Here is a 72089-nt window from a genome sequence, read left to right as displayed (position 1 = left end):
GGAAGAAGCATAAATCATCACGTTCAGAAATCCGAGAAAAAACCGAAGCGTAAGCAAATCGTGCTTCAAACGAGGAGAAGACATCAGCCAACATTGTAATCCTGGAAATTAGAGAACCACTACGAAAAAAAGAGTAGACAAAAAAATTAGAAGATGCATTGCCTGTGTGCTAAAGAGGGTCAACTTTGCTGTGCAAAAATTAGGTGAATTCTGAATGATTCTGTTCGTTCCTTTTTCCGTATTATGACACCTGGGACTTTTCGAGCAAATAAATAAATAAGTTTGGAAAATCGTTCATATAGGTGGTAGAAATGAGAAGTCTAGAAATTAGTTTAAGAAACGGGTAACATTCTGATAAGTAACGATTGCACACTTCTCGTTTGGGTCGAACGATAGGAAGAAGCCTTGGGAGAGCAAGAGTTTGTTGCTGCAGTTGACGAGAACCTGTGCTTGCCCAATTTTCTAGCCTGATGCAGAATGTTGCAAATCAACACGCCGAAATCGGTGGACTTCTGCCGCCGCATTGCGTAGCGTTGGATGGAAAACTGCTTCGCTACGTGCGCTTACAGCACAGAGAGGCTTCGGTAAGAAGAACGGTGTATATGTTGGCATGTGCTTCAAAAACTCCTCTTTCACATCTGCTGTGGATCACGGTAGGCTGACTACCGTATCGCAACATAGAGCTGGAATCAAGGAAATGGATTAGCTCTGATTCGCTGCGACAAGGATGAAGCTGGGTCACGGAACCAAAGGCGCTAAATATTGGAACAAGAACATTTGGCTCACCTTTCTTTAAAGACGTTTGTTCGGTATCGCCGCGAGAACATATGGTCAAGCGTTTCTAAACATGAATTCTGCATAACGGGAATGAAATCCTTCGTCGTATTTACTTGCTCCGAGATAGGAACGTCATACTGTATCCCTTAAACATTCTTTCCCTTCCTCTCATCCCAATATGTTTCGAAAAAGGTTACGTATTTACTACTTTCTTGACCTATGTCAATTACCCTTATCAGTATGCGACATCAGTCAAGTGTAGATCAGGAGGAATAAAAGAAGAACCTTCATCCATTTCATTCATTTTGAAAGCATTATTTTAAGAGTACTGTAGACAGAAAAGGGTGCCGCTTCGAATTCTGTTACCCGAAACTGCAGTGGAAACCTGTGATGATAATCTAATTCTATCACCCGTCACACTTAATAACAGTACGAACAAGGTAGGAGGTATTTAATTAATTCAATCAGTCTTCTTGAGGATATAGTCGATCAAATGGACTGGAGCTCGCTGTAGCTGCGCAAGCGGCGCGGTTAAGCTGGCTGTTAGCTGTTCGTACTGCAATGATAACTGGAGCTAAGGAACTCTATGCGCCACTCCGAGCGCAGCCGCTTAGGCAGTTGCGACGAACTTCACGTCGTTTTGACTTCAGTGCAGCTTCAGGGACTTGGAAACTGTAATTGTAGGCGTCACGCGTCCTCCTTACTCCTAGAGTTCCATTAGTTTAGTTTTGCTTCTCAGCCCCAGCACTTCGTTCATTTTGAATTCACATTTCTATGAGATTGAAGTCATGAAGTGGTTTCAACAACACCAAAAGAGAAATGGTACAGTATCTCCGCAGAAAACTCTAATTTTGTTAGAAGTAAGCTATGGGTGCTGGTGTTGAGTTCCTGCTCCAATTCGAACCCGCCCCACTTAGTATGCACTCCGTTACATGCACTTTGTTTTTTTTTCGGACTTGTTGGATTAAATTGCTTATTTTATTGGTCCCATTATGCAAACACTGGTACATTTCCTTTTTGATTTGGTCTAAGTGTGTTTTTAAGAATCGCGAGCGATGGTGCTTGTTTTTTGGTTCCTTTATTTTAAGGCGGGAAGCCAGGGAATGTAGAAAACCAACATGAGCTCGTTACTTTCGGCTGGATTTAATTCCTTAAGAACATTCGCCGGTTAACTGATTACTACTTCACTGTTTTCTTGACATTATTACTCCTTATTGGAAAATATTTCATCCTGAATATCTATACCATACTTGTGAGAATATATATTGTAACTCTTTGTTCTTTATTTTTTGTTTCCTCTTCCTATCTTTATTTTTTCACCTTTTCTTTCTCTCCCCACTTGGGTTGGCTATGATTTTCTTGTTCTTTTTGTTATTTTTTTTAGAAAGATACTGAAAGTGAAAATGAAGTAAAACTGGACGCAAAAAATAGTAAAAGATGTAGTTAACGTTTTGTTTTTCTTGAATAATGCGGTACTAGGACTTTTAGTTCTTCCTGAGATCGGTTCAAATCGAAAATCTAGGGAAGTTCTGTTGTTGTAATCTGTGTAATGTTATCAATTGTGATTTGCTCCTCTTTTGCACACAAAGAAAAAATCTTTACTCTATTTTACTTTTATAAATACATATTCATGAAGTTCAAATGTTACTCCAGTCGAATTTCCAAGGTATCCAAAGCTATGGATGTATAGCTGTGAGAAATACCAAATTGTTCGCAATAGTTGGCACGTTACGGACACGTGACCATCATTTTACTTTCCGAACAGTATATTAACGCCAGAAATCATATTGGGACTCAGCATGTGAGAGTCACCCTCTTTGAAGTGTGGCCCTGTTAATTTTTCCAAAAAGAGTCTTATTGGTAGGTTTTCAGAGTTCTAATCACACCTAATCTTTAGAGCTCGCGCTCACGAACTCTACATCAATGGAGTCGGTGAGCTCGGGATCCCGATTTCATAACAGACCAAAGAGAGATCGAAATGAGGCGAGTTATGAAAAAGGCTACGATATTTAGCTATTTTACTGTACGTATGGTACACATGTGAACAGTGAAATGGCTAATTTTTCTGTCGAAGAATTAGCCATGTACTGTAGAAATGTGCTTACATTTTTAGACCTCTACTTCAAAAACTCGGTATAAGTATACGGACACAGAGTGGAGAAACAAAGAGTAGAGTATTTGCTGTAATATATTCATATTTGATAAGAATAAACTGCTTCTCTAGCGATTCGCTCACGCGTGCATTCAAATGATCGCTTCAAATGAGGTTTATGATTGTGAACGCTAAGGCGAGGGTATGTATGAGAATAACTCGGTCGTTGTGATACGTTGAGTCAGTGCCTTGCCGTAGGACTTGAATTTGGCATCTACTTATGATTCTGGAAGGAGAAAAACGTTTGACTGGCACAGGTCGGTTCCGAACCATCAATCATCGACAGTCACGTCCGAGCCTCTTAGCACTGCCATCTCATAAAAGAGAAAAAAATTATGCACTTTTCTGCAGGTCCATCTATTCTCACTAGCGACAACTCATTTACTTTTTGGAGGTCACTCGAGCATTCTTTGCAGTTTCCATTACAAAGTATGGATGTTTTCTCTGCATCGACGATGTGCCTGAATTCAATCAACCTCCTGCAAGGTACATAGCTTGGGCCGGTGACTCATATGCAGCAGAGAATAACAATAAGACAACTAATATGTATTTTTTTTTGTATTTTCGAACACGCATGTTTCCCTTGACTAATTTTCCTTTATATAATTACGAAACCACCTATTATGTTATTATTGGAACGCGGTGCTTTTCAGAGCAGCGCAAGCAAACATTCACGGCCCGACTTCCTCTGCGCTCTATTATATTCTTTGTTAGTGGCTGTTAATGGGAACAATGTAGTCTCGGTTCAATCGGTGTGCTTCGAAAGAAAGATTTTTCCGTCGTGAATTTAAATTTAAATTCTCAACCGTGCTCTCAGAATAAAAGAAAGATGCTAATGAGATTTCTTGCACTCCACTTTTTCGAACGAGAGGAAGTGGATATCTGTTAGCGTATCCTCGAAGAGTGCTAAAAAGCCTTGCCCTTGCAGAATCTGCATGCTTCTTTTACTGCAGAACATCTCTTTTTTTCCTTCGTTCCCGTCATCACCCATGACCTTTGCGTTGTCGAGATGACGCTCTTTTCTCCTCCGACTTGACCTCACCTAACTCTTCACTAGTTCAGGCAATGGATCTACAGGATTTTGTTCTCTTTCAAAGTTAAAATCTAATTATATTCTTTGGAATTCCCCTCGTGAGCTGACGATATCTGCAAGATAAGATTACGCAAATATCCATGTGTAAAATTAGATCCCGTTCCGCCCTTTTCATGTGCAACGTCCCATTGCGCAGCTGCCACGTCTCTGATTTAATATACGTGATTGATTATTATTCTTTTCTTCTAGTTCTTAATCGTCGTATTTTCTAATTCTAGAAGGAATAAACGTACGTTCAGTCTTCCTCTTTTTACTTGACCCATAAGTTAGTTATTTGCGCAAACATTTCCTCTGTCATACGCTGTAAGTATAGGAGCGAACCACTTACTTCCGCAAATGTTTTGGGATTTCTCAGAAACGTTCTCAGCTTTTCTCGGGAAAATTTTTTCGGATCTGGGGGGATCAAACCACTGCAAGTGTTTCTCGAATGCTTAGCTATGGTCATTCTTTAATTTAATCACTGACGAATGAGCCATAATAGGAGTGATTTCATACAGGCGCACTAATTCACAATAAAGAGTGTAGTTGCTCTGAAAATTGTTCCACATTAAAAACTAAGCCGAACATTTTTCGGGTACATATTGAAGTTCCAAAGCAAAAAAAAAACCATAAACGTTGCGGAATTGATTGGCCAATTTCAACTATGCACCAAAACTGCAAAAATTCTACGTAAAATGTGGATACCGCACGTTAGAAGAGGGCTGGAAAAGTCTGTGGCTCATGCTCGGTCAGTATTCCACTCAGGTAGCTGGTTCCTCTACGGGACTCTGTCTCTCTTGACAAGTCAACTCCTTTTAAAATGGTTCATCAAGCTACCTCTTACACAATTTCCACATATCCAGGCTACAGATTAATTCCTGAAAAATAATTCCACAGAAATCTCTCCATTCGTTACAATTCAATGTCCTCTTCGAGTTTAAAGGCATCACCCCACGAATCTGGGGTGGTGCGGGTTTCAAGTGGGTTATGCCTATACGGAGTCGTAGATTATGGAGAGAAGGGAGTTTCCGTCCTTTTCTTCCTAATTACCGCAAAAAACGGCTAGGAAGATACGAGTGTTGCTGCGCGCTATTTTCTACAATGAGTTCGACTGGAGCGCGCCAGCCTTGTGCATGCGCCGCATCTTCCAGGCCGTTTTCTACGGCAATTAGGAAGAAATGGACAAAATCACCCTCCTTTCCACAATCTACGACCCCGTATAGGAGCCGTCCACCTGAAATCCGCAGCACCCGAGATTTGTGGGGTGATGCCTTCAAATGACTTTTTCTCTTGTGATGTTACCTGCTGAGCGCTTTCTTCTAAAACCTCTTAAAAGTTGCTTTCTGTCTTTTCTCTAGAAATCATTAATTGTCCCCAGAAAGCCTGATGCTTTTTTCCACATTCATCAAGAGTACTCTCCTAAAAATGCAAGAATTCATGGATTTTTCACACGTTCTTCTATTGGCATCGAGTTCAGATTTTCTTGATGCGGTGATTAGCTCCAATAAAAATGAAGTATTAGTTTCATGCTTGCTGCTGTAACATGACTGCGTAGCGAATACCGCTGGTTATCTACGGCAGCCGAATTTTGTGCGGAGAAATTGGCTCGTGTCTCCGTTACCTAATTTAGTGCGCTCCAATCTGATTAGGTCGAAATTACTGTTTCCTTCTAGGCCAACATTCGTAGGACAAAATTTGGGCTTGTGATGTTAGTTCTTCTTTTTCTGTCATAAAAAAAAGCATAGCACTTGTGAGTAACGGCTATATAGTACCATTTTTCTGTTTAGTTTCCAAACAAAATTGTGATAGTTTAGGCGTTTTGAGATATTCATTACTTGTAAGTTGCTAAAATCAAAAAATGGTTGCAACGTCAAGCTTTCAATGAATCTCTTCCTGGTTGATTCCTACCTTTTTTGTGCACATCCAAAGACAGAGGTCAATCCAGCCTCTCTTCGGTAGACGTTTTAACCAGAATTGGAACGGTTCAAATGAACTGGATATTGTCCCGTCTTACCCTTACTTTAGTCTGGTGTTCAATAAAATCTGAAAGAGCACCTTAAGGTGAAGTGGCATTACCCTTTCAAAGCTCAAGGCTTCGCAACACTCTTCTTACCTTCAGTTCATCTTTTGATTCTGGAAAAACACGGGCGATTCTTCTAATGTCTTAAGAGCGGCTTTTCTGGAGCTCTTCCGCAAAAGCTGTTAATTATTGCAACAAAATCTGCTCCGCGATGGTCTTGCAAGCGGTTATTATTTAGCGGTTTGTAATCTGTGGTGTGTATGATTTGTTTTCATCATCTCAGAGCCCATGCACATGTGGGGTCTCCACTTTCATTTACGTACCCATCGCCGCACACCTTGCGCGATAACGGCTGTATTATTCCGGGTTTAATGCAGGTTCCTGCGTTTTTTCTCGGGCAACTTTGCTAATTAGGGGTTGTGCATGCATGCTCGTTCTCTTCTCTTCTTCTCTTCTCTTCTCGGTGATTTGAGCTTGCCTAGTGGAACTTTTCGTTTTTCTTTTTCACCAGTTTTCTTACTCTGCTTTCCTCATGTAGTGCCGTAAAGGAGTATGGAGTGCTTTCGAACCGAAAGGAATGAAGAATGTAGTTTTTTTTTTTCAAAGAAAAACTGGACTCTGTTTAGAATTCGCACGTTTCTTAGTACTGCGAAGAAATCCTCAGTTTGTTCTTTTCTGGAAAAGTCATTTCAACTGAAACGAAATAGGGAAGTCATTAGAAGACAGTGGACACGAAAATAGTGTTTTATTTCCCTTGATAATAAACCATAAAGTTTCCATGTGGCATGGAATCGGTTTTTTCGACTGAGACACTTTTCTATAGTGAATTGTTTCTCTTTGTAAAACATGAGTAAGAATAACTCATTCAACAAAAAAGTAAAAAAAATGTAGACGACGACAACAAAGACTTGTACGAGTTTAACTGCTTCGTACCACATAAGAAAGCATTGAATTTTCCTCTACGAAATTTTTAATGGAAGTTTTTTAAGTGAGAGCTGCTGCTATTTGTCTATACGTTGGATATGACTTTTACTCCAAAAAGAATTGAAACCGTTCTACGCAGTGATTTTGTCAAAATAACTTCCGTATTCTCGCTTCTGAAGGTGCCTTTTATCGTCCGAAGGCTATAAATCCCATTGATCCTTTTATACTGAACTAACCAAATTAAACCTATCGGTGAGGAAATCTGAATAAATTAAATTGATTGAGATTTCACCATGAATTCTTCTCCACGAACCGAAAGAATTGAGACGAAGTGAGTTGAGTAATCAATCCGCCCTCCCTCTGCGAAATGGACCAACGTTTATGAACGTCTTCTCTCCAATCACATCCATGTATATTTCCGTCCTGTTATTTTATTTGTTCATTTTTGTGTCATTATTTTTGTGGTGAAATTTCCAAAAATTCATCAGATTCGTTCTTAGTTTTCAATTTTAATTTCTTTTTTTTTCAAACGGAGCAATGCGTTCAAATCATCCGACCGTATTTTCCAGAATCTTTTAAGCAACACATGTTTATCTGCAAATCGTTTCATGTGACCAACAGCAAATTCCGAGCCATCTTGTTCTTGCGGACTCAGTTTTGAACTTGCGAAGGCGTTGAGTTCGGCTTCAGTTGTCAACAGGAATTTTTTGATGAGGTTATGCAAATTCTCTCGATTATTTTTGAGGGATTCTCGGCCAGACTTATTTGGCGCGTATGTGGCGTCAGACCATTTTTTTAAGATGAATTAAAGATATTTTTCCACACGCTGTCAATACTTTAGCATTCCTCTTAATCAGCATGTCCGTTAATGACTTGGCTTCTCAAATTATCTTTTTTAAATTTCTTTTTAAAATTTATCATTGTGCTTTCTAAAATGGTTCTCAGAGGAGGAAACCAATGGTATCAGCATTTAAATGAGTGGGAGCTCCTTCGCGGTTCTCCGGAAGAATCTGTTGTACGGGAGTTATTTGAGCTAAGAATAGACATACGATTATCCGGCGTTGACTCGCGTTACGTCATCCATAGTGTTGACACTCTACGAATCCTTTTTTGTTGCCTCATGTTGGTGAATTGAATTTTGGAGACCAGTGCTCGGTCCGTTCGCTTCATTGAAGCCGCTTGGCTTTAGCTCTCCGCCGTCTCGACCACCCACGTGGAATTTATCATCTCCGCTGTGAACCGCTGTTTTCGTTTGCAGTTACGGCTATTCCCATTTTTGAATTAAACTTCCCGAGTCGGTTTTTTGAGCGGCAATATTTCCTTCAAATGTTTGTTTTGTTAAAAAAAGAGATATTCTCAGGCCAATGTGACTCTCGGTGCCCTTGATTTTTGCATAAATGTCCGAAGTCATTGACAAGGCACTGAAGGCATTGTCTGGAGGTAATCCCCGTAATCCTTGTATTGGTGTTTCTCACCAACACCTCTTCGAAAATGTGGCATGCAAAAGATGTTCTCATTTTACATTTCAATTTTACTTTAGAGAGGTAACACAATCACATAGGTTATTTCCTTCAAAAGTTGTTAGTATTGAGATGAGAAATTTGTATCTGTTTTCTCAAATTTAGAAATGCACATGGAAATGAATGGTATCAGTGAAAATACTATATATCACGTTATAGAGAATTTCCTCCCCTACACAACCTTAATGTTCGTATATTTTTAGTTTATTTGATTCTCCTTTTTTTGGATTACTAAGGAGTGCTGTTAAGCGGAAGAAACAAAACATTTCCAAAGCCTCCTGCTTTTTCCATTTATTCACCATGTTGAAACCACCAAAAGCTGCTCGTGAGAATTATACTGTATGAACGGCATCGAATGTGCTATGAAAATCAGTAAAAGAACAAAAAAAAACAACAAGAAAAATGAAAATCAATATAAAACTTATTGAAAGAGGGAGAAAATGTTGAGAACAACAACGGAAAAAATGCTTTTAACGGCATTACGTTTTTAGTTTCAAAATTAAAGTGAAGAACAATTAATTTCTCCTTTACCCATTTCAACTGGACAATCAATGACATGCTTTGTTTTTGTGGTCAGAATTCCCAGCTTTGAAGCCGTGGACAAACGATAGGCGATATTTTCCAGCTTTACTTTTTCAGCGGTTTTCTCGTCTCATTAAGTTCAGAGAACATTTTTTGTCCAAAATCCTCCTTTATAATCCCTTTGGAGCTGCATTTTAATGCTCTTTGAAAACAGGAGATAGTAGCATTGAAAGACCACAACACAGTCATATTGTTGAGCGAGAGAAATCCTTCTTCAAATAACAGACAAAGCAAATGTTTTGACAAAAATATTTTGTCAATGGTTTCCTTCTATTTGCATTTTTAGCCTTGGAAATGGTTTTTACGAATTATTCCTTGACCGAAAACTCCCTGTTTTCTCTTCTTCTATGGATTAATATACTAGCTGGAAAAAACCTCCAAAGATTCCTAAAAACGATAAAGTTCAAGGCTTTGCCCTTTGCATTTCAAAAATAGTGCATTTTGTTAATTTTTGGCTCTGAATACGAGTATTCTTATAAGAAAAGGTTAAAAAGTCGTCATTTACTCATAAACGATTAAAAGTACATAATGTGAGTATGGATATGAAAACATGAATATGAATAATATGAATAATTAAAAATTTAATCGAGAGGAAATCGTACGCGTCTGTGAGCATTTGTAATTGTAAACATATTAATTAAAATGTGACGTCAAGAAAAATTCCCTCCTTTCTCTCATTTTATGAATGAAATGCACGAGTAGTCGTGATGCTCTAGTTCTCTCTTCTATCGAACACAACTTCTGTTCGTATTCAAGGATTTTTTAAACCACGCCCCGGATGGAAATATTGAGATCATTTTCCGCAAAGTCGCGACGGCAAAACTTCGCGTGCCTCTATCCATTGCTCTAAAACGCTAGAACCGCATCTTTTAAAGCATGAATGGAAAATGTACTAAAAAGGAAGGGATTCATTACCAGTCTTTGGAAGAGAATGGATTTTTTGGTATCCTTTTAAAGATATTGATAAATAGATAGATATTTCATAGATATTCATATATATCTAGTGTTAAAAATATCTCTGAACATTTTCGCAAGAATCAACATGTAGTTCTAACATTTCTAAAACCCCATCCACTCTGGAAACGGGCTCATATTACGAGACTCCCAATAAAATTGTTTGCTCTCTTTTATCCCCGTACCAGTTCCGATAGCATGTAGCCGATTTGGCCCGACATAGCTGTTTTCTTTCGGCTGTTCAAATCTTTAATATATTTTGGGCGCAAAGATGATTGCTTTCTTTCGCTGACTTTCCTTAAGCACTGTGCTTTCCTCGGTCTCTCTACTATCAGTTTGTGCGTGATTGCGGTACTGTTCCTTCTGCTGGAATTCATTCAAAGATCGTTCCATGTTTCAAATTTCTTAGTAAATAAAGTGAAGTACTAAGTAATGTTCAAAATAATCACGTCGAATGAGGCATGAAACCGTCTTCTAAAAAAACACTTAGACGAACTGCTCTTTCTAAACAATTTGATTCTTCTCCTCTCCTAAGGACACTTCTTAAGTAGGTGAATTATGGTATCGCTATAGTAGGAGGTGTCAAACACCATCTACAGAAAAAGTTAAGCACTGCAATTTAACGCCAAGTGCCTGTCATTGGATAGCAGTATAGTTATGAACTTCAGTAAAGGGTTTTCGATTTGAACTACATATAATTCCACTTCGGAATTTATCTAAAAGGATTTCCTCAAAAGACTTCGAAATATATAAGGATCATGAAATTTTCAAAAATTTTTTGAATATTTTTACAACTAAGCAATCAGTCCCTTTATTAGTTAAAAATACGAGAGCAAACGCGACTCTTGAGTTATTTTTGACCGTGCTGATGTTAAAAAAAATAACTTGCTCTGTGGAATAAGAAATAGTTGTTCCTTTGTTTTCACACGTTGAGAATTTTTGAAATGGGATTTTTTCACATAGCTGGTAGAAACGCAATGGAAAAAGTCATTAGTAAGTGACAAGGTCGACGCTATGAAACCCTCGTCCACCAAACCCTATCATCCATCTGGGTTCTATAAATTGGCGCCCATGTCAAGATATGTCGACACTGAATAAGTACATTGGGTCTGGTCGCAATTCTTTGCGTGGGCCACATACGCGTTCATCTATGCATCCTGAATTCATGAGTAACGCGCTTCTAATTCATAAACGCTTTTTCCTCCGTTTTTAAGTGATTGTGATTTTAAGTGAATTTTAAATGATTTTTTCATGATTTATTTGCTAATCGTGGCGAAGATGAGCTAATCGTCGACACATCAGAAAGAAGAAGCGATGGATTTCCCGCGCTTGTTTTTGGAATTCGTTCAACTGGAGTTCGGAGCTCTGAGAAAGAGCACTTTCCGCAAGAGCTCTTAGCAACCTTGCAACACATATACAAAAAAATAACTCAGGATTTTCTCGGCTCACAAACTTCATTGCCCTAATATAAAGCTTTCCCGCCTATTAGTGTTCTTGACATGAGCAAATGTATTAGTATAGAGGTCAATCCTTCAATAGCATGTCTATGTTTCTTTTTTACGTTTAGATCCTTCCAACCTAATACTAGTATTTTTGATTTAACGGTAATTCGGCCCTACTTGATGTGAATTTTTCAGGATGAATGTGTACCCTACCCTTCAAACACATATGCGGTAATGTAAAAAAAATTCTGGATTCTGCTCGGCCAAGGTTTACATTGTCGGCGCACTCCTGCTCGTTCATTAATAGGCTTCAAAAACCCACAAAATTTGCGAAACCCATTTATGGCCTCTTTTCTTCAACGTGGGTGACTAAGCACCTTGAAGAAGAGAGGACAAAGATTGAACACGTGTAGTTGAAAATACTTGATTACTCCTTCCGATGTTTCTGGATCTTCATGAGATAAATGAAATAAAATTTATTTTGTTTTATTAAGTAAGTATTTTTAAATAAATCAGGGTAATAAGAAATACTTAAGGGACTGAGAGTTAATTGTCACAACTATCAACTGTCCGTAATCATAAGTCAAAGATCAGTTTATTACTTTAAAACTTTAAGATGAAAGTTTTAATTTTTCACTTTGGATTTCTTTCGTCTCGTTTAATTTTTATTTCTGTTTTATTTTATTTCTGCTAATTTTTTTGTGCAAACTCCTTCTTGTTGAACTGTTTTTCCGTGTTTGACATGAACATTAGCGAATGTGTGTAGTTTTCGAATTTTTGAGGCGTATTTCGATGCGATGTTTGAAACTACATTCGTCCCACCGACAGAAATTTTTCCAGACGTTGTTTGTGGTTGTAAAAGATGCCATAATTTCCACTCTTATTAGCTAAGAAACGAGTTTGAGGAAAGAAAAGACATATTTTTTGAACTCTTTTCTCAAGCAATAGTATGATTTTAGACTAAATTCCAGAAATTTTACTTCCTAATAATAGAAATTCAGAAAAGAGATGCAAACAGCAACAACAAAATTGTTGAGGTTTTTCCAGCAGCGATTTTACTAGGTTCTGTTTCGATAAGTAGATATATGGCTAGCAATTATTTTTCATTCTAGTTCCTTTAAATTGTAACTAGCATGAAAATTAAACTAACAACATGTAATCAATTAATCGGCTAATTGCTGTTTATCCTGATGAATGCTTCCCACACTTCACTTCCTCCTGGTTCAACAAGGAAAACACAGAAGCAACAAAGTCGTTTTGATGTGATGCATACGTGGGCTGTAGAACATAGCAACTTACCGCTACCATAGTGTTTCCTATTTCTTGAACGAAAGTTTGAATGATTGTCTCTAGAAAATTCCATGTGGATGGTTGGATGCTTTAAAGGATATTTTCATTGCAAGGCGTGGGAACTTCGTCAGGCAACTCCTCTGACTTCTGTTTGCTCTCTGATCCCCAGATTTTGTTCTTTTCCACCGTACTCTCTGCTTGGAAGACGTCATTATGCTGCTTGCCAATCGGGAAAACTCAGCACTGGAAATTTTTCCGAAGATCGCAAGATTTTTCTACATGAATAAAGGCATCACATTTCGACGTTTCACGCTTCAGTGCACACGAGTAGATCAAACATGCCACCAACATGGCTGGCGATTAAGTGCCCAGATCAGGTTTCGTGTGAGCCAGTAATCTTTCGTGATGCGACTTCCAAGACAGCTCTGACAACAGGAGAAGTACTTTTGGGAGCAAAATTACGATTTAGATCAATTTGAGGATGCAATTTTTCAAAGGAAATCTTCATCGGGCTTCACTTTAGTGTTGGCAGTGTTGCTCTGTAAATTTGTTTTGAGAGCTTTGACTCCTGAGGAATATCGCAAAAAATGTAATAGATGAAGCAAAATGCAGTTATCCTAATCTTCGTAATGTTCTTTGAAGTCAGGTCAGATAAACAGAAATTAGTTGATGGGAATCTACTGGACTCCTTTATTCGGAATACTTAAATCCTCAACTCGTCGATTCGTTTTTCTGAGGTTAAATATTTTAATTTTGAAAAATAGAAAAAAGTTGGACAATTATTCTTCTTAAAGGAAAGGAGAAAGGAAAAAATAAGGTTAGTTTAATGGTTTATGTTACATACGAAGAAATTTTGACCCAGTACATAGTCCTTTGCTGGACTGGACTTTCTTGCCAGATGTTCTTCTTAACACCAGTGTTACTGTAGTTCCTTATTTTCATCAATCATAGGCACTACAAAAAAAGCATTACAAAAATGCATTAAAGACCAACAAGAGCAATAAATTGTAGCGATAATATGTCCACGACTTCTTGTTAGTTTCCAAGGTAAAGTGCAACGCTTTTCTTTGAGAATTTCTGTCACGATGAGAGTGGCTTCGTTATATAAATGGAAATAAGCTTTGACGAATTTGGAAATCAGGTCCTCTTCCCCTTTTACTTTTTATCCGAGTAACCAAATGGACCAAGTACAGAGTTTACTACGATAAACCTGAAGTATAGTTTCGATAAACTGGAAAACACGAAACCTTCGCATTTCTTCTCTAATTAATTTTTTTTCAAAGAAATAACTGGAACAATAATATAAATGATTTATTTATTAGCGCACATTAAATGTTATATAAATAATTAGAAAAAAGGAGATTTCTAAAGTTATTTCTTTCGTCTGATTCATGGAACAAACGAACATCATAAAGGCTGAGAACATTTTGCGAAATTGCAGCAAATTGTTGAATGTTATCTTCCCACTGTTATGTAAGCAATTAAACGAACTGATAGAATCGCAACGGTTCAAAATCACCTTTAAATTATTGCCATCTACCTGTCTCTTGTGAAGAAAAACTCTGTGAATTAAGGACAACTAGTGTCTGGAATATCAATATCTTCTCTCTTTAAAAGTAAACGCATTTTCTTTCATCGACAAGTACTGAATCAGGCGTATGTAGCGGAAGCACATATTATGTACAGATACTGTGGTCGAAAAAATAACAAAAAGGTTTACTTTGATTGTGTACTACTTTTTAAGCAGAACCAAGATTGTTATTGATCTTTATTCTGGCTAACGTTTCGGCGTCGTTAGAAGTTAGAAAGTTGCTAGAGGCCTTAAGAGAAAATTTTAGGAAATTTCTGTTCCTGTGTTCTAGAATGTTCCGCAAAGACACCCAAACGGTTACACACCCTGATGTTCTTTTCACAATCGCCGATCATCGTCAGCGAAAAGAAAAACGTTCATCGTTCATCTGGCACATTCTCTGTTCCTTATCGTCTTCACACGATTACTTATGCTAACGCATTTGAGATGCGCGCGTCAGCTACAACATTCACTACGACACAAGATGTAATGTGGCTGAGGCTGGACTCTGAAAGTCCTCTTTACACTACTCCTTGTTGAAATGTTTTTGTTTTTGTTTACCGTATCAAAATCATACTCAATTTCCAATAAAACACAAGAAAACTGATCTGCTTTGAGTTGGCTTAGTAGTTTCGTTTTGATAGTGGATAAAGTTTGAAAAATTTCATTATGTCACCGTTACCTGTGGTTTTTTTTTCTCAAAATATAGCATTTGAATGTGGAGAAGACCAATACTTTGGCTTCCGGCGACATCTTTAACATTGGCTTATAAACAGTACTGCTAAGGGTCTTTTTCGTTTGATGTTATTGCGATTCAGCGCGATCTCCACTGATCATGTCTACACATCTCATTATTTACTCTAGAATATCAAAACACTTGAAAGAAATTTATAATCGTGCTTAATTTAAGATAGTCTCTAGGAGGATTTTGTTTTCAAATTAAATGTAAAATCCTGTACGTGACCAAGAGTTCTGTTTACATTGAGATCGCATGTCACCACAGCTCACGGTTTTCATTCCTGAAAAATGGTCAAACTCTTGGACTGTTTTGTAGTTTTTTAAAACATACTTTCAGATTTCTTCTTCATTTTATCTATCCTCACTCGTTTCTTTAATTTTTTTTATTGTTTGTGGATGCTTAAATTAAACAAAATATTTGTTCACATATTCATGTATATAATATGTCATATATATAATATATTTGGCGCCTAAAGACTTTTACGAGCCTTAACAAAGAAATAATAACAAATAATAGTCGGCCCAAAAAACACAAGAAAAGCTTTAAAAAACAGGAAGTCGTGAAAAATTACCATTGAAAAGTATTCAGTACTCCGATGAGCCGCGCTGCCGTTAAAGGATTAAGTTGAATAAATTCCTCTTTATATTCTTTTTTTTTCTCTCCTTTGAATTCTTTTCTGATCACAAAAGAAATTTAAGCTATTCGTGTTGTATAGTTGCTTCAATGATGTAAATAAATACTCGTTGTTTGAGATATTGCACGGTTTGGGAAAATAAACCTTCCCCGTCATTTCTCACGCAGCTAACAATTGGCTGGTTAATTGAAAGCAGGCATTACAATAAAACAAACATAAAATTCCCATATGCCTTTTTTGCTTACGTCCGAATCAGAATAAGAGCAAGTCGAGTTCATGCAGCAATGACTTACGGCACTTTTTGGCTCAGCTGCTTGGAAACAGCGATTTCGTTAAGAATTGCTCCGCGGTAACTAATTAAGTCTACTTGTACAAGCGCTATTTTTCTGTACAAGTGATTTGTAGTTCTTCTACATGTTGTTTTTGCAAACATTTATAAAAGTTATAAATATGTTAGACTCATTTGTTAAACTACACGTGGATGGAAGATTAGGATTTCTATTTTACAATAAAAGTAGAGTAGAGATAAATGTGCTTTAAAATCAGCATACCACGAGGTGTTGAGGTTATTATGGAGAAAAGGGTGACTGCGTACATTTCTTCCTAATTGCCGTGAAAAACGGCCCGGAGGATGCAGCGCGTGCAGAACGCTTGCGCGCTCCAGTCGAACTCGTTGAAGAAAGCAGCGCGCCGGAACGCTCGAGGCCGTGTCTTCCGGGTCGTTTTTTTGCGGCAATTAGGGAGAAATGGACGAAACCACCCCGGTTTCCATGATCCACTACCCCGTATACGGATACTCCTCCTGAAATCCGTACCGCCCCAAATTCGTGGTATGCTGCCTCTAAGTCGTATGTACTACGGAAATAACTTAACTCCCCTTATCGAGATCAGTGTTTTTTATGCGTGGATGCGGTATCGGATTTTTTTGGCTAGTAACCTCTGCAGGTGTGTTGAAACGTTATGGTGAAGCAGCGAACCATAACTTATTGAGAAATGTATTTGCGAGACAACCACACAAAATTTACAGTGCTAAAAAAACGTTTTAGATCTAAGTGGAGTTTTAAATACACAATAATTACAGCAATCAATTATAGTAATGTTTCTATGGCACCAATTTCTCCCACATAATCAACTGTGTACTTGAAGCTCTGCAGCCTTGCTTAATTCATCATCGGGCAGTTGTGACAGTATCACTTGTAACATTCCAGGAAAGGAGAACGCCATGAAACTCCAAATATTTGTGCGCTCCTGGATAGGAATTTTACAAGAAAACCGGTGATTCTTCCTCTCCCTCACCTCGAATTTTTCCTATACCACAAAACAATTTCTGTTAATAACTTTAAGTAGAACATAATATGAAGTTTAGTCCATTTTTGATTTTATTGCTGCGCTCAAAATCATCAGAAGATTTCTCGATTTTTTAACAAGCAAGTGTGCCCGAAGTATACATGATTTTGTAAACGCAGTTCCAGAGCTAATTCTTTTCCCTTTTTATTTCTATTCGGAAGCACAAACTTTACCATCCATTCACTTGAGCTTACATTTTCTACGGAAACAATAATTAGTTTTCGGGTGACATTTTTAAACAGTTCTGAACGACTATGATCAAATTTTTTTGGTAACTCACTTAACATGTAGCATTATTTAGTTGTTTACCTCCGTCCTCAATCTATTTATGTCCTCAGAAATCCAGTCAAACATTGTTGAATAAACACGTTCGTTTTTTTCTCATTCACTTTCATTTCCTCCTCTCTTTTTGTTCATTCTGAGTGTCTTTCAATAATGATTCATCCTACGATACATTGACAGCAGTTTTCTTTTCTGAAGAGTTCTATTTAGTCGAGTTTCTCAGTGCTGGACTGTAATGCCACGATGAACGGCAGCAGAGAAGTGGACTCGGCAGAGGACCTATGCACTTACAGCGAGCCGCACTATCTCTACGAGAGGTACCAGTTAAACTTGTTCCGAAAGATTATTTGTAAAGTTATTGCTGCAGTGCCCTCTCCTCTAACTGCCTAGGTGGTTACGCCTCAGTTTGTGGTTACTGCACGCAAAATCAGCTCACAATAACTACAATTGTTATTGTGAGCTGATAATCCAACGTACTAGTAGCTTTTGCACCCAAAATGTGCTCCGTGCACCTCTTTTTAGGGGAGAAACTACATTTCAGATAAAGACTTAGGTATTTCGCATTCACCTGAAAAGTTTACCCGTTTCTCACCCGTTTTTACGGGGTAACGGGCAGGCAGGGGAGAACAGAGGAAGAGAGGACTGATGTTCCTGCTTAGTTCTAATCTCTGAAGCATGTTTTCTAATCTCTTTTTTCCTCCTCCTTCTCGCCTTTTTCCAACTGTAAACTTAATTGTTATTCTAAATCTCTATTCGAGACGGATTCATCATGGAATGGTGAATTTCCATTTTCTAGCACGACAACTGTAGAATTTTATCTTTGTTAGCTTACGGAATACGACATATGCTGCAGACATCGACTGCGTTCAACCGGGCGACCGCCGCACATCTGCCGCAAATATTCTGCTTGTCACATACACATTCTCCATCGTCATTCTCTAATTTTTTGGTTTCTAATTCATCTTTGCTTCTAATTCACCCTCTTCTTCCTTTGTTTCCTTTTCTTATTTTTATGTGATGCATGCTATGTTATGTTTCTTATTTATAATATGAATATTCCTTGAAACAATTCTTCTGGTCCTTCTCAAATCACTCTCCACTCTCATAGCAATTTTTGTGGAATGTACAAAGCAACACATTACGCAAAGTAGAGTAGAACTTACGTAAACAGGATAAGTAAAACTGAAAGTTCTAATAATCTTGTTTATCGGATTTATGTCCATAAATTTGAAAAACTGAGAAAATTGCTAGCATACCAAGAGGATGGTGACACCATCGTTCTTGTTTGCACTCTTTGACTTTTTCTCTTTCTTTTATCTCAACAATACTTGCAAGACATATCCTCTACTGAAGTTTGATTTCTAAAAAGGTCAAGAATGTTCTTTTAGGTTCATTCTTGTGGCAATCGTAGGCACAACTTTGGCATTGGTCAACATCATAGAAAATATGTTCCTCTGTGTCATTCTCTTTGGCAGGTAAGATATCTCGACTTTTTCCCCTCTTCCTTAGCAATCCTTGCTCCTAGTCACATTTGTCTGAGTGCTAAGAAACTCGAAAGTGCAGACTGAGAAAGGGTTTTTATTTTTCAGAGCCTATTTCCGGGTTGGCGTCAATTTCTATGGTAGAGAGAGAGAGACAAGTTCTTGTAAATGTCCCAAAACCGAGAAACATTCTTTCACTTAGTTAGGAATTGGGGTCCTCTGCAGCGCAATATTCTGAATGAGAAAAAGTGCGGGAGTAATCGTAGAGCTACTGCGTAATACAGTCTCCGTAATTCATTACCCTACCTAACCTAAAGAAGAAAATTCAGGGCTGAACACCATTGAGAGAAACTGCTCCTCAGTAAACATGCAATTTCTAGACGATTTATCCAAGATTTGTTTTATCCATCACGTGTGTTGTTGGAATTGTGGATTAATTCTGCCTTCCCTCGCCCACACATGCGAGCAAAGCATGACGAGTGTTCTCAGATTAGCGGCGCAACTAAGTCGGACTTACGAATCTTCGTTTATTTTGAAAACAGCCGTAGGATTTAATGTAGTTTAACGTAGTCTGAGGAAACCACCATGAAGAAGATTCTCGATTTATTTTATTAATATAAGAGACATACCACGACTTTGACGTGATGAGGAAATCCCACGGTAAAAACTAGAGGCTGTAGACTGTGCTGACTGAGGGGTGTAGATTGCGGATCCGGGTTCAGATTGGCTCAAGACTCAAATCTTCCTGATCGCTGTAGAAAAACGCGGTGGATGATGTCGCTTTTTACGACGATTTATGTTGCGGCGCGCCACTCTCGTGCACGCGCCGCATCCACGTGCGAGCAGTCCAGGACTGATGAGGTCCTCTCTATTCGAGAAAACCAACAAATATTCTACTAAGGGGGCCAGAACATGTACATAGAGAGGCGTTCTCACGTACTTCGTAAGAACTATACTGCCTTTCACGCCTTTTTGAAAGATGATCAGGGACAGGAGAGCGGAAAAACCCTTGATTTTGCAGCCTACAACCCCTCTCTAACTTTCCTTTCCTCTATGTCAGATTTAATAAAAGAAATAGTTTCATAAACAATATTCTTTATGGTTGCTTTCCTTTGTTTACGGTTCACATACCTCACACTTTTTGTTGCTTCTTTAAGTCAAACATCGCTCATGGATGAATTTTCGCCGGGCCGAAAATTGGAGCAAGATATCTGGCTTCTATATAAGCTACATAATCGTCCTCTAACAGTTCAGTTTTGGAACAACCAATTTAAAAAAAAAAACCTTGGCGAAATGTTTAGGTTTTCGATTCCCTAACCAGCGGCGAAAATCAAATGATGTCGCAGAAAGCGCAATTTATGCTAAGAAAAACACTACACGTCAAATCAACTCGATATGCAGTACTGAACTTGGTTCTAAGGAAAATGAAGAAATTCTCTGAGATGCGGTCCGAGGCAACGAAGCAAAATAATGGAAAAAGTTTGCCGAAAAAATAGATGTTTTCGAGCAGGATTTGACTCTTGAAGGGTTTTCACTGCAAAATGCAACAAGTGTAGGTTTCGCAGAGGGTTCTTCTGTGGACTTGGAACAAATGTGCGAACGACAAAAAGTTTATCTTCCTTTTTGAAAAGAAAACGATATTATCTTTTGGTGTTTCCGATGCATTAGATTGAAACTACGAAAAACGAGCTTATTTGATCTTAATCGGCTGCACACAGCACCACTCAAACACAAATTGACACTTTTGCCCCGGTTATAACTACATGTAAGCCACCTAAAATCCATGAATAGCTAGACAGATTTTCTCGACTTCGAATATTCGAAGCTCGAGAAAATCTGCGTATTCGTGGAAACAGATATTGAAAGATAATTAGTCGAACAACCAATTTTGTGAAATTTTTTGAGAATTTGAATGCCCGAAATCATCCAGTTCTTATCCGAGTGCTGAAGTTTCAAATACTAGAATAATATTACTATTACTTCTTCTTATAGGTCAAAGAACACGATAAAAAGGAAATCATGTCTGTAAAAAAAACTACAAGAATAGAAACACGAATAAAGTAAGAAAGTCTGTCGTACTATCATCAGTCCTTTCAAAAATAGAAATGTTAGAAAACAATGAAAGAGGGATTAATAGCCGATCACTCAGGAAATCCTATCGCTCTTCACACTGTCTCTACCTGGCGCTGCTTGCCTTCTTTGACATCTTCATTGCTGGTGCCTATATTCCTCTGATGAGCCTCAATATGCTTGTTGATTATTGGAAATCAGTTGTACTTTTACGAGCATGGTAAGTGCTTTTCCTCTCTTTTTCACTGTGCTTTAAATATTTTCGTAGATAGTAGCTGTTAAAGTATTATTATTCCTCAACCGAATAGACCGAATCTGGTATTCGGTTGAGGAATAATACTTTAAACGGTTTTAATTTATAAATGCACCTCGATATAAAAAAAGCTCCAATATTTCACTCAATTTGAATAACATATTCCACAAAATAGTTTGTTTTGATTCCCTAAATTCATTGATTTTACCACTTTTTGAATTTTCGTTTTGTAAAATAATTTTCAATTTTTTCCAAAAAAACAAATGTGGAAAAAGTGTTCTTGAGAGTATTCGCTGGTCGTTTTTAAATTAGAAGAGTAGAGAACCGAAAATGCATGTGAGATTGCGCTGCGCATGAAAACCATCGGAAGAGACATGAAAACTGTTCCAGAAACAAAAGAAAACTTGAGAAAAACTACACTAGGCAAAACTCAAATCGATGAACTTTTTGAACATTGGGAGAAGGCCATGAGCACCAATATAAAGTGAATAACTGGCTGATTTCTTGTAGTCTTTTGTTGTTCGAAATAATTCTTTTTAAAAAGCTTAAAGAACAGCTCCTTAATCCAGTACATAATTTCCAGGTTTGCCTACATGATACCAATGATCACCGTTTCTCATATTGCAATGACTGCTTCCTCTTTCCTTATGGTCGCTGCCAGTTTTGAACGATACTGTGTGACAGTTCGTCCGCACTGCACGAAGTTTCTCAATCGAAACAGGTAACAGCAGCAACCTTCATTCTTCCAGGATTTTAATGGTGCTTTTTCGCGTAGACTTTCATAAGTGTTTTCTCAATTTTTCAACATCGTTCTTTTCTGATCACTAAAAGTAAGTGGGAATTAGCAAAACTTGTGGTCAGATTGTCTGAGAAACAGCGCAGCGCAGAACTAACCGCTGCGGATCTTTCTGCTCCTTCCTTACTGTTAGTAGTAAATTAATCCCCTACAATTTTTCATTTTGATTTTCCAAAGTCACAGGCCAAGGTTATGATGTTGTTGCGTAGGCGATTGGGCCTGTGGTGGGACCCTCAAAAGACGAGTCGTTTTGACCCGACTGTATTGTATGTTTATTTTCTGCAACGTGTATCAATGTCACTATTTAGCACAACATTCTCCGAGGATTCATCCAGAAAATTATCGGAACTTGAGTGCAAGCCGAAAGGGGACAAAACTAAGAGGCGGCATGGTCTTTCAAATAAAAGGCGGCGTCTCACAAAATTGACGTGGATCGGAGGCCTCAAGGAGAACGTAGAGTTTGTCTTGTACAAGAGATTGCGAATATGAGTGTATGGCTGCTCTATTCCTCCTAATGGTCCTGAAAAAATGGCGTGAGGACCGTTTTAGAGCCGAAGAGTTACGTTAGAACGCACACTCTTGTACACGCTCCGGTCTTATCAGCAGCTTATTCATTGCTTTTACTTGAGTATGGTGGTAAGGAGGCATTCTTGATCTTTAACAGCTCTCTCGCGGATGCGGAGCGTGTGCAAGGCGCGTTGCAAATGATTTCGTAGGAAAGAACGACACCTTCCACGCGGTTTTTGGTGGGGAAATGATTGATGGTTGGGGAAAAGCGCTGGTCGTGACCACGCTTGTTCCCATGATCTGCAGCCCAAACTCGGTACGGTTTCCCTGAGGTTTCCGTACTACGTCAATCCCGTGGTACGCTGCCTTTAAGTTGCAATCAATCGAAATAAGAAAACAGAGCAAACTCCTCAAGTATTTATTTAAAAAAAGGTTTTGAAGTCAGTGTGAGAATTCATCTTGTTAGAACATTAAAGACTGATCTTTAAAAAACGCACTGTTTATGTTATGCTTGATATTGATGACTTTAATTGTGACTTTAATCTCTTAACATTCGTATCGAACTGCAAGTTCTTTTACCATCCGCAAAAAGTTTCTCAGTAATAAAACTTTGTTTGTGGAACGTTATATACTGATCTTAGGAAAAAAAGACGTTTGGTTCCCCATAATTTCTCTTCATTTCGAGGATCGAATCTTTGAAAACCGATTTTTCTGAGCTATTCCTCACTGTTTTTCTTCTGTTTCAGGAACCGTATCGCGGCAGCAGCTGTATTTCTGGGTATTGCTACCAAATGCACTCATCCATTTGAGTTTGAGGTGGGTGTCCATGGCTGCACTGCCTTGTCCATCAGCGATCCCATGTAATCGGCAGCGAATTCAATTTCTACCGCCGCCTTTTCTTAAATGAGAAAGGCAAACAAGTTTAAGAGAACGACTGCTGGAGGGGTTGAGGGTTACTGAGTGGGTGAGTACATCTAAAAGATTACAGATCACATACGTACCCGAATGTCTTGGCACAATGAATGAATATAACCTTGGACTGTCCCCTCTTGCTATGGATGAGGTTTATAACGCATACTGGCGAATATGGTAAGCACATTCACGTCCGACGGTGATACCTTTCAACCCATCTTGTTGTTTATAGGTTCCGCTCGGTCTTTACCATTTTGTTACCATTTTTCTTACTCGCCTTCATGAACATTCGCATAGTTCTCGTTATTCAGAGGACTGAATTCCAGTTTCTTAGTGCTCAAAAGCTCAGTGACGCTAAAAGAAAGGTAATAATTAGAAGAAATCAAGTATACAATCTCTAAGGTCGAATGTGATGAATTTTCAAATTGAATTCAAGATTTATTCAAATCAAATTGATCAAATTTGTGTGTGTGCGTGTCTTTTTCTGCTACAGCTTACCTCAATTGCCTACATTTCGAAAAGAAAGGAAATATTTGGAATCGATATCTCACATTCTGCCCAGTGTAAATTTAGAGTGAATTGGTTTCCAGGAATAAAATCCCAAAATTTTTTCAAACTCGCTTACTTTTGAAGGCCTTACTGGCCTTACTTTGGCCTAAAGCCTGTTGGGAACTTATTCTAACTTAATTGCAGTCACGTGTACGAGCTGCAACGCGGACGCTTGTCTTCGTCGTCGCCACCTATTTGCTTTCAAATATCCTTAACGTAATCATTACGATTTGGGAATATATCGATTATGAATCGATCACTGTCACCTTCAACACTTTCTACTTGTTTGCTGTGGATGTGGTAAGAATTATTTATAGGATATTTATAGAATATTTATATTTATAGAATTATTTATAATTAGGTTTCAAGGAAGAAATATTGAGGTTCCTCCTCCTGATTCCTTCCCAATCTACTCCTATTTCATTCTAGTTTATCAACTATCAATCACCCGAAAATTACAGCCTCGGCAGTTGACCATGAAACTAGTTTTTTGGTGTATCACTGATTCCGATGGCATCCTGCACTTCAGGTTTCTCTTCTGACGATATTCGCAGGCGCTCTACGACTTCCTATTTATGTATGCTGTCAATCGGAGCTGAGGAAAGAGTTTGGAGCAAAACTAAAGAGGATTTGCTACAGAAGCTCCTACAAGGTATTCAAGTTATAATATCCTCCACTTTCTTCACTAACATAATCTTCCAAAATAAAGATTATTTCCGATAAAATCATACGATCACTTACTGCGGTCCTGGAAAAAAAGACTTCTTCTCTTTTATATGGTTACCAGCATGTTGGAAACATCTTCGTTACTTTTCTAAGACCATAAATTAGTTCATCACCAAATGAAGTTTTTCTTGAAATCTGCTAAAGAATGCATACAACTAAAAACTAACGTTTTGAGTTCCATAATGAACACTCCTGACATGTCTTACTATTATGTGTGTCATAGAAGACAAATTTTAATGAACCTGAGTTTATTATGTAGTTTAAATGCTTGCATTGTAAATCAACTCATAAATTAGCTTGGCCACACAACTACGCATCTCAAGATCCCATTTCTCAAGCTGGTTAGCATCTATACTTTTGGTTATTACTAAAAGAGAAGCATGTAAACAACGCAAATCATTGTTCTGGATCAACTACACTCGCTGATCCACAAATCAGCCAAAACAGTTTGAAAAAAGAGAAAATCAAATATATTCCAAGTTGTGCCGCATGAAGTTACAAAGAAAAGGGGAGAAAATCAGATGTGCTAGGTCTTTTCTAGCCTAACAGTTTTACAGTAGGCCAAAACGACCTGATGTTCGGTGCAGTTGCGCACAAAATGGCGCAGTGGAGTTGGCGGATGTGATCGAGATGGGAACTTCGCTTACTCCACGCGTTATTTCACTTACTTAGTAAAATCCCACCTCCAACACAACCAGTTACGCACCTGCTTCGACCTTAGGTACAGTTGGGTCAAAACGACATGTAGCTTGGCGCATTTGCGTAAGCACCAGCGCTCAAAGCGATGGAGTCAGTGGCTACGATCGAGCCGAGCCTCGCGCAAGCTCCACTCATCTCATCAGTCGGAGCGATTGTTTTAGCTCGAGTTCTGAGTTATGAGCACTTATGGGCAGCGGTTGTTGATGGGTAGTGTGAATTGTTCATCAAATGCCTGCTCCCACGCTAACGGCCATGCGTTCCGAGCAAAATTTGATATCTCAGATTCATCGCTCTTTATTGTTCCATTCTGCTTCCGAATGATTTACAGCATTTCACTGCGTACGGTTGACTAGAAATCGTTGAATAAGTGGCCGCATACGTACATAGTTTGCACCGGAATGGAAGTGTTTTAGTGCACTGTGCAACCAAGTAAAAACGAAGTGACTTCTAATGCAATTACGGTGTGATATAGGACGGTGGAGCTGAGCCCCACAGCCTGACTTAGGCTAATGAGGATCTCACCCCCAGTGCAACTGCATATACAACTGCACGACAAGTCAGGCCAACAGTGCTTTTGATGATACGCCTTCCTTACTCCCTTAACTTTTAATTCAATGAATATGTAATGAGCCCACACTTCAGGGATACAACCAGACCGTCATGACACCCATTGGAACGTTGGACGACGCACAACGGGAAGAATGTGAACTTCAAGATAGTCATGCCGAGGACCAGGAGGATGGATCAACCCCACCAGCTTATCCAAATTTTTTCTTCAGATTTGGCACTGGTCTCCTAGCAGATCATTCCGATAACGATTCCAATTGTAATGTAATCAAGAATGACATGTGTATATAAGAAACGATATTAATTCGTGCTTTTTGTTTTACTGCAGCAATTCTTCTATCTCCTAATTTTTTTTCCAACATCAAAAATTACAATAACTATCATTCACAAAACACGGGTTCAAACGCAGTCACCTGATCACTCACTAATAAGTCAAACATTGGTTACGTGAAAGATTACTCCTAATTTTTATCGTTCAATTGTATCGATTGGCATTAGTGTTTCGCGTGTTTTTTTGAGTTCGATCTTCCAGAAATCTTCGGGTATGCATTATGTGTTTAGTCAATGTGTCCTGTTTTTTTTTCTTCCTCTCAACTTCAATCAAAAATACATGTACTGTACATTTTGGTATTCTGATAATTTTTTATAAACCTCATGTGGTGAAAATATCATCTATAACTTAGTGAATTCGTTTTATGAAGGCTTCTTTGCTCGTGAGAACTTGGTTACAGGACTTCGGGTGCTTTCTTCAAAATGTTTACGAGTGCAGACCAACATTTCAGGAGCAGAGAACTAATGCTTAAGAAATAAATAAAGCTATTAGTTATCCATAACTATCTGAACTAAACTAAACTAACATAACTTTAACTATCCGTACAACTTCCTCATGAGAAACGCCCATAGGATATGAGAGAGGTTGCAAATAAAATATGCTTTTATCGTTTTCAAATGGAATTCTGAGCCCAGCTCACCCAGCAGTATTCCATCCCCGGTTGTAGAGTTAGTTGTTAAGATCTGGGCCTTATGATGACTTCGTGCTTCAAATCGCAACATTGCGAGGTTCATGTCTATACTGTTGCGTTTTATGTTGCGAGCTAAGGATCAAACTCTCGTCAATGTGCAAAACAAATTCAGAACTAGCTCTCAAATTTGAACATCTATACAACTTCCATCGTGCATGAATACGCAATAGAAATTCAATCCCCACAATAAAAACAAACGATAAAACCAATGAAAATCATCCTGCTGAGATTACATGATCCTCATCATCCAGAAGCTCGGAAAAAGAACTACTAAACAGAAAAAAGAAGCTTGTAAAACTTATCGGCAAGATTGTCAGTAGTGCGAACTAGGCCTCGATAGAAGACGTAACCTGTCCCGCCGAACACAATACCCTCGAACTCCACCGCGCAGTCGCTTAGGAGGAGAGCACTACATGGCACACTACCACCCCTCCACAGAGCAGGACAGACATCGCGGAACTTTTCATCCTGTTTTCCATACTTATCTCTTCAAACAGTCATAAGTAGGATTACTTGACCATAGCAAAGTACTCCTCCATTAGCTTTATCGCTGTTTTTTACGCAAGGCACAGTAACAAAAAAAAGTCTCCTGACTCCAACGGAAATCGTGGTACGTAGCTCAGGGAAGGACGTGGTTGCAGGTATCGTCTAGACTACTGAAACGGGAAAGGACAGGGACGACGATCTGTACATAAAGCGCGCGTACACTTGCACCGCAGGCGGTCATTAGAGATCTGATGATGCAAGCCAAAAAGATTACATACGACGCCATCCCAGTTACCGAGACGACTCACGCCCCGCGGTGGAATGAGCAGAGAGAGGCTTTGTGAGCTTATCTGACGACATAGGCCATTCATGAGAACTATTCCAGAAGTCCTTTCTATGCTGGACCTAGGAGTCACCCAGTGGAGGGTACCGGGATTAAAATTGACCATATCATCTTCATTAAAAGGTTTTGTTTGATGGATGTCGCTGTTGTACCAAAGTTCTATTGGTCTCCTCTGAAGATTTTTTTCGTACCGGAAGGAGAAAAGTTCGCAAAGTTAACAGCTAAGCTAGCTTGGAGCTGTAGAAGCCGCGGGCAACCAGAAACTCACGTCCTAGCTCGCAGGGCTCTGCGGAGATGCGATAAAAGAAGATCTTAAGAAAGGGCTGCTTTCTACTCTTTTGACACCCACTGCTTTCACCTGCTTCCTCACTATCTGAAAGGAGATGAGGTTTCATTCCAGAGGTTCTCCCGTCCAAAGTAAGGCATGTTATCATGTCGGTAAATCGTACGGTAGCCTGCTCCGACAGCATAAGACCCGAACATCTGAAGAATCTTCCGCTAGTTCTAATCAACATTCCGGCGAGGCTCTTTACATGTTTTCGGAATGCAGGGTTCCTAAACAATGGAAGACTTGCAAGACCTTCATAATAAAGATCCTTAACAGGACTGAGAAAGTATTAGAGAAAGGGCAGCCACCCGGGGCAACTGGGATTTCAAAAAGGATTCAGCATCACAGTCACACTGTTCGAGATTCATCGAGATATCATGAGAGTACACGGTATCACCGCTCTGTCTCACCTTCATTGACTTAAAGGCATCACCCCGCGAATCTGAGGTGGTACGGATTTCAGGTGGAGTATTCGTATACGAGATAGTAGATTATGGAGAGGGGTGTGATTCCGTCCACTTCTTCCTAATTGCCGTGAAAAAAGGCCAACAAAATGCAGCGCGTGCGCAAGGCTGGCGCGCTCCACTCGAACTCCTCGTAGAAAATAGTGCGCCGGACGCTCGAAGCCGTATCTTCCGGACCGTTTTTTACAGCAATTAGGAAGAAATGAACGGAATCACCCTTCTCTCAATAATCTACTAATACTCCACCAGAAATCCCTACCACCTCAGAATCGTGGGGTGATGCCTTTAAAGAAAGCCTTCGAGTCAGTTGAGAAGGAAGCGGTCGTAGAGACCTTGGTTGTCCAAAGTCATATGTAATCAGTAGGGCGACACAATTTCACCTGGGAAAGTATTCACGGCAACTCTCGAGAACGCAATGCGAAAGCTGGTATAGGACGACATGGAAATGAAGGTTGATGGTCGGCATCTGGGCTTTACTGATGACATCGTTCTGATGAAATCCAGATAGCCGAATCGAAATCCCCTCTACCCAAATTCGACGGAGCATATGGGAGCATCGGTCTTTAGGTGAATCAATAAACGGCGATGTTCATGAAAAACCGATGGCTCTCGGATGCCCATTTATGCTCAACGAAGAGAACATCCGAATCGGATATCCGAGTGCACTATTTATGTTTGTCTGGATCAAAAACTAGCATGAAGATCGGTGATCGAAGAGCTCGATAGGAGGAAACGAGCGGCTAGGGCATTGAGGAGAGCATTGGGAATATTGTAAAGGAGACTAGGAACACCCGGCTCCGTGCTCACCTCTTCACACCACCGCACTTCATGCTTTGACCTATGCTTCAGAAACCTGAGAGAGCGTCAAAATTCAGCGTCGATTGAGCGTCCTTGCTTCACACAAGTGAGGAACTGGACTCGAAGTTCTGTCCTATCTGAAGTTTGGAGACGCCACCGGATTTCCCAAGGAACGCAAAGGTGGCCAGACGCGCGATGTGTTTCAATAAAAACGGTTTGGTTCCACGACATTAAACGCACTACAGGAAGACCGCTGATTCGATGGTCAAAGTTCTTTACAAAGTCCTTCAAAGAAGAATTTTGATGCTCTGTGTGTCCATCGCGAAAGGAGAAACCACTACGAAACTCTTGCACGCGATCAGGACTAAGGGAGGAATCACTGGCGCCCATTCGATCAATTCGAAAAACAACGGGATTAATCAGATTAATCAAGGTGACCGAGGCACATGATTATTGTTTTTGTAATCGTATGCGTAGAGAAATCCCGAAATCTGTCCCAGAAGAACACTGTATGAAATCTCGCTCTCCGAGTGGGAGATAACGATGATCTTCGTCCAGTACCGACGGATCAACAAAAGGACACCTCGTTCCGTCGAAAAATCTCGTTGGTGCGGGTTATGTACAGTTACACGAAAAATGGGGCAGAAATTTACCTCCTACAAAATGAAATAATCGAGCAGATGTTCTGGCATCGGAAAAACTATAAAATCAGCGAAGAAAAAAAAACGATTTTCTTCGAAATACGCTTGTGAAGGACTCTAATGGTGTTAAAACACAGGAAATAGAACTGAAATCAAATCCTTACAAAATAAGATCTTAGAAGCGCCCTACGATCAGAACAAACGGTAAAACTACTGAAAAGTGGTCTTGCTAAGACTACCTAGTACAATTCCCAAACTATTGCATGAAAAAGAAAGAAAGGCCATGAAAAACAAGAAAGAGGGATTTCGAGGAGCTTGTCACACTCTGTCACACTCGAAGGAGGGAAGAAAGAGCGCGCCTCACCAAAGTCTCGATACATCACTCATGTACAACACGTTTTACGTCGCCTGTACATGAACCACACAGCCATCCCGAACTTTCGAAGTTTGTGCATCGATGAGAACATGAGCGAAGATTTTGTTGGGCTGTCGAACGATCTAGAAACCCTCCCTCTTGAAACTATTGCGACCTGCGTTTTCAACTTCGACTACCTCATCTTTATAAAAAGTCAGTCTCGCCGATTAGTGAGGATGGTGAAGTACCGCGTTCTTAAAGATTCTCACCCAATACAAATTTTGTTGAGCTTCAGAGCACCTGAGGCGCATGTCAGTCTAAAAAAGAGTGTATTGAACCTTCCCACATTTTTTGCGGAAGGTTCGATACCAGACGGCTACTCTTTAGTTAATACGTAGCCCTTGTAGAGATCATACTAGTTGGAACGATGCAAAGCAAAGGTACATGTCTTCGTTTTGTGAGATCGCGACGCCATTTTGTACGACGTATCTTCGCAGGTGTATTGCAGGCGTCCAGCGATCCTGATATCTCAGATTCACGTGGGAGTTGCACATCTTCCATAACTATGAGTAAATAAATAGAGCGGTAATCGCTTTGTTTCTCAACAATAATCTCCATCGTTCACATTGGCAAACATCAGCAAATTGGGAAAATAAGGCGCAAAAGTTGCGGTGAGTTGGGTACAGGGGCACCTAACACTGCTCTAATCGAACTGTACTCGAAGAGCGCAAAAAAGCCTTCCTAGTGGATAGAAATCGTTCTTAAAGACAGCATACCACGAATTCTACATGGTGAGAGAATTCGGGGGAAATGCAAGAGAGGGGGTTGTAGATTGAGGGATACGGCGTAGTTCCACTCATCTCTCCCTAATCGTCGTGAAAAACGACGTGGAAACAGCTTTAGTTCCTACAAAGTACGTTAGAACGTGCATCCTAGAAGTGGAAGTGAGTCAGCCGGGGACCTAAAGCCTAAAGATTAGTCTTCTACTTTCTTCTAACGCTACTGAAAGAAAAAGAAAGATAGTGGCGAAACTACTAATGTCTTACTGCTAACTTTGTCTAACTTTGCCAAACTCGGATAAAATGTAGTTGGAGGGGACTCACTGCTTAACAGAAGAAAGAACGAGAGATCACATCAACCTGAAACAAGGTGCTCTCCAAAATTAGAGAAAAAACAATTAAAAACGCACCAAAGAAGTAAAGACCTAGATAGTAGCTTGGAATGAATGTGAATGAATTGCAAATTTTTGAGATGTTAAACTTCTCTAGTCTTTCAAAGAACTGTTGGATGCGAATGGAACAAATTAAATTAACTCATGTTTACGGTGCAAAGATCTTATGGAGCCCTTGGAATAGACGTAATGCCGCTGAATAATTGCGACTGAGCAGCTTTGTAAAATAAAAAGAAACTAGCCAGATGCATGGCTCTTTTCCTAGACATTTTCTGATTTGTATGACGTATTTACAGTATCATGTGTAGCAAACCACCACAAGATATGCAACCGACCACCTAACATTTCCAACGAAGACGATGCGAAGATGGCCTGAGAGATGGGCCCGTGCAGTCCGCATTTGACACTTCCTTGTCCCTTGGGAACTAACTTTTACGCTCTGAGGGCAGTTCAAGTTCAGCGTCCCTTCCTCCCGAGCTACCCACCCACCGAATATAATCCCGAAGCAAGCGTGAACTTTAATGCAGCAAGAGCTTAACAGTCATTCAATACGACCGATCTCTCGCCATTCTTCTATGACGTTAGATATATTGTGGTGTGTGTGACTGCAACAGAAAGCGATATATCTATACGTCCGTTGTAGTACCACAATAATTAAATGAAAAAGCGAAATTTACTTAGTTTCTTATGATTGCTAGCGTGCTCTCAAGGTCTTTACCTTCTGAATTTTTCAGAAATCACATGTGTGTTCCAAGAGCTTTTTTAATATGGAAGTTGCGGACTCTTTAAATGTTACTTCCCAAGTTATTAATGAAGGTTCGAAAGAAGTGATCTATGACTCTATCGATTGGATCTCGCGCGCTGTGAGTGGCTTTTTTTTGGCACTGTTCGATTCCTTGTTAAATCTTCTCCTTCGTATACTTAGTTGTATGACACGCCACATTTCGTGGAATAATCATGGGCATGTGTGAACTTGTGTACATGAACCATGCATACGAACCCTTCTCTGCTAACTTATGAATCTTAGTCAGATACCACATTTGGAACACCATATTTCACTTCCAGATTCCAGAAACTTTCGATTTGGGAACGATAGCTGTGGAACTGACTTGCGTGGCTTCGTCGTTTAATTTTGTGGTTTTTGGGACAGGATGTGGAACTTTGTTTGTATACAACAAAAAACTTGGCAGACTTGCTCGACCGTATGTTTTTATATCGATTTCTCCAGCAAAGCATCATTACATGGATTTGAATTGAACTTTTGAAATGGAATAGTTTTGTCACGAAAGATATATCAACGTTCTTTTACTTTTTTCTTTGTGGGCATCGATTAAGGACAATTTTCTTTCTCTCGAAAAAGTCGTTGTAAGGCAACCTCTATTCAAACACTGCGAAGGTTGCTGCATTTATAGTCACATCAAGACGACACGGATCACGAGTGTTGTTGCGGTCCATTTGCGTACGCGCTCGAAACGGCGCGGTGGAGGAAGCGGTTGGAACCGAGTCGGGGCCGTCGCAAACTGCTGCGATGGGTGGTGCCAGCAAGGATTTCACCACGCTCCTAGCCGCTACGCTCCACCGAAGCACCTCGGCGTACGCAATTGAATCAAAACGACAAGAAGCGGCGTACGCAATTGCGCACGTGCTTCATGTCGTTTTGACCCTGCCATATTTATCGTTAACGGGTCCAACATGTTTTCCAGAACATGAGAAATTGAGTGATCTTCCATATTTTATGCGGTAGTTTTTCCATAGAACCACAGATTGATATTAAAGAAGTTACTTTAACAAGTACAAGTGGTGCTGTAGTGGTTAGTCTGTGGGCATTCTGCTCGTGCCAAGGCGAGGAAAGATGTCTGATCCAGACTCATATCATTTCGAGGTATTTTAGACTCTGTTTCTAGAGAATGGTGTGTGCATTTGTTTGTGAAGCATCATGTCGCATTTCATCGACCCATAATATGTAATTGTGAGCAGTGCCAGCACACCGTAACTTTGATATCTTACATCTGCTGTTGTAGTCAAATACCCTCACAGCTAAAGTCTCCATTTGTGCACAGAAGAGAAAACGAATGAACCTCCTTTGTGAAGTGAAATTATTGGCTAAAAACTAGAGTTTTCTGATAGCAGCTGTTTAGGCTGCGAACGAACAGTTTCGAAGCGGTAACTTGTATCCATCATCTTGGCCTTCTTGATGACTATGTTATAGTGGGACACAATACTGGTACTTTGATAGCAATACGGCTGCCGAGCGGTCGAGAAGGATCTAGTACATCCGTGAGTAATGCTATTTCCTTCATTTTCGCTTCCTTTATTTTTATTTCACATGTCCTGAATTGCCTATCATAGTCTTCAAGGTGTGGTTCGACTTCAATGCAGCAAGTATCATGTTTTAGCATACATGTTTCCTGTTCGGATGTCCTTCAGAAGTTAAAGAAACTTTACTTTATGGCCATGATTATTTTTCTTCATTTCAGTTATCACAATGTATTGATACGGACAGTCATCGCCGATCAGCTATCACGTGTCTCAAACTTAGCTCAGATGCCAAAAAGATATAGCATTTTTCTTTTTTTTGTCTCTGAAAGTTGGTTACTGTGTGCGATTTTAGGTTGCCTCTGGGGACGCTTCTGGCACTGTGATTCTATCAACAGTGACTTTCGATACGGTACTTGTGTAGTTTATTATTTTCTGCTCGTGAATTTCTTCCTTTCTTGTGCCTGAAGAATGTTTTTGAGATATTTGTTGTCGTTATTCAGGGTGAATTCTACCACTGCTTTCTGTTCGAAGACGCATATTCTATTGCTGCATTGGAGTTTTCTGGTGAATCAGTGATAATTCATAATGGCTCTCAACTACTTCTTGTTAACACGAGACCACAAATGGACACTCGAGTAATATGTGATCATGTAGAAAGGTTTGTCTACTTTTTCGTAGTGCTTCTCCTCGAAACTAGGTAGGAACACATAGGTCAAAAGGCCTTACCGGGATCTAATCCGTAAATGTATACAGAACATTTTTTCCTACACGGTATCGTTCTTGCAAGTTAGTTCCGTGCGCAGCGAAATCATACTTCATGTTCTGACGACTCTGTCGTGCTGAAAGTTTCAGAAGAAAAGGGTAACTGGCTTGGTAACCTATCTCGCTCTTACTTTTCATGTCAGATTTGACCGAGAGAATCCTGCTTATTCACAAAAGTTTTTTTTTACCATGTTCCAAAATTCTCCCTGTGATACTACTAATGCCAGTAATTATGTACTGACGCTTCCTTTTTTAAATCCGATCAACTATGTAGTATTATTATGTATTTCAGAACTGTTGCCATTGGTATACGTTGTACAGCTTCTTTCGTTTATGTAGCAGAAAAATTCCGTCTTTGTAAATATTCGACCTCCTTGTACAACTGTGGTGTAATCGCGACAAATGCGGTGGTGAGTTCCAGGGAATTTCCCCCTAATATTTGTCCAGTCTGCTGTCCTTATTTTTCGTTTTTTTCATCTCCTTTAGGTTGGCGGAACGGGTTTCTTTGTGTCTGTCGAATGGAATTTGGACGGAACTAAGCTGGCAGTACTATCTAGTTCCAATGTTTTCGTTATGTTTGATTTGATTCGTTCTGAAGTCCTGTGGAGGGCACCCCTTAATGTCAGTTTTAGAATCACCTGTTTTTTTTTCTTCATTCAAATGTTTCTTATTCAGTATTCTCTAACTAGTTAAGTATGGGCTATCTTGAAAGATTAGTTCAACGAATAGCAGCTTTGAAACGTGGGACATACCGCCACATTTACAATCGTCAAAATAAAGTGAAATAACATGGTTTCTGTTATATCACTACTCACAAACATTTCCCTTCCAATGTATAAAATATTTTCTACTCATTCTAAAATTTCTACTCCATGTGTTGTCGTTTCCTAAAATATTGCGGTATTCCGCGTACAATACAACATCTATCATCGCCTCTATCGTTTCGACGTCAAAGTTGGTGACATCTTGTTGATACGAATCGACGATCGGAATAGAAAGACGCGACTCTATGTGTTGTCGTTGCAATCAATCTGCGAGTTAACAAGTTGGCATGAGCAAAAACATTTGATATTCTATTGTTAACACGATTTCTTTTCAAAACTAAAGTTTCTTCCAAAGTAATGTTTTGGAGATGCTTCCGCGGTACCAGGATTAATACAAGTAACGAAGATCTTAGTTGAAGAGTTCATGTCGTAAAAGGCTTAAGCCAAGTTAACCTTTACAGCTAGTTTGTCCTTCTTTACATTTCCGTTATGGTACCCTTTACTTATGTTTCGTCAATGCAGGATTACCTTCGCTGCTTCGTCGGTGACTTCTGCGTGGATGATGACGATTCGATTCTTTACGTCACAAAGCCTCGCGGTTTCCATCGAGTTGGAGTGACAACCACTGCGAATTTCATAAACAAAGGAGGTATTTCGATATTTGTGTATTGTATTTTTCTTGACATTTCTCCTTCTCTTCTTTTCTTTTCTTTTTGTCCAGCATCACCTCAGTTTCTTCAAATTGTTAATTATGTTTAATTTTTTTTTTAATTATAATCATCTTCTCTTAAAGTTGAAGTTGCGAATTCATATTTCCTATGCACCTCATCACGACCCAACTTACCAACCAGCAAGAAAAAACTGACTGGAGGTTAAAAGTCGTTTTTCTACGTATTGTAATAGTATTGCTGCGGTGCCATTGGACTACCATGAAGTACAATAGAATCATATGAACCGTCTCTCTCCACACCTGCAAGTGATTAATTACATCATGCGATCCCTGTATTATCCGCTACTTCTGAACATGCATTCCACGTAGTGAAAGGTTAGACGACAATATCTCGGATTGCGAACCAGATTTTTGTAGGTTTGTGGGCAATGTCCAGCAATCTTTACACTCTGCTCGAGACCACAATTTTTGTTCACATCTCTTATTCCATCCCCTACTCACCACACGTCTTAGCTGAAATAGCACGCTTATTGGTGTCTCAAGAAACTGACACCGATGCCCCAAATATGTTTGAATTATTGAATTTTTCGTTCAGTAGAAATGTGGGGAAGGAATGTGGTTTAGATTTCTATGCTTTGAGACCACGTAGACTTCCACTTCAATCTCTATTTGCTATTCCTTCATTCTTAATGTTCAATTCTATTTTGTAGAATCTCGAGTTTAATGTCGATACCAACAAGTTTTACAGTACTTTAACGTTCGAATTCAATGAGACTAGAAGAACTAAAGATAATTCCCCTTCTGAATGTAATCTCAGAAATGAAGGTTTGAAAATTTGGAACCGCTCGCAGTCGCTCAGAACATTTCTAACGTTGGGCAGAATAGTCATAAGAGTGAAAATGACTTGCTGGTCAGAGATGTTGACAAAGTTTACTAAGTATGAGAAAGTGTCAAGGATTGCCCAAGCTCGTCGAGTACTAATGATCAGTTTCTGATCATTTGATTGATTATCTTATCCTTAATCATTTTTAGTAATTAAACATATACTGCCAAAAACCTACTAACTTAGCAGATTTCTCATGAAAAAGGTGTTTAATTGATCCCCAGAGGGTTCTAGCTAACATCAGCACCTTTACTGTAAGCCTAAAGATTCCGAAATGCAAAGTTTTCTTGTATTCGGTTTCCTAACAGCATTACCAGAAATAGATTTTCTAATTTTAAAGCAGCGTCCTGCTCCATAACAGCATCTTATGACCAGGGTCAAGCGTGTAGTTGGGAAAAAACCTCCTGAAAAGGATCTCCCTTAGAAGATCCTCTAGAAAACGACTCCTTCATATCGATCTTCCTAATATAGCCGCTCATAGCAATGGAAAATTAGTTGAAATAAACAGAATTAAAGAAAAGGATTGGACGCTTAATAATAAGTCAAAAATAATATAATGTTGCAGATGTTATTAAATACCGCTATGATGGGTATTAATATAAAGTGATGCGACTGAGAAAAACAGGGAAAACATTGTTAAACCATTTTTACACCATTTCCTACTATTTCCTCACAATTTTAATCATCGACAATTAAAAAGAACGGTTAAGAGTTCGATCCCCGCCGAACTTTCCCATTTTCTCAAGATGGCAAAACAACTAATGCCGAGGCAGCATTCTAAAAGCATTTTTTTTTCACTATTTTCTACTTCCTACACTCAATTCTACTCATTGACAGTGGTTACAGACAATGAATAGTTCGATCCCCGCCGGGATCTTGTTTTTTGCAAAACCGAAAAAAATTGCTGAGAAAAAAAATTTCACCGCCAGTTTTTCTAAAATTGTATTTAGAACACTGCACACCGCATATAGGTGTTGTTTAGAGGTCATTTTAGCGATTAGAACTAGGCCCTGATTGGAAATTAATGCTGGACTAGTCGGATTTTAGTAGCGTGAAATAAACATGAACAACGGACTACAGAAGAGGGGGAGGAAGACAGAGATGTTTTCTGTAAAGGATAGATTTGCGCTATAAAAGGGTTAAAATATTTTTTTCAGCGACCCTCTGGTTCTTTTTTTTTGAAAGTTGAGAAAAGGTCGAGAAATTTAGCATTTTTCTCAACTTCTTCTTAACTATCTAGAGGGAAGTAAAAATAAATTGTAATAGCAAATATCTTCCTCTACAACATACTCCAAACAGAATTTGTCTTTATTAACTAACTAACTGAGTTATTGGACTTTGTTTGAAGTCACACAGATTTTGACGCAGTGCCGAAAATCTCAGATTTCGCACTTCTTCCCGTTGCGAGATTACGGTAGCACGGTTAGAAAATTCGACGCAATATTTTAATAAAGCATCAAGGAAAACCCTTCACTGTAAGTTTTAGTCTCTGTAGATGTAATGGTTCTCTCAAAAGCTAGTTGAGAAAAACTCGAAAATTTGAGGCTAAATTTAAAGTTTTTCTCAACCAGGTTTCAAAAAAAAACGAGGAAATCTATAAACACCAAACTTTTTAGGAATATAGAAGAAATCATTCCCTACGTATTGCAGCCTGCTTTATTGCATGAAATTCATTTTGAGCTTCGATTTTTAGAAACTCGCGGAGCCTACTTTGTGTTAATTTTATCCCTAATAGCGTCGGATGGGAAATGTGCTCTTTTAACTCTCGTACACTAAATGCCAAAATACCACTTTTGTCGGAGATTGATCTCTGATCGCCGCAATAAAACCAGCGACACATCACATTGCGCCTTCAAATACTGGCGGTGCGCAAAATGCTTTCCCGTAGAGTACGTAATACATTTTATTGGTTGTAATGAAGGTGTCCGGCTTTATCGTTTTGATTCCTCCTCTCCTAGTCAATATTTTCTTCATTTTTTGGCGAAATTTTCTTTACCAGCTAACTTTGAAGCAAGGTCGCAAGAGTTTGTTCAGAACGCATTGTATAATTGACACTCTTTTTCTTGTCATCGCACTCATGACCCTTCGTATTTATACTAATTTTGATGCCCTTCTTTGTTTAGTGTTTTCTCAAGCTAGGCATGGACCATAAGGTGTGGACCTATGCCAGCAAAATCTTAGAAAAATACTTCACGCATTCTATTTTTCTAACATTTCGCATCCCTTGATATGATATGAGTTCAAAATCGACTACCCCTCGTCTTTTTCTTCTTGCTCTCTTCATTTTCTCTCCTCTTCTGTCAAGCCTTGTAACCCCCTCCTGCTCTGACACTCCTTCTACGACCCTTCTGCTGAGAAATTCTCAACGCACGCTTGACCCTCCTTATGATATGGAACATTCCTTTAACTGGTTCAACATCTGAATTCTTTCAGATGCCTTCTATGAAAACCGGGAATTATATTACCAGGATTTTGTGGCATTTCATTCTCTTTTATTTATAAAATTTATTACGAACTGGGTTAAGCCATTTTTCCATTTTATAGCTCTGAGTTTCTGAGTGAAATAAGCTGGTAACATATGAAATTTCTGGATGAGTTTAGACTTGTTCTCGCAGAGATTTTGTCCCAACAATATTGTTCAGATTAAATTTAACCGTTCTGTAATTCAGCTCAGTTTTTACAGAGAGTGATCTTCGATCTACGTCTCTGCTGTCTTCTCCGAAAAAGTTACTCTCAAACAGTGCTTTTCGCGTAACTCAAAGAGGTTTTTCCTTTTTAAACAATGCTCTCAGCGTTGCCAAGGACATCACTGTGAATTCCGAAGGTGAACATTTGCTTTCAAATATGGACGTAGTTGTTATGTTACTGTTAGAGTGAAGAAAAAAAACTGTTTATTCCACTGAGTTTTAAACAAATTATAAGTTGGAGACCTTGTGTACGCACTGCCTTAAGCCATTTTTATCTCAGTGAAATAAAATTTTTGTTAGCGTTAGTTAATGTTAGCGGATACAAACAACGAAGTTAATATGTGCCCTTCAGTTAGCAGCTTGCTGGAGGATGCTTTGAAGAAGATGGATATTCAGAAAGATGCGGAGCATGTGAAAGAAGTGAGAGATAATGCTACGGATCGCAAAGTAGGTTCATATACGTATTCATAATTATTCCTTTGGAATTTCTACACATCTTCACGATCGTAATATTTAGGATCTCTGCAATGATTCTATGTTGGCTGCATATGTTCGCCCTCCTGTAAATATACCACCAATTATAAAGGAACACCACGATGTCTTTGTAAAACGAAAGGAAAAAATACGTTGCAAAAAAGGAAGTCGCTCAGAGAATATGGATAGATTTGGGGCTGTTGAGACTGAGAACCAAGTGACAATCGACGAGGGCACCATTCTCGCTTTAAGAAAGGAAGGTAGTCAACTTTTTTTCATTGCTAGCACAGTATTGATTAACAGGAAGTAAGCACTAACTTGCAAAAGCTACCAGTAAATTTATCTTTTGTGTTGAGCGTTTTTTCCTCAGTGTTCCAGTGCAAATTTATAAGAAATTAGTTCGGATTTTGAGCTCATTTCTATCATTTATACTCTCCATGTTTTCTAGTTCTTGGAAACAACATCTTGTGCAGTAGTCCATGCAGCTCCGGGGCTAGTATGGAAGAAACACTGACATGCAGCCCTGGAGAGAGCCCGCTTATCTCGGGTCTCTACATGAAAGCGTCAGATTGCACAAAAACATCTTCCACCCCTTCTTCATCAAGAGACTCTTCCACTGTAAGAAGAGGACAGCTTACATTGCAAGGTTCGAGAATCTTACTCCTTTTATATTTTGCATTTGATTGAAGCATGTTGTCAGGTGATGAAGACAATGAAAATAATGACTGTAAAGATGGAAACCCCTCGAATGCATCGTATTTCGTGGAGCCAACAACTAATACGGAAACGTCATCGCGTGGAGCAGAATCAGTAACTTCCGCGTACGAGTATCTTCTGCATAAGAACGTCACGAAGCCTTCAACATTAGAGGTGCACTTGTTTTACACATCTCCTCTTGTCGTTAAATGAATATAAACGCCTATTTATATATAAACTTGCACCTACAGGATCTGCAAATGATTCTTCTTGGAAATCGCCTGCAAATAATTATTGAAAACGGAATGATTATGATGATTAAAAAAAATGATTGAAGTGAATCGTAGTCATCCTCTTTTTTGAAGAGTTATCAAAAGTTCTCCAACAACCAACTAAAATTCCTGGGTTTCACATGTTTCTCTCGATCTATTGTTGTCAAATTTTTTTATACGTTTACTCTCTACCTATACCTAGTTTCCTTTCTTCTAAATTAAATTTTCACGATACTTTCTCTTTATAGTATTGCTCATGCACCGTGACGTTGTTCTTCTTCTTAAGGTGCTTGAATGAAGGTCCGAGTTTTGAGCCTACATCAAAAATCTACTTCTTTGTGGCTGGTGATATGTCCAAGTACTTCTTCCTGTACCTTGGAGTTTTGATTTATATTTTACATCTTCGCTATTAGAGCAGTGCAAATTTTTCGTAACCTTTCTCACTTTAACTTACCAATAAAACCTCTGTTGAGTTTTTCATTTCGTTGTTTTTCTACTGCACATACTTGCCCTTAGTGAACTTCAAAATGAATATGCAAATACTGGTCATTGAGTTCTTCGCACAATTGTTATCAGATTGCTTGCTCCTGTCCGCTTGACAGCGAAACGTTTGTAACAACTCCCTTTACCCTGCTAACACACCGTCCGCCATCTTCTCTTTTCGTACATTGGGATCTTCACGATCTCCACTCCAAACAAAGTACCGGTCGCTGCAAATTCTTATTTTTGAAAATTCATGTGTCTATGATCCTTGTCTTCTAGTTTAAACCTTCAACTTCTAACGGCACCGCTGTTTTGTTGCGAAATCAGGTCATTCGGGAAAGGTCGCAGAAGAACGTTGTGCTTAATGATCAAGTTGACATATGGATGAAGGTAAAGTTCTCTTTTTACTACGTATTATTTTACTACAATTTTTTTTAAAATTCTTTCTATCTTTCAGATTTTCCTTCCATACACGGCTAAGTCGTTCGCGGTAGGATGTGATCATATTGTTTTATGTCACAAAAAGAAAACTCCCCGCATTCTCTCACTTGATGCACTAGGATCAAAGAAGCCGCTTTGGCTGGTGGCAAAATGGTCAGCTGATAGCGTGGCGATGAATGGTATGCATGCTATCTTGATTCTGTTTTTTTCAACTATGTTATGATGCTCAGAACATCTAGAAATTAAATTCTTTTTCCTTGCCTTGTTCTTTCTGTCCATGTTCTCTCCTGATTTGCTGCTGGAAAAAAGTGCAGTGTGAAAGCTAATCAACGACACGTACTACAATGCACGAGTTATTTTCACGTTTCAACATAGATGCGAAAATAGTTATATAATTATTTAAATAATTTCGTCCTAGAAAATATGGCACTCATATATAGATGGGTATAGTTCGCTAATACTCATGCTTTTGCAAGCGATACCGCGTGGTCTCTCGTGTGAAATAGACATTAGAGACAACAGGGAAACCATTTGTAGCCCGATAAATGGTCCAGTTTTCCCAACTGCATAAACTAAAACCTGAGGAATCTCAAAAAGATTATGCCGATTTCAATTTAGAAAAATAAGGGAACTTTAAATCCCGAATTATTTTTTTTGGGATGACTCTATTTGTTACGTAGCCATCGCTGCTGGTTTCGCAATTAGCTGCGGATATAACAAGCTTCACATTAACAGCTCTGAAAAAATGAAGGTAACTAAGAAAGAGTTGAACCCAAATATGTCTGAAATCAGGTAAAGAGTAACGATAAGGAATGAAAGAGATAGGGAAAAGGAAAAAGGTGGTAGCGAAGGAATTGTGAAAAACAGTAAAATACTTGAATTTGAAGAAAATAAAAATAAATATGGTTATTGTTAGGCACGAATTAGAAACCGTAAGGTCTTCAATTACTTCTTCGTGTTTCCAGATGAGGACGAAAGTTTTAGCGGAAAAAATAGTCCCCAGCAGCAAAACATTACATATACCTATTTGAAAATGAATATCGCTTTTCTCTAGAATAGGCAATAGTTCCCACATGTTTGATCTGAAAAATTAAATAGTAGTTTTGTGATGAGAAAATTGACGTCAGCAGATCCAGCCATCTGAAAATGCGAGAAAAAACGGTGTGAAAAGGCGCATTGAGATGTAATTTTTTTAAGTAGAATACTAAAGAGCAGATTCAGCGGTTCATGAGATGCTTAATTATGCAATACATATTTGGTCTCGGGGTCTATGTAGCGCAGTCTGTAAGCAGTTCGGCTCTGATTGCACGATCGATACGGTTGAAAACACCGTAGCACCAACAGCGCCTTTCATCTTTCCGGCGTCCATAAACACCCAGACTTTTCTAGGAGGATAAAAACACTGAATTGATACATCGGATAGCCTCTAATTTGTTATATACGCTGCGCACACGTTCACAATCTCAAACGGTTCTGATTTGGATTCGGACGCGTAGGGGCAACCTCATAGGGTGCGACGCCGTGCACGTTAATTTTTATTCTTTATTTGCTTTAAACTTCCATACGAATTATGCACTCAGATGTTGGAATCCTTATGTGCTATATGTTAAATAATAAAATAAAACCGTCTCAGAGAGTTGGAAATTATTCTCAAGATAAAGTGGATTAGGGGCCTGTAAAATTTGTTCTGATTGATTTATTTCTGTTTGAGAAGAATATCATGGGCTCAGGGATTATCATCAAATCCAAGCATTTGTAAATGCTTGGCGAAACATTTTCTTTGTTGAAACCAGGGTCAGGATTTCCCTTATAGAACAAGTCATTACATTACGGCTTTGCGTGTGTATTTCGCATGAGTTGCGCTTATAGTACGAGATAAACGTGATTGCAGTGTATTCCGTTGGCTCATTATTCACAAACATACATCATTCAGTACCAACAACATTCATAATCATCTTACTTTTGATCGATCCCTGGTTGAATTATCTTCACTCTTCACTTCATTGTTACTTCATTGTGTCTATAATCGTATATTTGTTTCAAGATTGTAGTTTTGTGAAATGTTTCATACTAATTGTTACACTCAGACAGGGAATCGATCGTATGGAGAGTTCATAACAATGCTGGTTGGTGCGCTGTCGATTCTTTAACTACATCCACACGCTTCGAAGAATGTGCAACCGATGGAGGAGGTGTAATTGAGGTGTCCGTAGGAAGTAACATTGCGTGGTATCTAACAAGAGAAGGGGTGAGTATTTATCATGCTCAAACTATTATTTCTTTTCTGCTCGTTTTCGAGGTAACCTCAGGTCATAATAATTCTTATTGGATTTCCTTCGTAACAGAAATTCATGAATTTAACGGCGTAGGAACACAACAAAACTCATAAATAGGAGATTAAATTACGCACTGTTATAGGTTAGTAGGGAGTCTTGAACTAATTTTGGAATAATAAAATATGGAAATATTTAAGATGCGCAGTTGACCATTATAAATCTTTTTTTAAAGTGCTGCACCTTAGTGCTCTTGAAATACGTAGTTCTTTCAAAAAAAAAGTTGTTATGGGTGTCTTTAGAAAGAAATAAACCGTGCGCTGCGATTAGGCGTCCCACATTGAGAAGGTGAAATCACATTCCAGTTTTAAGGTGTCCGTTCAAATGGAGTTGCCAGAGAAGGCTATTTTCTCAAGGGTCGACTGTGACTGGACACTGCGATCTATTTCGGCTTCCGATGACGCTGTGTGGGCAATAAGACGCGATGTCGGAAGTTTAGTTGTACGAGTGGGATTAGCGAGATGCAGAATGGGTCTTGACTGGATCGAGATAGTGTGAGTGATGTTGCCGTTCATATACATGCAATCTATTCATTATCTTCTAGCCCAGAGGGTCCGTCGAAACTAGTGTCTGTTTGTGTGTACCGTTCCTATGGGTTTGCATTAGATGACACAGGTCGCCTCTGGATGAGTACTGGTGTAGATCGGCATCATCCTTACGGTAGTAGTGATGCGTTCTACAAGGTTCGTGGCTCTTCCTTCTTCTTAGATTTTTATGATTTTCTCTTACTTCTTGGTTCATACATACTAATTTAGGAGTTATAATAAGACAAATCTCCCCAATCTTTGCAAAAAAAAAAAAACTGCAAATTCTTTCTTCGTATAATGGGAAATACACTACCTTCGTCTACCTAAATAAGCTACTCACAGTAACGTCGTTTCACGTCTAAGGAGTAGGCCGCTAGCGCTGCGATGTCAATGTCCATTATTAGTAGATCTAAAGTTCTCTGTTTCTCTTTCTTGAATGACCACGGATTTCCACTATTTAGGTGTGTTTACCTTTTTTCGATGGGAAAGCTCCACCTACCATTGCGTGGACTGTCAAGTAAGGTCGATTTCCATATAAAATTAATATTTTATATTCCAGTCGAAATTTATGTCCTTTTTATGTCATCTTTAATATAGGGCATCTTCTACCGGACTGTTTCTTTGTGCTGGGAAAGTTATGCTCGTTGTAAGGAGCGCTTTATCTGCGCATAGGTATGCAACGTCTAAGTACTCTCACAACAAAGGGTGATTGTTGGCATCTACAGGTTTCCGCGAGAAGTTCCTGCCAAGTTTGACATGTTGGACAACTTTTCAATGCTGTCGTCTGGATCTTACATTGGCTGTTCAGGTCTGTATCACGTACATTGGGATTCTGTAGTTTCCTAGAGGTCGTTATGAAGTCTAGTCGTCTAGTAAATGTCAGTCACTAACTTACTGTTATGTATTTAAATCTTTTGAAATTCAATCGAAGTTTGTTTAGTGCTCTGGAGTAAGAGCTTTATAATAATACCATCAGTTATAATGTAACTTGAACCCACATCTACAGTGTTGCCGATAGTATCTTTCATTGCCAGCGTTTTTTGTAGAGGAAAAGTTAAAGGAAACGTAAGAGGCAACACTGCGGCGTCACTACGGCTGCGCTCGTAGAGACGCAGTGGAGAAAGCGGTTGGATTCGAAATGATACCGTCGCGAGCTGCAGCGATGTATGGTGCTAGTAGGGGTCTCCACTCGATTCTATCCGCTTCGAGCGCGGCCGCTTACGCAACTGCATCGCTGTCGTTTTTTATCCAACTTTAAGTAAACATGTTGAATTCCAAAGGTCTTGAAGTCATTCTATTCTGATCTTGAGCAAGCAGCGCCTCAGATCAAAACAGCTGATTTGTTTCATGGAAAATACGTAGCTCGTGATCTTATATCGTTCAAATCAAAATTCCTACATAGGGTCGAAGCTTGCATTCTTTTTCAAAGACTATAGAACATTCACCTATGGGCATCAATTCGCTGTGATACCAAATATGATTTTTTTTTGCTATTCAGGATATATTTATCTTTGCCGACAGGATTCCGAAATATTTGTGTATCGACCAACAAGGCGCAACTTCGTCACCATCAGCATTCCTTCAACGTCACAAGCGGTTAGTCGGGGACTATAATATAATTGATGAGCTTATAAATCTCATTATTCCATATTTGTTCCTCTTAGCTCTCTATAGGCTTCCAAAGTTATGCAGAACTAACTAAATAACTTGTTTTTTTAGGAATACGGTTAAATTGCACGCCCTTGTTTTGGACGCATTTAAAGACAACATTGAGTTAAATTTTAGTTGTTGAGTGCATACTTTGCAGTGGGAAAAAAACCTGCAATAAAATTCAAGTATTAAGTTACAAAAAGGACTATGAGGCGGTTCACCCAAAGAAGAAACACTTTACACCCGTGGTGTAATGACAAGACAGCAAAGAATGAAATCCACATCAACTCCTTTTTAATTTTTTTGTCCGCAAGGTCGCGTCTTCAGACTGCTTCAAGACTTTGAAGCAAAGAGCTTTTCCCGTAAATGGTGTAAAAGGTAACGTCGGCGGGTGGGGTGGTATGTCATAGTCTTCTCGATTTCGAGATTTCCGCATTGATGTAGGTTTTTTAAGCTACATATCGAACTTCCCGTTGTTCACAGAAAACAATATTGAGCATCTTCTGTGCAGTAACCTTAAGAGTAGCCTGCTCGTCGCTCACATATTTTGCACAGTTACGTTAGACATTTACGTTAGACGTTTACGATGGAAAGACTACTTCTTTTCGTACTTTTTCCTACAGCTGGAAGTCAGGAAAAAGTCGTATAATTGCTCAAGGCTGACAATGGGAGGTGTATGACGTTCTAAATGGTAGCGTTCTAAATGGCAAATCTTAAAACTGTGTCACCGTCTGAATGAAGTGAACTTTACCGATCTTCTTATGTAGTAGCCAAACATTTTAAGATTTTAGCCGTACTTACCAGAAGACCAACGAAAACAAAAAAAAATTAATGAGACGTTTCTTTTGGGGCCGCGTGCAGATGTCAGATAGCGCTACCTGTACGTGGTGGCCCGCTTTCCTCAAGCACAATCAAGCATCTGAGTGTATTTCTTGAAAGTACACGAGCTATATAACTTGCACTGTTATGTGGCTTAAGTTTCCTAAACTGCAATAACATGCTGTCGCCAAGCATACTGCCAAAGCCCTTACACTCATAGGTCAAGCGTCTAGGGAGAACATGGAATCTTTGGAAACAACCATCGTTGTTGTAACGTTGAACTGCTGGTCGCTTTCGACTGTAGTCCAGCAAGCCAATCTACCCTGATCTGGCCTGATCTGATCAACGACTTCTGAATGTGCCGTTTGCTGCGCAGAAAACACACATTATGGGCCAAGAAGCGCCTCTGTATAACTGCGAGATCGCAGAGGACTCAAATCCTGGATGGTAATCAACTATGCACTTACAAAAACCGCTGAAGACTATTAAAAGGATACGTTTTATGATGAGCCCAACATGCTTATGTCCAAGATACTCAGGTAGCAGGCAGTTGTTGGCAGAATTAATGTGAACGCAAAGACGGGTCTCGAACAGCGATGCGATGTGTTTGAAAAATGGTATTACCTCGCGAAGCAAACGTCGGACAATAATCTTCGCCCAGTAGATCTTTGCGAACAGACGAATCTCATTATTGCAACCACGTTTAAGCGGAATCATCGCTGTCAGCTTACGTGGGAAAGGTCAACCCCTCTAACATCTGAAGAGCACCAAAAGCAAAAGATGATAACTCTTGAACTTTAGCTCGATCATGTTTTGACAAGACACAACCCCCTGCTGGAAATCTGAAATCTAGAGCGTCCTATTCCAAGCAGCTTTCAGTTCTTCTCAGCTTGAAAGTATGGTTGCAGAAAAAAGTCGAAGAGTACTGCCTCCACCGAAGATTGGCGTGACAGATTTGAAGGACGAAGAAATCCCCAACATGAGATTCGACAAAAACTGGAGTACGGACTAAGAAGAGGCTTATTAACACCGAATCTTTCATCTGTTGCATTCAGAACGCTGCTCCTGGTTTTGACATCGAGGAAGAAGTTCACCTTTTCATTTGCTGAAAAAATATCCACATACAATTCTGAATGTTTCGCTCGCACTACTGGTGATCTCAGCTAAGATCGTCAGCTGAAACGTGATCGTTAGAATGAATGGGTTTTAGGAGCGAATGGGTTCGATAATGCGTGGGAGGACAAGAACCCGACGAACTTCTGCTATTGCGTTATAGCGGTAAGATGAAAATATGTTTACTTGCTCTCAATGCTGCAGGTGGTGTCGTTGTTGGCGAGACAACTGCTAGTTTGGAGGGAGCATTTCAGCCCCTTGCGGAACGGACAAGCGTCAGTCTCTGAACTCGTGCACGACCAACGATCTACGTACACTGTGGTCGATGAGTTCCAGAACCTCCGACGGAGTCGGAGGTTCTGGGATTCATGGAATGACGATCGTCATCCGTTCGCTGTAAATTGACGGAAGGATACCTGACTCTTGGAGACCCTCTACCTTAGTTTTCCTCTGCAAGTTCTTATAACTCACGGTACCTAAGAACTACTGAGAAATATCTTTTCTACGTGTAATGCACAATGTCTTGGAGCGGATAACCCTGTATCGGTTTGGCAAAAACCACGAAGAAACCACCCGCTGACGAACAAACTGACTTCCGTCCTGCTTGACCTGCGATGTGCTTATTTTCAAAGTGGGAGAGGAACTCGAAGCCTATGGAGTGAGCTTCTCCGAGTTTTGAAGCCGCATTCAGCTCTCCCCATCGAGGCCAGCGCGGAGAGCAACTGCTGCTTTTTTCGAACACTTTCCGGATGTACTTCTCCATTGGAGGTGTAAACTGGAGTAAGAAATGAGCTTTTCTGTTCAACTTTGCCGTAGATGACATCGTGCGAAGAACAGTTGAAGAATGTTTCGATGATGAGGTTGTTGCGCCATTTGTTGCCCTGGTACCCTGGTCGACCCCGAATACGCTGACGATTTAGTAATATTCGCCTTGAGCAGCGCGAAGCTGCAACATGTCATCGACCTTTTGTCGAAGCTGGCTGCTTGGTTCAACTGGACGAACAGTTTTTTGCGAGCTCTAGCGGAAGATCGAACAGAATGTGCTCAATTATGTTCAAGGACGACTCACCTCGGCGAAGATGCGGATGAGCCGCGTTAAGCTGTAACAGCCTTCCGCCGTTTAATTCAAACAAGCCATACGGCAGATATGTTGACATCCACACTCGAGCACTGAAAAATTAGGTTTGTTTTACAGTGGAATATACCTCAAAAGAAGCTGTATATTGTGAACAATGCAGTTGCGACTGTGTAATTCCGTTGCAGCACCGCCAGAAAATTCTGCCACTTCCGAGCTCATAATTATTCTCGCACCTACCAGTTCATAACATGTTATGTTCTGCCCCATTGCTGTCGAAGTTACTAAGCTTACTTACTGCCGTAAATGTGAAGGTTGTTCTCCCATTTTTCATCGATTATGAGCATATATTAAGGAATTCTTTCAGGAACAAATCTCAACTATCAAAGTTCTTCTACAATTTGATTGGGGTCTTAATGAAGCCATTTCTTAGGTAGTTTCTTTATGCGGCACTCGTGAGAATTTGTCTCTTATTGACAGCGCTGGAAAAGTGTTCCACTGTGATGGCGAGTCTCCGAATTGGGTTGCTGAAACAGATCTTCCAGGTTGGTGTTATATCCTTTTTGCTGCATCACGACATTTTTTGTTTTTGAAAATTTGGATGGTCGTAGAATCTATCCTTTATATTCATGGTTTCCAGACAGGTGATAACCCAACAAGTGCCTAGTCACTTGGCGATTCTGTTCCTTCTGCAAAATTTTGCTTCTGCTTCATGTTTGGAAATTATGCGTCTTTTAACTTACATGAAAGGGAAAAGTAACAAACATTTTGCTGCAAAATAGTTATGCAAGTAAACTGAAAAGTAAAAAAAAGTAAAAGTTTTTTTTTGTCTTTCCCGTATTCTGTCCAACGTTTTCATCTCTGGTAATTTGCAGATTGTGTGTGCTCTATTGCTCAGAGTAAGCTAGCCCGTTGGGCGATTACGTGTACTGGTGCCCTGTTCATCAAGCAGGCAGGTTCAAATATATGGAATAATGTCATAGCACCGGCTGATGTAGAGAGCAAGGTTGTTCCAGCGCAAGTAGGTTGAAATTCTGACTTTTTGTGGTTTCAAGTAGATCACGTTATGACGAGCATATCAACTTATCTGTGTATTCTTTCCACCGTTAGATGGTTAACATTGCAGATAGATTATCTTATATAAAATTTCTTCCAATTGTTGCACTTTTGTTAATTTCAAATTCAATTTTTCTACAAATGTCCACATTCCTTTTTCCAATAACGAAATCCGTTCGTTCGGCGTTGTGTCTGAAGTGGTCGTAAAAAGAGAAATTTTAGGTCTTTACTTCTCCAAATGGAATCTATGTTTGGGTTCTTTCTGATGGGCGTGGTTGGGCACGCACTAACGTCAATGAGAGGAATCCCGCCGGTGTGAAATGGACTGAGGTTACGGTGATTTCTTCACATCCTGCCTAGATATTCACTACAGCATTTTCAGACATATCACACTTCGGAATTATACAGCCTTGCCGTAGGAGATAACGTTGTTTGGGCTCTTGACAGCTCCGGCCAGTTGCTTAGACTGCGCGGTTTGGCGGCTGGTAATCCAGCTGGCAACTACTGGCGACCCATTTCGCAAGCAGTGTTTAGGTAAAAAGGCGACTATTGTTTGTATCTTTTCTAGCTGATATTTACAACGTGAGTGCGATTCGCCCTTCACAAGTTATTTGCAAAGGCGAAAAGCATTTCCGTCGAGGGGATGCTTATAGTGGAACAATGACGCCAGTAAACTTCATGACGGCTGACGAAACTCAGGACTTCTCTCTCTAATTTTCAAACAATTTAGAGAGATTTCCGTGGATGCTCAAAGTGAACTGTGGGCGATAGACATGGAAAATCGTTTAGTTCGGCATTTGGTATGTATTTATTTCATTCCCAGTCCTGTGTATTGTCGCATATGGGTATCGTTCGCAAGTGGATAGTTTTCTATCGATTTAGTGGATAGAACGTGTTAGAAGACAGCTTGACCCTCCTTCGATTACAGGATCTTTTGCTGTTGCTTGGACAAATATGTGTCCTCACGGGACTCACAAGTTCATAGCATCAGTCAAGCATATTGTTTCTTTTGTAGCAGTAATTACTTCACTTCCTTTCAGAGTGATGTGTACGTGCCAGAGCAGTTGTTCACAAATGAGGCGCCAAGCCCATTTGAGCTCATATGAAAGCTTGTATTTTCTTCCTCGTCTAATCTCCCAAATGTAGTTTTATTAACTGCACTAACATTAGTTTTGTTCTTTGTGAAACAGTTGTGTAAAAGACTCGATAGACAGGATATCTCTAGTTTTTTTTTTCGCATTTATGGTTTGCACAGATTCTTTCTGTCTCCTCAGCCCTTGCCTAACATGTGACATATGTACAAATCTCTCATTAAAGCATAATTATTAACCGTTAAATGTGACAAAGCTGTAGTCTAGCCGTTTTCATTCCAGTTTTGGGGTTTCGTTTCCTTTTTTTATGCCAAGTTGTAAAATTGATTCAGAATTGATCCCCAAATAGTTATGGAAATTGTGTGTATGCTATACAACGGTGAACGCCTTCCCTTTTAAAAATGTGATATTTCCATATGGATCCGTCTGTGATCATTGACCCTGACTTTGTAACTCCTATTAATTCAAGGTCTCAACGATCTTTTTTTTTGAAGTGCCAGAACCGTTCTTGCTCTTCTTTTTTCAATGCCCTATATTTTTCACTTAAATCGTTTCATCTTTTGTGTTGTATGAATTAGACGTAGTCATCTGCATTTTCTATATTCAAAATATCAGAATTGTTTCCCAAATAGATGAACCGAATTAGTGTAGATAAACTGAATGAATTGAAATAAACTGTGATAATTGGTGTCTTCCATTTGTTTTTTTATTTGTTCTTTTGTTTTTGTTTTTGTTTGTTTTAATTGGATGTTTTTACAAGACTACTCGATATTTGCATAAATAGTGCATATTATGCAAATCATCCAGTTAACAGATAACAACATTGACATATCAGTGATCACACTTAGTTATTCGTTGCTGCTAGGCATTGCTAGCCAGTATGTCAGTGAAATTGTCACACGAAGCAGCAAATTCTAGCCGTTTTCCTGGCGGTGTCTCTAGCAGCTGAGCAGAGCACCAATATCTGTCCACCTTGTTCAACTCCAAGGACTCCTCCCATTCATCGCCAAGCGTCGAAACGTTGCTTAGCGTGGCGATGAACCTCGCAGCGCCATCATCCGCTGTGTTTGCGCGGCAGACGGTAGGGGCGTGGCCTGAGTTCTTCCAGTCAAGCGTCCACACCCATGTCGAATTACTACGCAGTGGTAAGTTTCCAGATAAAAAGAAAAATATACACTGATTCCCTTCCTTTGTGAATGAGTAGCATGAGGACAAATTCTGTCTATGCATTCCATTAGCAGGATGCTTTTAATAAGAGTAGTTTCTGAAGAATTTAGGCTAAGAATTACTAATCCGGATGATGCAAAGCTTGGTACTTTGTAAAGTGTATGCTTGCTTATTTTGCACGTTATTTGTTTCTAAAACGTTGGCTTTTTCTTATTCTCCTCTGTACTGTCTAAAAACGTTTTGTTAATATTTAACATGCTGTTGAAGCTTCCTTGATTATCCGCCTCACTAAGAGTTTGTTCACAATGAGTACGAATTAACTCAGAAGGCAAAAGTTCCTTATCCGGATCGTAAGCTTTTGTCACCTCCTCAATCGCTCGTGAACATCGTGTTAACACCTTGGAATGAGCCAGTCGTTCTGCGTAGATAGATCTATATCGCTGTCCTTTTTCTTCAGCATCGAATCTGGAACAGATACTATGTTGTTCATTTTCCTGATCTTGACACCTGCAAGAAAAATTGGGAAAGGGTTGGCTCTGTATTCATTAGAAGAGATGGTGTAGTTTTCGTCACTAATGAACGCGAAAATCGGGAACATTTGTGGGTTTCCACATTGTACCAGATCAATCCATTGTACGGTGTTTTCATCCTGATAAGCTGTTCAAATGCAGATACGAAAAACCTGCAGATTCCAACTGTAGATCACTTCTGCAGAGTGCTCGACGGTTTCATGGCAAAATCGAGCCCAAAGGGCTGGGCGTTCAGCTTTTTCAACTCTGAACCTTTTAAGTGGCGCATAGCATTCCTTTATTTCCATATCTAAAAATTCCAAGGAAGTTTTAGATCATTTCTGCTGAGAAATTGATTATCTATGAGTATAAAAGAGGGAACTACTACTTACTAATTTCATTTTGTTTACTCTTAGAAATATGTAGAGAAATGCTGTTGATCTAATCCATTCATTCATCTTAAAGATGGAATAGGCAAAGGCTTTAGTGAACCTTTTATTATTATTACGAAAAAAATCTTTTTTTTCTATTGAACACTTATATACTCAGTTTTCAGGAATTCCGTTTTTGTAAAGTTCACTAATTTTAGATTTTCCTGTACTCTGTTAGGTCATCTTCATGGTAGCATGAGGAGAATCATTCAAAACATTTTTCACCGTTTTTTCGCCAGTTAAGGTTGCACCTCACCTGGATTGGGTCTACTCCGTAGAATTCCTTGCTGATGAGTCATGTCCAATGTTTTAAATTTCCCAGCTATGCCTAATAGATTGTAGTTGCGATCTCACTGTAAACTGAGATCGTGATTCTGTGGGAAGAAAGTGCTCACGGTGTGGCTTGGTGTCGCAGAAACTTCTGATTCTTTATATTATTACATTTCATGTTTATTATTATAATCCTACATTGATTCGTATGTATTTGCATCTGTCGTTTAACATTGACGATTCTCAAGAAGAGATAAGTGAAGTGATTATAAGTGGCTACAAAAAGCGCTAAAAACAAAAGTAAGCGAATGACTAGAACTAACGAATTGTTCATCGAATGTTTGCAGTTCAGCGAAAAAGAGGTACGTCACACCTAGGCTAGATTCCTCCCAAGTTTCTTCTGTTCTGTTCTTTACTGTTGGAACATATCATTAACATTTATGTTTCCTTAACGTCTGCGCTCTTGGACTAAACGAACACCTTCTGTCCGCAGATATTTGCCTGGATGATGGAGTAGATGCTCCAAATCAACTTATCTCTCCAGGTTTTTTGCATCTTTTTTGCATTCCATTAAGAGTTCTTTTAGAGTCTCTTCGTCTATAGCGTTGCTAACCAAATTTTGCTAATTTTTATGCAAATTTTATTACTGTTCCTTCTCAAATTTCCCCTAGTAATTTTATTACTAATCTTTTTGTGATCATTAGTTGAAGTGCGACTGCAGAACACTTCTCCTGTCTTCCGCTGTACCAATCCTAAAATCTTAAATGAAATGTATCATGAACCACTTAATCGTGCAAAAGTATCTCTATGGATGCAGTAGTTGTTTCTGCGTGTCTTTGCGCTAACAGACGGATACGATTTTAACGTTGTTCGTCTCAGATGTAACTGAGATTTGCCCGTGATTTTTTACACTTTTACACTTATATGGATTTTTTTTTACATTTGTCCAGAAAGATTCACTGGATGTCTTTTCCAGCAAATGTGTATTATAGATACATGTGGGTTTAATGGAAACAATACTGTGGAATCTCCGAAACCCCGTTGCTATCTACATATAACGAAAGAACAGTGGGAAGAAATGGTTTCTCAAATTTCGCTGGTTGTCTTAGAGTTCCCCCGAACCACCTCTTTTATCTGTTTTCCCACGTTGGAAGTGAGAATCATAGCTCTCAATCTCATAACCAACATAAATCGAGAAGTTAGGTGCAGCAACTGAAGCAACAATCAATGATCTCTTCTAAGTCGTTTTTGATAACGTGATCTTTGAACGCAGTACCACGTCGATTCGAAGTTCAAAAGTAAACAAACATACTACACAGTAAATGATGATGCCTTACTTATGTGTACAAGGAAAACACTTTTAAACTAAAGGATCGCATCGTTGAAGCATGGCAATGTCGAAGTTCAACCAACTGATAAACCATTTGATATTTTTGATGATGATGACTTGTTCCGGATGAGACACTGGAGAGGATATGTTGCAAATGCTCTGACTTTCTAGGCTCTGACCAAGGCGACAACGCCGAAACGTCAGCCCTAGTAAAGACTGTCAACAATCTTTTACTATGTTATTGCTTGACATTATCAATCGAATTCTTGGATTGATTATGCCAAGAGTAAAGGAATGACGGGAACTTTTACACAACTGATAAACGTTTTTTCTGATTTGCTTCAGCTGTAGCCAAGATTGGTACCGATCTTAAATTGATAAACACTCCTTCAACTCATTCTGGAATAGGCTGCAGTAAAAAACAGTAAGAGGTAAATGTAAACAAAGAACCTTTGAAAAATACGGTTAATTTCAATTTCAACAAGAGTTTCCTTGCAATATTCTTCCCAAATACCACGTTGTTCTGTTGTGATCTACCCAACCTTCCACTAGACTCAATTTTTAAATAAACTTAAATATTAACAAAGATTTTTATTTTGTCGTCTACGACTTTTTTCAGATGAACACGATAGTTTATTTTAACAAGAGAGGAAAAACTAATGATTTTAATAGTTGAGAACGAGTTTCATCTATTTGTCGCCTGACAGTTGGTGAGAGCGTGTCATGATAAGATTTAAGTAGTAGGATGTTGAGTCGCTTCTACGTTTAATTAAAAGTTTAATGGTTTTATTGTTGATTCAAAAAATGTAATCCCCTCGGTTGTGCCTCTTTTTTCATAATCAAACGCAAAAAACTTTCAAATTTAATTTCTGCAGTGTTTCTCGGCTTTCCGCTGAACCTTTATCAAGGCGAATGTACATCTCTGCACTCTCATTACTGTGAGATCCGCACCACCAGGAATTTTGACCTAATGGATCAAGATTGAAGGCATCACATCTAACGCATTAGTAAGATTCAGTCTGGACAGTAACGTTCTGACATTTTCTGAACACTTTCCCTTATGGAGCGGGTGTAGCGCAGACGGCAAGAGGTCCCACTGTGACAGTATAATCACTAGTTCGAAACCCGACTCATGGCCAGCTAACCATACGTGGTCGATACGTTGGTACCTGATTTCACTGGAAAGATAAAAACACTGACATGACTAGACGCAGCGCTGGGGTTAGGGCTCTCTGGTGGCAGATGGCAGCTGTCTGAAGAAGACAACATTCAGCACAACTTCACCACTTAAACCCACATCTTCGAACGTGGGAAATCGATTCCTTATAACAACTCGATGTAAGCGGTGGATTTGCGAGACTCAGTTATCTCAATTCGAATCCATGCTTATTTTCTTTGCAGAAGTGTAGGCTGCACATGAGTCCATAAATCTTGTGCCATTCCGAATTGTAGTTAAACGCGTAGGTGTATTCCCAAAAAGACTGACCACAACTAATCATTTTATCCTTTTTTTCCTTTTCAACCATCGACTAACGAGTGAAAAATATGGCAATATCGCGTACACCTTTTGAATTTGATTTCTGATCAAAATCTCTCGCAAAAAAAAAAAAAAACTATGAATAATTCAGGAGTCATCATGCTATGCTTTTTACCAAGTCACAGCTCATAACTCTATGTTATGAATGTTTCATTAGAAAGTTTTTTCCCGAAAACATTTGTTTTATCCACACGAATCACGAGCTACTTTGGATAGAAAAGAAGAGCTACGGAATGGTCAACTAAATAAGAATAGTAAGAATACACGACTAAAACGTCGCTATCATTTCAGAATGCGAGTGAGTTGATCCATGATGTCATTGGAGAGGCGTTTCGAGCTGCCAAACTCTCTAACTACACGCAAGCGCTTCAGGAGATGGAAAAGCCGGAACGATGGCAAAGTAGGTATATTCAAAAAAAGACTATCCGTCCTTAATTTCTTCGTTCTGCGTTTTTCCGCTCTTTTTGCATTTGATCTGTTGTGGTTACCCTTCACAGTATGAGTTATGTTCCCTTTCAATTTTATGCCGTTGTTGACAGGAAGGCAGTTAAAGGGAAATTCTAGGAGATCAAATTGAGTTTGACGTGGAAACATTGCCCTTATCTCTTGTTTCCACGTTCAAAAACAACACGGACGTCGTTCAGCTTTTATTTCATGCCAAATCTTCCTTCCAATCGCGTTTTCTTTGGATAGGGGCCTGCATCGCCCGCTCATGGCACTTCTTCACATTATTTTTGCTTTCGCGCTGCAATGATTGAAGTATAACGTCAATCTTGGTTGCACATGCAGATACGGTAAATGAAGAGAAGAAATGCAGTTTTCTACTCCATCTGCATGTAAGGTTTCTTTCTTCCTGAGGAAATATTCCAGACTTCGCAAATAGGTCACCGTTTGCGGAGAAAAAGACAATATTGAACGATAGTGCAAAACACCCTCTACAGCTAATATTGAGAATAGATGGTTCAGAAGGGGCCGGACCGGTTAGTTTACCAGACTAAACAGTATTTTATGCATATGCGAATAGCGGAGTGAGATAGATTTTATCACCCACAACCCTTTTGGTTGGTGCTAACATGCTAAGGGTGGTTATGCTGCGTAATTTCAACATTCATGTTCATTTCTTTTCACCTCCTGTACGAATGTAAAGAGTTGCTTTGTTTCGTGAATTGATCAGCTGCTTCTCTACTCTCGAACTCTGCTTACTGATTGAAGGAAATTTACACCAAATTTCCCTTTAAGCCTTTCCTTTAACGGTGTAAAAAAATTCTGGTGGAAGAAAGTTTTAGAAACCTACTTTTAGAATTCTGATGCTGATTTTTCGGAGTCGATGACAATGTAGAACGCTCTTTTTTCTAAGAAGTTAAGAATAATCAAAATTCTGTCAAACATGCACAGTTTTGGAGAAAGGTTGGAAAAATGTTCTTGTAGAACATACGATCTCCCATCAGATTTTTTTATATCGCATACATCTAGAGTTAACAGTCCGGAAACATTTGTATTTTCAGTTCTTCCCATTACGGCGGAAGCAGTGTAAGCTAAATGTTGAGGGTGGCAACATACCACCTATTACTCGGGAAATCAGAAGTTTCAGTTCACCAACGAGACAACTTTTTACACTCGCAGGATTGTCGAAGTAAAACCGCCAGTAGTGTGGACTACTGGTGAAATTATCATACGGAACCATCCTTTACATACGTGAAGGTAATAAAATCGACCTCAGGCTTCCATTTTGCTGCATCTTAGGGTGTGCGTCGTTAAATTGAAGTCTCTCCTTCCTGAATCTCCAGGCTTTGGCTCGCGTTTTCGCTGTGATTCTAGCAAACTACGCACCTTATACATTATCGCCGCTGTGCTCAACGCTTTAGTGACGCCATCCTGACACAACGCCATTAATCTGGTGTTTTCGAAATCACCTATCATTTTTCAAAAACCTTCAGATCATTGCACGCACCGACCAAGGACTTCGCGCGTGCGCCACCTTTTTGTTGTTGTAATTTATTGTGCGTTTCGTTTGCGATACTATCTTCCATGTGTGCATTTCGGATGATTTTTATCTATCGACCTTAAGATAACAATTGTTTTAAGTCCAGAACACTTCAAGCGCCTGTATCTGAGCGGTGAAGAAGCAACAATTCTATAACATTATGAGCACCTAAAACTATCGTCTGTAAATACGAATCCAATAATCATAGTCCTTTCTATGCAATTATGTGTATGTAGCGCGAAAACATGAAAAGTTGGCTGGTCTGCTCTACTGAATAAACTGCTAAATATCCTTCACGGAAGAGATTCCGGTTTTTGAGACGCTCAAAAGTTCGCTACAGTGCAAGCGATTACTTCGCCACACTTTCCAAGGAGAAGAGCTTAACAGCAGAAAGCTCACTTCTCCATCACGTTCGATTCCGTTGTTTTCGTCTCCAAAGTCGTTAAAGAGTGTGGTCTTATGCATATTTGATTGCTATAGTGTGTAATTATATTATATTATATCACTATATATATACTATATACATATACATATACTACACTACTGTTATTATATTCTAAGGGAATTCATTCCTGTACTTGCTTTAGCTGCAGATTGCCAGTCCCATTGCGTCCACACATTGGTATAGTCTGATTTTAAGACGTTTTTCGTTTGGTTCCAAAACAAACTCTTAGACTTTTTCTTCAAAAAAAAAAGTTTGCTAGCGTAAATCTTTCACCATTGATTTTTTGTGTTCATCACTGCCTTTTAGAACATCAAAATCTACAAAATCTCGTAGTTTGACCAGTCTTTTGATGCCTTTACAAGTTTGGATTTAAAAAATTGTCATATGCCGATGATTTCTGTTTGCTTTCCTGACAAATGTCGTGAATTGGTCTTTGAAAACAGTATACCACGAATCTGACGTGGTGAAAGAATCCGCAAGAAAAGCTAGAGATGGGGTTGAGGTTGCGAGATTAGGGATGGTTCCGCTCATTCTCCACTGGTGGTCGTAAGAAACGGCGTGGGAACTACTTTTATTATTACGAGGTACGTCAGAACGCTCCTCTATGCACGCGTTCCCGTCCCCTTAGCCGCCTGTTGATTGGCGCACGAGGGTGGCGCGTTGCAGTTGAAATCGTCTTGACAAACGTCGTCTTCCACGCACGTTTCTTACGACGACCAGCGACGGATGAGCGGAACCAGCCCTGATCCCGTGATCCACAAATCTAGATTTTCCCGCGGATTCCTGCAATTTAAACATGAGTTCATCTAAGAAAAAATGACGATTATTTAGTGGAACGATTGAGATTTCTCTTTTCTTTACGTTTCCAGAAGTGAGTCGAGCGGTGAGGCGAATCTCACCTCACTACATATTTATCCCTCGTGCTCCAACTTTTCAATTAACATCCTAATAAACTCGCATCATTGTTTAAAATTCTACTGGATGGTGCCTTACTCAACCCTCAAATACTCAATCACTTTTTCTCTACAAATTTCTTACAGCATGGGCACTTGGTATGGTGATAATTTCTGCATGCTCGTTCTCGGCACCTCTAGGAATGTTGGCTTTACCGTGTCTCAGTAAAGCTCTCTACGAGCGGACTATGATTTTTCTCATCGCTCTTGGTATTGGTGCCCTGAGTGGCTCATCTATGTTCATCATGATTCCACAGGTGGGATTCTTAAATGTTTGCTTCATTGAGTATCAAATGTTCCTTTTACATAGAACCCCCTCTATTTTAATCCTATATTTCGTGCATTGTTCAGCGAGAATTGCTGAATTTTTGTGACAGCAAGATTGTAACGGTTTGGAATTGCAGAATGCAGCGCCTACAACTTTGCGAAGAAAAAATATACACGAGCTTCTGCACCTTGCTGTAGACTATGCTATTATTCTGAATACGTTTGGGTTTCTACATCGTTAATATTTTATACTTGACATCTGTTTTCCTCACGAACTCATGGCAAAACAAAACAAAAAACGGTTCATCGTCTCCGCACAAGTATAAGATTCCACTTTGAATAATTTGAATAATTTTCTTTCAAGTTTCACGATGGACACGAGCGGAATGTGTAAGGAGGATCCGTGAATACTTAGCCGTTCATTTTCGTCGAAATGCTACAATCACAAACTTTCATCAATACTCATACAGCTCGTGCACCGAAAATAAGATTTTCCTTCTGATTGCAAAGGGAAACTTAGACCCGTTTTTTTAAATATAAACTTTATGAGAGCAAAACTAAAATTCTGTAACAAAGTTGAGAATCGAAACAGATTAAGAGAACAAGGAAAAACGAAAAGAGAAGGAAGAATAAAGGAAATCAAGCAAGGGCACAAAATTAGGGCGGTATTACTTGCATCAATAATCTTGGAAATGACGAACGTAGAGATGGATTTATTCCCTAAAACAAAGAATCCGGAGCAAATACTTCTCAAAATCAACGTATGAAGCGCAAGTTTTCAGCACTTAACTATATTGGAGAAGACTCTTCTCGCTTCGTACGCTTCGTAAAAAAGGATTAAAATGAAAAGAGCCTGAAGTGCAAAATCGTAGTGAAGAAGATATACGACGATTTTCTACTGTGTGGATGTTTGAGAATAGCTTTCAGAGATGTAGTTTCGAAAAGAAGAAGTTTCACTCTCTTCTTAGCTGCAAATGAAAAGAATTTCGAGGAAATTGTGGAATAGTGGCTGTTCTAGGCTTTTCATCTCACCCAACTGGACGACTTCAACTACCACTCGAAATCTGCGATCATCGTTTGCGCGCTCTACACATTCTTCTCGGTTGACAGGATTCTACAGTACGCGTTAGAGTTCCGGAGGGTTCGTTGCTCTTTTCCTTCTTCACATCGCACACGCGCTCTGAATTCTAGTCAGAAAAGACTATTAATGCTTTTGTGTTTTTGCGGGTATGGTTCACAGTAAGAAAGAAAACAAGTTGGATGAAGTGTATATGAATAGAGATTGTTCAAGTCTTGTTCATGTTCGTTTTTACTGGACTACGCTTTATGGATTTTCCTTTTTTTTCTATTTTCTCGAATTAAATGCTGTTAATATATGGCAACTCATCTAATTGCAATTAGCTGGCCTGGTGCTAAAAATCTAGAATTTTTCAGCGCAGACAAGCAAAACGGAGAGTGCACACCTCGACGATAGTATCGATTATGAACAACACTCCTCAGATGAGGGTAAGTCTAGCTGTACACTTTTATATTTGATCTGTAGTGACCAACAGTTCTCAATGATTGTTCGTGCGGCACGTCTTCGTTCAGGGGCAGCGTACTACTGTATTGACCATTGGGATCTTCAAGCCAATAGATACGGATGTAATCGAAAATGATATGAGCATAACCGCGCCTTGCAATCGAAAAAAGTCCAAGAAATGCCCGTGGTTGCAGCGGTCCCCCAACGATGCAACCTTTTACACGACAAGAGGGACCTCGAGTAACTCTGTTGTCGTCGAACGTCTGCAAACCAACTAATGCAGTTAAAAACAGCACGATTTTGACGTCATGCGGAACCCACAGCAGAAGCGTAGAGTTCGAGTAGTAGAATGCGGAACCCAGCGTGGCTCCGTTCATCCTCCTCTAATCGTCGTAAAAAGCGGCACGGAAAACGTCGTTCTTGTGCACGCTCCGAATGTAAGTAGGAGTGGTCCGAGTTAGTTACGTACATACTCTCACCAACCTTTTCTAATAAAACTAATGAATAGGCTGCTGAAGGGACCGAACATGTATGTAAGGGCACCTTCTAACGCACTTGGTAGGAACTAAAGCGGTTTTCACGCCATTCTTTACAACGATCAAGAAAAGATAAGCGTAACTAAGCCGAGTTCCACAATTTACTACCCAAGCTCTACGCGTTTGCTGTGGGTTCCGCATGATATCAAAATCATAACACGCTGCCTTTGAAGTAAGCAGAATCGCTGAGCAATCGCAGAGGCGCTCCAGGTCACCATTGTGCAAATATCCGTTGTCCTACTATTGGTGGATAACTATTGGAAACTGAGTGCGAACATGCTCATATTCGTAAACTATCACTGTCTATTTGGCTGGATCTTAGCATTGTCAATTTCCTGATACGCTGCCTCAAAGAAACGACTTTTAAAGTCACTTCCCAGTTTCAAAAGGAAAAGAACTACATAACGAGTCCAAAAATCAAAAATCAACTCTCTCATTCGCTCGAGTATAAATAACGTGGGATGGGTGGGTAGAATCCTGTGCTCACTTATGTTTTCATGAAGGTTGATTATCATTGCGGTGTAAAGCACAATTAGGACTGCACTTACATTCTAATACGTAATTTTGTGAAATGCGACGTCTGAGCTGGTCGGTGCAAAATAGATATTCTCGTTCCTTGTGTAAAACGGATGTAACTGTGTCCGGGTAACTGTAACTGTGTAACTGTATATGTATATACATAATAAGTGGGCGTAGCGTAGTCGGTAAAAGGTTCTGCTGCGGCTGCACAGTCGATCGGACGTTCGAGCTCGCCCTAGTGTCATCGATCCCCTTCATCCCTTCCGGGCAATTAAATTGGTACCAGACTTGTATATGAGGAAAAAAGATTGGCTCGACGCATCGGGTAGCTACTGCAGTCATTGCAGAGGCTGCATGCGCTTTCATGAACCTCAAACGATTCCGAATTGAATTCGAACGAGTAGGCACATTTCCATAGGGATTACCATGCACTTTAACCCTTATACATCGTAAAAACAGCGCCAAAAGTAGCAGATTTTTGATTTGCTTTAAAAAGGTGAAACAATGTCATTTATCAATTGAACGGTGGGCGATTTCGTTGAACCACTACCTCGTTTTCCGCATAGGCGCGTCATTCTACCGAAGAGACTACTCTCACAAGTATCTCGGCATCGAATTGCGGCCAAAACGGAGAAACGAAGAGAAGCACTGTTACGACTAAAGGAGTGGACCAAGACAAGGAGAAGGCTGAATTAGCGGTAAGGTCTAGATCCATGTTTTCATTTTCACATCACTCAAAAGCACACTTTTCTTGCTGCCTTCAATAGACTGCTTATGCTTTTCTTGAAGAAAATCCGAGAACTTTTTTTTCAGGAAGAAGTCGAAATAGCTATGCTGAACAATGCTTTTGCTCGCACGGTAAGCGCTGCAACATTGGATTCAAATGTTTTTATTCGAAGAGTTGAGATCACCTTTAAAAAACTGATTTTGAAATAATTTCGAGTTTCGGCCTGAAGCCGGAGCCTGAAGACTTTGGCTCAAAGTAGGAGATTCGAACAAGAGGATCATAAATGAAGATATTCACGAAAGTTGATGTTTTGAAAAAAGAAAAAGCAGTTCTACCGCTGCATAATATATTGATATCGTATGAAAGACTTTGTTAATGCGTCCCAAATGGCATCCCCTTTAATTGAGGGGGGTGTTAATAATGCCCTGGTCTGCAATATCAAGATCCTGGCTGGGATTTCTTTGGAAAATCTTTTAATCTTTCTTATCTTGACGTTTTAGTAAACTCCATTTCAAGCATGCTGAACATGCTCTATATGTTCAATTGCTCGTAGGTAAAAAAAAAATTCGGCCTGAAAAGGTGAGCGATGAGGCTATCTGGTTTGTTCCATTGTTGTTCGTCATTTCAGTTCTCTACTCGTCGTCGTTTTGCCGTTATGAGCGCCGTGGACGCAATCGAGATCAGAGACGCAGGCCGTCGGGGGAGCGAATGCAATGTAAACTTTTCTTCCTTATTTGCTGCTTTAAATTTCTGTTATTTGTCTTTCCTTTCCATCTATACACAACATCACCGTTTCAATGTTTTCAGACGCGAAACGACTTTCTGGAGACTGTCAACAACGATTTATCTCGGGTTCGTGCCTCATAAGAGAAATCCAAAAAGCAAAACGTCACAATTTTGTCCGGAAAATACGAAAAGTGTTTAACGGCTCAAAATTCAAGTTGTCGTCATCAGAGGACGGGACGATAGCAAGCGATAAAACGTTGCGTTGTCTGGAATTGGATGCGTCGTTAGCGAATCAAATGTTTCCTTTTCGAGAGATAGTGCTGAAAATATTTATAACCGGTTTTGTAATATAAACGGGGATAAGAACCGTTAGCCGTGAGTTTGATGAGGTCGCTGGAAAAAATGTGTTACCTAAGGTTAACCAGAAACAAAAACAATGCCAAGAGACTTTTTCGAAACACCGGCGCAAAGCCGACGAGAAAAAAAGGCTTCTTTGAAAAATGGAAAAAAGTGCTAGATCCAACGGTGCAATGATAGCAGCTGCAGTGTCTGAGTTAGAAAAGTTTATTATGTATTTTTACAGGAATAAACTGTAGTATATTACTTTTTGAACACACTCTGTACTATGTTCTGCAAAGTGTACCTGGTTTACTTCAAGTAACTTACTAATTGCAGAATCAAAATCACTTCCTCGATGTTGTACAAAACGATGTCTCCAAGGTAGGTTTGGAAATCTAACCTCATGGCAGTTTTTCTGTAACGAAACAAAAACAAGATAGCATAATTGGTAAAGAATATTTCTGCGAATTTCTTTTTCTGTTCTACTTTTAGGCTTTATCCGTTGCGAAACCTCCATGTGTAGAAGATCCTCCAGGGGCAGTGCAGAAAAGGACGGTCTGTTTTCTTATTATGAATTAAGTAAGAGTTCTATCGAAATCAGTCTTTCAGTACACTGAAATTTCGAATTTGCGGGTTTAGTTGATTGCTCATTGATAAAGTTGAGTGAATAGAACATGAAGCTCAGTTCAATTGCTGAAGCGGCTGCATTCAAAGCGCAGCGCTAGCAGTTGGGGTCGAGGTGGGACCATTGTAAACTGCAGCGATGAGTGTTGTCAATGAGGGTCCTCCTTCGATCATAATCGCTACGCTCCACCGCACCGCCTCGGAGACAGCCGTTTACACGCTTACATATTTATAAACGTGCTCGAGTTTATGACCTGATGGCCCTTGCCGGTTCAGGTTAGGTTGTTTCACCGACAGCCACTCCTCTGGTACTGTTGAGGGCTGAAGACGACTCCCAGCTTGCCGCTGTACCGTTTGAGTAAATCATATGCTTTCCGCGGCTTCTTGTCATCCCACGCTTTTTCCAACACATCCACTCTTTATGTCCATTTGCTCATGCAGGTCTCATGCAACCTCATGGTCGGTTGTTGCGACTGATTACCAAACTTCCTTTTCGGACGCTTTTTCTGGCTGAAGTTGCCAGTGTTGCGGATTGCACGTACACAATCATACGGGGATTTTGCTTTTGCAAATGGAAAAGCGAACTTCTTCCGCTACATTAGAACAGGGAATTTCGTGTTCCTGGATACAATTTGTGAACAAATGTGCATCGGAAAGTCTCTTCGTGATCCGTGCCCCAACATGAATAAACAGTTATTGGCGGAATTTCGTTCTGCTTTTTCGTCTTTCAGAGCTGCCATGTCGATTTTCGGTTGAGGAATAACTCTTCAGTTCCTCTTGTACAACCGTATCTTGAAGCTACGAAGAACTGGACGGTGATCGGAGTCGAATTCAATGTCCCAAACGGCTATGGATTTTCGGATATCCGAATGAAGAATACTCCTTGTCAGGACGTAGTCGGTGCTGAAGTTTTAAAGTCCTCATCCCCCGCTTCCGCTGCGCCTCAGGCGTTAAAAGTGTTAGCCCTTCCCACATGAGCTGATGGTGTCAATGATTCCTCTCAAACGTGGAAGATATGAACAGGCCCGTCTGTTCACATAGGTAGCCTGCTCACCAGGCGGTTCCGTTATTTGACGTGCACTCCATTAAAGATACCGATTACAACTTTCATACTGTAGAACTGTAGTTTAAGACTCATTTTCGATTCCGTGTCTATTCCAGCGATGACCACATGCAGTTGACTATTTAAAGGCATTACCCCACGAATCTGGGGTGGTACGGGTTTCAGCTGGGTAATGCCTATACTGAATCGCAGAAGGTGGGAAAGAGGGCGAGTCCTTCATCCTCCCCTGTATCAGTGTAAACGGGCCACCCCGGAACGCTGTTTCTCACGACGGCTTTTTTTGTAATGCGCAAGATTGCGCCCCGCCCTTCCTGCGATTTGTCGAAAACCCACAATCCTTTCTGCATGATATTACCCCCCTGTTGAAATCCGTACCACTCCACATTCGTGGCGTGATGCCTTTAAGACATCAACGAATTGAGTTCATCATAGAAGGCGTCCTTATTCTTGTTCTCAGCGGTTTCCGTAGGTGCATGGCCAATTTACGATCCAAAGTTTACTCTCCGACTCAGTAATCGTACAAAGGTGTCCCTAGACGACGTTGAACCAATTTCCTCCACCCTGTTTTTGTCGTTCCTCACAGGTATCGCGCAGCGCCCTATCTTCTTTTCATCAGCACTGCCGCAGTAGATAATGTATCTGATACTGATGACAGGACGGTCTTTGATGCGTGTTTCCTGTAGCGATGCAAACGACACAAAGACATGTAGTAATAGTCGAAAGAGCACTTTGTTGGAGTTTACACAACAGTCTTCGACAGTTCAACGTGACGAAACGAAATGGCTGTGGCCAAAGATTCTTTGCTCCCTCGGAGCAGTTGACCTTTCAGATTATGATCTTTGTGATTAACGACAGCACCTTTTAGCAATGTACGGGAATTCCGCGCTGGATAACTGTGCAGGTTACTTGACTTGTGCGTTCCAAATACGTACACTCAAATGTCCGATTCCGTTTAGTGAAAGCAGGGCCACCACGTGCAAGCAACAACCAGGTTTTACCCACGACCCCCAATGCAATACTGCTGCTAACGCGGGCATTAGTACTCATGTGGGTAGCGACAAGAGAAAGTGACGCTCTGACCCCTGGTGTGCGGCCAACATTCAGCAACATTTGAAAGTACAGTCGGCCTCTTCCATTTTTCCCTAAGTTTATCTTAGCGATATCGGACATTTAATCAATTGAGTTTACGACAATTCCACAGCAGAGATTAACGCGGGAGAATTCGCTCTCAGTCATACCTTAAACGTGGAAGCTAGACGCTAGCCGCATAGCAGCGACATATTTCCAGTCACTGCGAGCGATTGGGAAAGGCTCCGCCTTGTACGTAACCGCCCTTGCACGATGCTTCTCCATAATTGCAAACGTTTTGACCAGATTGCATCACATAAGTTACTGAGCCGCCACATACTAATACAGGATGCAGGTCAGCGACGACGAAGTTTCGGTGTCGGTGAAGATCGTCGAGAAGCACGTCATCGATCCGTCGTCGATCGAGGTAGCCAGTGTGGCATATATGATCATTTTTGGTTCCAGTGCCAACAACTTCGTTGATGGAATGAGTATGGGTAAGTGCACTGCGTTCCACACTCTGACTAATAGATCGAACAAACGAGAACAAAAACGTCAACATTTAGCAAGCACTTTTAGGTGCTGCTTTTTCTGACAGTCTTCTTCGTGGTATGAGTATCGGGATTGCCGTCGTGTCGCAGCAATTTCCTCAGGAATTGGGTCAGTCTTTGAACCTTATTTAGATAAATACGGATTTTCTTCCCCCCTTCTGACCTTTCTTCCTCCAGATGCTATTATTTCAATTTTTCTTTTCTTTTCTTCACAAGATAATTGTGAGTTGTCTCACTCTCTAAAGAAGCAATCATTCAGAAGAAGTACCCATTGTAAAAACTTTGATGTATCCTTTAAAGGAAGACTTGTTCGTACACCTATTCACATTTTGTTGATGCGTTACACCACCGCTGAAGAATTTGTGATGGGACGGAACCGTATGAGGAGTTCTGTTAGCATATGGTATTACCGTCAGCTAACAATACAGTCCATCGGTGGTTATCTTACAGTATAAACTGTTCATCGGTTAATATTTTGTGCTTTCCTGACGCATTCAAGGAAAGGAGTCTCATGTACTCGAAATCGGCTGATAGAACTCATTTTATCCTATGCGTTTTTGGATTCGTTTCAGGAACTCTCGCCATACTTATCAACTCCGGCCTTGGTTTTCGTCGTGCTATGCTCTACAATCTGATACCAATTTTTCTCAGTTATCTCGGATTCGTTTGTGGTGTGTTGCTGGATAATGTCGACGAAGGTTATGATGACTACATTTTCTCTGTATCGTCTGGGATGTATCTGTACATCTTTCTTGGCACGCTGGTAAGAGCTGTTGTTTACTTACATCCGCATTGCATGTTTTCTTGCAGCTGACTATGTCCTTCAATGTGCGTTTTTCTCAGCAGATTTCTCCCCGAGAATTGAGGACCAGTTAGAACAAAACTGAGGGTAAAGGCTGAAAATTTTGATAAAGCTCAAATTTCGACGGATGTGAGAATCAAAGGGTGTATCGCAGCAGCAAATTCCGTTTTTTTTTTTTCGTACGAATGGAAAATTTCCGAAATTACAGTGCCAGAACGGAAGTTCAAGTGTGATGAACGCGCTGAAAAACATCAAAACTTCTAATATATTGTAAAAGTTGCGTATCGAAATGTTCAAAACATTGGTCTGGTGATGGTCTCAGCATTTCACTCAATGACGTCAAACTTCGTTTCGTTTCTGATAACTTACCTCATTCATCATTTTGGTCCTGTTTTCTTGCGCGTCCGAAGATTTTATCTCCCTCTGCACATCATAGCTGTCTACTTTTCACGTCTTACAACTGAAGGGATTGCTTTAAAAACACTGCAAATTTACTATTCTATTTATTCCCTCTGCAACTCTCAAATTTTGACAATAATCTTCCAGCTGAACACTACTAGGGAAGCTGAAAATATAACCACATTTGAGTGCAAAACTATAACAATAATTGTTACCAATTGTCGATAAGGGAATGAAAAATTAGAGAAATCTCATCACAATTCATGAGCAATGTTTGCAAAGGAATTGCGCTCATATTCTAATTGTAGACCTGAAATTGACCGGACCTGAAAAAAAATTGAATAGACTACTGATTCTTTCTGAAGAGTATGGAAAATGATTTAATCTGTTATGAGGATGTAAGTGTTGCATTAGAAAAAAAAAATTCAAGAAACATTGCATTTTGTAGGACAAAGAGAGAGGGATGGGGCACACGTCTTCAATTACAGAATCAAATTTGACGTGTGTAAGGCGCCATCGCGCTACAAAATTCAGGCAAATGTATTTTGATTTCTAATTCTAGACAAATTGTGATACTCTACCCCAATTTTTCCCGTTGGTGGTCTTCAGGGATCTTCATCCCCACTGATCACGAATAGAACATTCATTTTACGGGAGAACCACTTAATTAATTGGAAATCGATGTTAGTTATTGTCGCGTGGTCAACTTGAACTGTCGGAGATTTCCACTTAGTACAATAAATAGGTGACGACAGTTAATTATCTTGCTAAATTGGTTTCGCCGGTTTCTGGTACTTAGAGCGGTTCTCCACCGGTTCTCCATCTATCAGGAAAAATTTAGGTGTGGTACCATAACCTGAATAGTTTCTTGGTATACGTGAGATAGAAATATGTTAGCAGTACAGTAAATCCGAGGACAACGAAGGTTTTCACTTTCCTTGCTTCACTAAGTTAGTGCCAGATTTATAGCAGTGCAACGCAGCAAACCAAACATGCATTCATTAACCCCTACGATTTGAGCTGAGGTCGAGCACGTTGGTCCATCCCAGACGCAAACCACCATCTTACTGCTTTATCCTTGGATACAATCTGATACTTTTCCTACCCATACATAAAAGATAAAATATGAAGTATATGGCGTTGATCAATCCCAAAGGGATGCGTCTACGCGTTCGACCTCAATTCAGAATCGTCCTTGCGATGACTTGTGGAGGCGATGTATCAAGGTAGTGTTTCTATACTCCTATACAACTGAGTACCAATTTATCGATACCAATTTATCGATCCCAGATAGGTAAAAGGTTAGGTTGGAAGCGTGGCGGATTCGAGCCCTTCAACCACAACCGAACCTTTTACCGACAGCGCTACACCATCACATATGCTCACATACTCTCATACGCTCGGAAATAATGTATCAGCACGAAATTAGCACCTTTCGGCTAGATGTTTAATATTTGTTTTTAATACATTTTTAATATATCACTTGGATAGGTCAAAAGAACCGCTAAAAGTCCAAAAATGAACAAGAAGGATGAGTGCATTGCGATCACAAACGAGTTATCCCTATATCAAGACCTATGCGGGTTTTGATCTACGGGCGGGCCGTGAGGTCCCTATATATAAAAACCCTTGTGACTCGTAGTTGTGGTACGTGGTGGTCTGCTGCGTTAACAAGTCTAGCTAATGAGGTAAGTACTAGCTAATGTGTTGCTGTTTGAGTTTGCCAACCGTTTGGATGCTTTCGGTAGGGTGATGAGGCGCTTGAGGGGATAAATCACTAATGGCTTTGAACTTTCCAGGCTCTGACGAAGGCGATAACGCCGAAACGTTAGCCGTTGTTTAATAAAGGCGATCAATACCAGTCTTGGCTACAGCTCAAGGAAATCAATTAAAAACTTCGGGTCGTGGTGCGGGTTGTGGTGACAGCGGCTCCTGAATGCTGCCATTTACATAGCTTCTTTCTTCAACTGGACCATCAATGAGATGATGACATCAGCTGATCGGAAGCAAATACCAACAAGTCCGCCCTGGGAGAGAAAAGTCCATCAAGTCCGAGAGTCCTAAAATTATTTCTTTCATTGCGATCCCATTTTCTTGATTCTCTTTGACTCTATCGTTTTTGATCATCGTGATTGCTGGGGTGATGTGATCCATGAGAAGTCAAAGATACCGCACCTAGTTTTTTCACTCAAAAAATCGTTATGCTTTTTTAACGGAATCATTTTTTCAGATACCAGAGATACGGGACAGCTGCAACGAGCTGATGAAAGTGAATATGGCCGAGAGCTTACTTGTCACCTTTCTGCAATTTTTAGGAATAACATTTGGAATCTGCTTCATGTTTTATATGAGTACCGTTGGGGATGTGGAATTATAACTCTGAAAAATCACTACAAAACTTTGTGGAAAGGGCTAACCTGCAAAAAGCACTATTCTTGTAGTTCACAGTTGTTTTGCAGTTGTACAAGTTCTGAAGATGCAAAAACGACTGGATTCCGTTGAAGGCAAGCATTTTGGAAAAGCGCTTTTAGATACTTAAATTTCTTTGCAAAATAAAATGTGGAGATAACCTTGAAGCGTGAGACCGTTAAGGATTTGACACGTAACCTTCGATAAGAGGAAGGAAAAGCTTCTTTTGTCACCAAATTAAAACCCAAATTATAACCGGTTGATGCATTAGCTCGTATATTTGTTCATAGAACAGTGCCAAAATCAAAAAAAATCTATGACAGGAAATGCTGGATAAGAAGTATAAGTTGGAGAAAACGTTCAAATACCAGTACAGATTCGTT

The 72089-nt window shown here is 39.7% G+C and overlaps 4 protein-coding genes across 7 annotated transcripts; 3 read left to right on the top strand and 1 right to left on the bottom strand.

Annotated features, from left to right (window-relative positions):
- Positions 1-17548: 17548 nt before the first annotated feature.
- RB195_014998 (uncharacterized protein) lies at positions 17549-26156 on the top strand (the record flags this gene model as incomplete). Of its 2 annotated transcripts, XM_013437327.2 has the most annotated exons (10): positions 17549-17622; positions 18694-18780; positions 20936-21076; positions 21693-21830; positions 23159-23228; positions 23401-23501; positions 23557-23689; positions 24018-24173; positions 24403-24525; positions 25941-26156. In XM_013437327.2, 10 exons carry the CDS (start codon positions 17549-17551, stop codon positions 26154-26156), a joined length of 1239 nt encoding a protein of 412 aa, XP_013292781.2. The 2 variants fall into 2 exon arrangements, with proteins under 2 accessions (XP_013292781.2, XP_064061386.1); XM_064205505.1 differs by lacking the exons at positions 17549-17622; positions 18694-18780; positions 20936-21076; positions 21693-21830 and adding an exon at positions 22200-22363.
- A 6084-nt stretch (positions 26157-32240) lies between these two features.
- RB195_014997 (uncharacterized protein) lies at positions 32241-51543 on the top strand (the record flags this gene model as incomplete). 2 transcript variants are annotated; one of them, XM_064205504.1, is made up of 30 exons in its annotated part: positions 32241-32336; positions 32539-32675; positions 33612-33636; positions 33710-33750; positions 33951-33999; positions 34085-34141; positions 34233-34390; positions 34787-34904; positions 34981-35115; positions 35781-35907; positions 39495-39635; positions 39851-39945; positions 40016-40232; positions 40421-40618; positions 40673-40842; positions 41703-41813; positions 41881-42043; positions 43952-44112; positions 44510-44691; positions 44742-44880; positions 45186-45241; positions 45322-45396; positions 45450-45532; positions 46223-46320; positions 49815-49926; positions 50257-50402; positions 50660-50767; positions 50820-50971; positions 51168-51237; positions 51478-51543. In XM_064205504.1, 30 exons carry the CDS (start codon positions 32241-32243, stop codon positions 51541-51543), a joined length of 3486 nt encoding a protein of 1161 aa, XP_064061384.1. The 2 variants fall into 2 exon arrangements, with proteins under 2 accessions (XP_064061384.1, XP_064061385.1); XM_064205503.1 differs by lacking the exon at positions 33951-33999 and having other exon boundaries at positions 33612-33750.
- An 846-nt stretch (positions 51544-52389) lies between these two features.
- Positions 52390-52758, bottom strand: RB195_014996 (uncharacterized protein; the record flags this gene model as incomplete). The annotated part of the gene is made up of 1 exon (XM_064205502.1): positions 52390-52758. The coding sequence occupies one exon, from the start codon at positions 52756-52758 to the stop codon at positions 52390-52392; it is 369 nt and encodes a 122-aa protein (XP_064061383.1).
- On the top strand, positions 52653-71674 carry RB195_014995 (uncharacterized protein; the record flags this gene model as incomplete). 2 transcript variants are annotated; one of them, XM_064205501.1, is made up of 15 exons in its annotated part: positions 52653-52673; positions 57064-57172; positions 60242-60411; positions 61440-61562; positions 61856-61927; positions 63565-63696; positions 63812-63856; positions 64354-64440; positions 64533-64577; positions 65127-65171; positions 65283-65345; positions 67901-68042; positions 68125-68205; positions 68669-68859; positions 71528-71674. In XM_064205501.1, 15 exons carry the CDS (start codon positions 52653-52655, stop codon positions 71672-71674), a joined length of 1473 nt encoding a protein of 490 aa, XP_064061381.1. The 2 variants fall into 2 exon arrangements, with proteins under 2 accessions (XP_064061381.1, XP_064061382.1); XM_064205500.1 differs by lacking the exon at positions 52653-52673 and adding an exon at positions 54423-54449.
- Between the last annotated feature and the right edge of the window lie 415 nt (positions 71675-72089).

Source organism: Necator americanus, chromosome V (assembly GCF_031761385.1).
Source record: "Necator americanus strain Aroian chromosome V, whole genome shotgun sequence".
NCBI lineage: Eukaryota > Metazoa > Nematoda > Chromadorea > Rhabditida > Ancylostomatidae > Necator > Necator americanus.
This window is presented reverse-complemented; position numbering and strand designations above follow the sequence as displayed.